General features: G+C 53.0%; 3 protein-coding genes across 6 annotated transcripts; 1 reads left to right on the top strand and 2 right to left on the bottom strand.

Moving 5' to 3' along the window:
• The first annotated feature begins 20,389 nt into the window (after positions 1-20,389).
• Positions 20,390-29,070, top strand: CALM3 (calmodulin 3). Its single transcript, XM_084771119.1, has 6 exons — positions 20,390-20,597; positions 24,709-24,739; positions 26,682-26,825; positions 26,916-27,022; positions 27,141-27,276; positions 27,401-29,070. The coding sequence occupies exons 1-6, from the start codon at positions 20,595-20,597 to the stop codon at positions 27,427-27,429; spliced, it is 450 nt and encodes a 149-aa protein (XP_084627245.1). The 5' UTR covers positions 20,390-20,594; the 3' UTR covers positions 27,430-29,070.
• A 5,460-nt stretch (positions 29,071-34,530) lies between these two features.
• On the bottom strand, positions 34,531-38,398 carry PTGIR (prostaglandin I2 receptor). Of its 2 annotated transcripts, XM_084771014.1 has the most exons (3): positions 38,047-38,398; positions 37,321-37,437; positions 34,531-35,858 (listed from the first exon to the last, which is right to left on the bottom strand). In XM_084771014.1, the coding sequence occupies exons 1-3, from the start codon at positions 38,086-38,088 to the stop codon at positions 35,463-35,465; spliced, it is 555 nt and encodes a 184-aa protein (XP_084627140.1). In that variant the 5' UTR covers positions 38,089-38,398; the 3' UTR covers positions 34,531-35,462. The 2 variants fall into 2 exon arrangements, with proteins under 2 accessions (XP_084627140.1, XP_084627139.1); XM_084771013.1 differs by having other exon boundaries at positions 37,321-38,398.
• A 12,145-nt stretch (positions 38,399-50,543) lies between these two features.
• GNG8 (G protein subunit gamma 8) lies at positions 50,544-54,012 on the bottom strand. 3 transcript variants are annotated; one of them, XM_084770242.1, is made up of 3 exons: positions 53,951-54,012; positions 50,952-51,037; positions 50,544-50,739 (listed from the first exon to the last, which is right to left on the bottom strand). In XM_084770242.1, exons 2-3 carry the CDS (start codon positions 51,033-51,035, stop codon positions 50,611-50,613), a joined length of 213 nt encoding a protein of 70 aa, XP_084626368.1. In that variant the 5' UTR covers positions 51,036-51,037; positions 53,951-54,012; the 3' UTR covers positions 50,544-50,610. The 3 variants fall into 3 exon arrangements, with proteins under 3 accessions (XP_084626368.1, XP_084626366.1, XP_084626367.1); XM_084770240.1 differs by lacking the exon at positions 53,951-54,012 and adding an exon at positions 52,139-52,227; XM_084770241.1 differs by lacking the exon at positions 53,951-54,012 and adding an exon at positions 51,619-51,657.
• Between the last annotated feature and the right edge of the window lie 1,247 nt (positions 54,013-55,259).

Raw genomic sequence — 55,259 nt, 5'->3', positions numbered from 1 at the left:
GCCAGCCTCAAACTCACAGAGATCTGTCGGCCTCTGCCTCCTGAATGAATGCTGGGATTAAAATCATATGGCAACACACCAGGATTTTTTTTTGTTTGTTTGTTTGTTTTTGTTTTTGAGACAGGGTATCACTATGTAGCCCAGGCTGGCCTCAAACTCCTGGCAATCCTTCTGCCTCAGACTCCCAAATGCTGGGATTATAGGTGTGAACCCAGACCTTCCAAATTCTTTATTTTTAATTTTTTAGTTTTATATGTTATTTGTGTGTATGTGTGTATGTGTGTGTGTGTGTGTGCTCACATGTGCATATTATGATGCATGTCTGTGCCTGTGGGCATGCCTATGCCACGACACATATGTGGAGGTCACAGAACAACTTTCAAGATGTCAGCTGTCACCTTCCACCATGTGGGCCCAGGGATCAAACCCTGGGGGACCCACTAATCCATCTTCATAGCCCATTCCTTTAAATGTCTTGTTTTTTTTGTTTGTTTGTTTTGTTTTGTTTTGTTTTGTTTTGTTTCTCTGTGTAACAGTCTTGGCTGTCTTGGACTTGTTTTTTTAGACCAGGCTGGTCTTGAACTCACAGCAATACACCTGCCTCTGCCTGCCGAGTGCTAGGATTAAAGGCACACGCCACTCAAGAGCCCCTTTAAAGGGACTCTCTGGGGTCTAGTAGACGAGCTGTTGAATTTCTACCCTCTCCTTATTGATTGCCCAGCTGTGACTTTGAGAATCTCCCAGAACTTCCCTGGGCCTGTTTGTGTGCCTCTGTGAAATGGTGACGGCCATAATTCCTTCTTCCAGGGTCTCTGAGGGACCCTGACCAGGGAGAGGGCAGGGAGAGAGGCCGGCCTGAACTGTGTGTACTGCTTATGGAGGCTCGCCATTACATAAGCATTCGTTAATAAAGAAATGCGCAGAACAAAACCACCTCGGGCTCCCGCCCTCCTCTGGCTTTTGTTATTTGCTTTTTTTCAGTAGAAAGAAGGTTGACGGCACAGTTCCCATGGCAACCCGGTGTTGCGCAAACAGCTTACCTACTCTCTCTTTTCCCTGCTTCTCGCTCATCTTCCTGATCCTAAAATGGATGCCCCTCGGACAGAAACGCCATACCAGCCCCGAATGCAAAATGACTGAGTGATGCGATACTGTCCAGTAGCCATCATTAAATTAATAAAAAGCAGAAGCGAATCTTACGAATAGATGTTATCTACCCCAGAAGCACAGACTGTTATCTCCTGATGGGCTTGGGTTCCATTTTTTTTTTTTAATTATGTTTATTTCAGTGTGTTTGAGTCTGCATGAGTGCATGCCCGTGTGCCATGGCACATGTGTAGAGTTCAAAAGACAGCTTTCTCCTTCCGCCATGTGGGACCCGGGAATTAAGATCGGATCTTCAGCAGATGACAGGCACAATGCCTGTAACCCCAGCACTCAGGAGGCAGAGGCAGGTGGATCACTGGTCTACAGAGTGAGTCCAGGACAGCCAAGATAACACAAAGAAACCGTATCTCAAAAAACTAAAAACAAAAAACAAACAAGAATAGATCAGATAGGCCTGGAGAGATGGCTCAGAGGTTAGGAGCACTGACTGCTCTTCCAAAGGTCATGAGTTCAAATCCCAGCAACCACATGTTGGCTCACAACCATGTCTAATGAGATCTGTATACATAATAAATAAATCTTTAAAAAAAAAAAAAAGATCGGATCTCCAGGTTTGGTAGCAAGCACCTTTACCCACTGAGCCATCTTGCTGCACCTTGTTTGTTGTTTATTCATCTATTTTTGAGGCGGGCTTTCGCTCAGTAGCCCAAGCTGTCCTTGAACGTTCAGCAGTCCTCCTGTCTCAGCCAACTACTGCTTGGATATTATAAAGTGACCCACAACTCCTGGCTATGGACTGCTGTCATGCGCACATGTCATCACAAAGCAATGAATGGGCCATTGTCCGCTCTGCTGTTCATTATGAGTCTCTCTGGAGCAGACGAGGGTTCCGCAGCCACGGATGCCTTCCAGGAACTCATTCTGAGGAAGTCACTAGGGAGGTGTGCGCACGCAAGCGCATTTGAGGGTGTAAGCACCAGAGTAGTTTGGATCCATGGACAAGGTGAAAAGCCTAAACTGGTGCTTTTTCCCATCTGCTGTAGACATTTGTAGTAAATGTCCCACATGAAAATAAATGCCATGGAGGCCGGGCGGTGGTGGCGCACATCTTTAAACCCAGTACTCAGGGAGGGAGAGGCAGGTGGATCGCTGTGAGTTCGAGGCCAGCCTGGTCTACAAAGTGAGTCCAGGACAGCCAAGGCTACACAGAGGAACCCTGTCTCAAAAAAACCAAAAAAGCAAAAAAAAAAAAAAAAAAAAAAAAACCCCCACCATGGAACAAATAAACTAACCCACTTCTGGATATGATGAGAGCAAGGGAGATGGCTCAGCAGGTAAAGGCACCTGCTGCCAAGCCTGGGGACCCAGGTTCAATTCCTCCGACCCACAGTGAAAGAAGTTAACTTTTGGTTGCAAACTTTCCTCTGACCCTCCATATACATGTGCCAGGCACTCATGCACACTCAAGGACACACACTAATAGTAGTAGTAGTAGTAGTAAATAAAACTGAAACTTTGTAGTTTAAAAAAAAAAACCTTCAAGATGGCTCAACTGATTAGACCCTTTGTCATCAAGCCTGATGACCTGATTTGGACCCATAGGATCTACTTCTGGGACCCACAGGGTTTTTTCTGTGTAGCCTTGGCTGTCCTGGACTCACTTTGGAAACCAGGCCTCGAACTCACAGCGATCTGCCTGCCTCTGCCTCCCCAAGTGTGCACCACCACCCCCAGCTCATGCAATTTCACATTTTATTATTTTGTTTGGGGCATGGTATATAGCCCAGGTTATCCTTGAACTCCTGATCTTCCTGCCTTGCCTCTCAAGTGCTAGGAATATAAACCTTGGTCGGGGGGAGGGTGTGTATTGTTTACTTGTTTCTGTTTTTTCTTGTTTTGGTAGAGAATTAGGGACTCAGAAACAGGCACAGATGTAAGAAAGCATTGGAGAAGGATAGACCAGGACCTTGTTCCCCTAAGCAAAAGATTTAAGTGGGGACCAGCCAGGGACATCCGGAGCCCCACAGGTGCGCTTTCCAGCCCTTCCGTGGTGGGCACTTCCGCTGGAGCCACAAGCGTCTCTGGAAAGGGACCTGTGACTGGCCAAGCTGCAGCTCCTGAGGTTTCCATGGAAACAGCTGGAAGAAAGGGACGTATGAGATGGCTTATGAAATTCTTTTCTGATCCCTGCGTTTGAAGAAGGGGAAAAAAAATAAGCCGCCTATGAGGCCACAGGCCTGGCATGCTAGCACCTGCCACCTCGTCATGCGGGGCAGGCAATAGAGGAGTGAGGGTGAGGAATTCCAGGCCAGCTTCGAGTACATATCAAATGCCACAGTGTCCGGCCTGAGCTACGTGAGGCCTGGACTTAAAAAAGGAGGGAGGTTGCTGGAGTGATGAATTTAGTCAGCCAAGCACTCACCACACAAGTACAAGGAGCTGAGTTTGGTCCCACAGCACCTAGGTAAAGGCGCGGCACAGCTGTGCGCACCTGAGATCTCAATGCTGAGGAAACAGACCAGGGGACCCCTGCAGCTCTCCGGGGCCAGCCAATCTGGCTGGGTCAGCAAACCTCATCTTCAGAGAAAGACCTTGCCTCAAAAAACAAGGCAGAGGTCCAGTAAGTCAGCTCAGTGGGCGGTGGCGCGGGCCGCCAAGCGTGAGGACCCGTGTTCGATACCCCTGAAGGCCACCTCACATAAGGCGAGAACCAACTTCTGCAAGCCGTCCTCTAAGCTCTGTGCGTTCACGCATTCGTGAAACATGTGTGGCACACACGGGGATGTACATACGTGTAAATGTAAGGATTCTCTTTTAAAGGTTTTGGTTTTTAATTAAGGTAGAGAGTGATTTGAGGAAGACACCTGACACCAACCTTTGGCCTACACACACACACACACACATACACACACACACACACACACACACACACAGAGAGAGAGAGAGAGAGGCAGGCTGGTGTTTGCAGGAAATTGGGGAAGAGAGAGAGAGAGAGAGTGGGCGCACATGCCAAAGTGATGGTGGAACGAAAACATTCGCTGCCCTTTTCACTGCCGGTCTCTTCCCAGTGTTCAGTGGAATTTTCCAGAGCCTGCGTGGCAAGTGACAAGGAAGGAGTAGGTAGGCGGGCTGTGGAGTGACACATGAATGAGATTTGCAAAAGCATCACAAGAGATTATTCCCTCCCAGGCCCAGGGAGAGGCGCAAAGTGTGGGGAGGGGGCGGGGAAGGGTTGTAGAAGCTGGAGGGGGGGAGGAGGCCCAGAAACACTGTCTTCTGGATATGATGCGGACCGTGTGCTCACAAACCATAGCAGCTGCAGCTCTGTGCTCAAGGCCTGCACGCATGCACACACACACACACACACACACACACACACACACACACACAGAGGCACACACACAGGCAGACAGGCAGACACACACACACCACACACGCACACACCATGCGTGCGCGCGCACACACACACACATGCACACATACATGCACACACGCACACACACCATGCACGCACAAACACGCAGGCACACACACACCACACACACAGGCACACAGGCACACATACTCGCACACGCGCGCACACACACACACATACACACACACACACACACACACACACACACACACACATGCATGCACATGCGTGGACCTACAAGAATAACAACAAAACCCACATGAGAATAGGAGGGAACTAACTGGGCAGAAGTAGGTTCTGTAGGAATAAGAAAAGGGGTACGGAGGGTTAGCGACAGGCAGCCTGATCACAGTACCCTGTGTCCCTGCAGGACACGGCCAAAAATTAAATTGTAAAAAAGGAAAGAAGATGCACTTTAAGCAATGAAGTTTGTGGAAGGGTCTTCATCCTTTTCATTTGCTTGCTTTTGTTTTTGTTTTCTCGAGACAGGGTCTATCTGTGTGTAGCCTTGGCTGTCCTGGACTCACTTTGTAGACCAGGCTGGCCTCGAACTCACAGCGATCCTCCTGCCTCCGCCTCCCGAGTGCTGGGATTAAAGGCGTGCGCCACCACTGCTCCACTCCTTTTTTTTTTTTTTAATGTGGTCAAAAATTTAAGAACAAATATAATTTATTTGAGACACATTTCTCTGTGTAGCCCAGGCTAGCCTCAAACTCAATCCCCTCAGCCTAAGATGGCATGCATGGCTGGCTTTTTAAATTTTCTCTTTCTTTCTTTCTTTCTTTCTCTTTTTCTATTTTTCTTTCATTCTTGAGCTTATGATCCTGCCTCTACCTTCCAGGACTAGGATTAACGTGCTCTTTGTATAAAAAAGGTCAAACATATTTGGATTTTTTTTTTTTTTGCTTTTATTATATTTTATTCATTTTGTGTAGGCATGAGTGTGAGGAGGGGTGTGCGTGTGTGAGCTTGTGTGGAGGTTGAAGGACAACACAACTTGAAGGGGGTCACTTCTCTCCTCCCACCACGTGAGTCCTGGAGAATGAACTCAGGTGGTCCGGCTTGGCAGCGAGCACTTTTCCTTACTGGACCCAGCTCATGGCCATTTGTCCCAATGGCGCAATCACACAGCCTTCTACAGCACACAAAACATTTCAACAGGGCTGCCGTGTAGCGAAACTCACCTTTAACCCCAGCATTAGGGAGGCAGAGGCAGATGGATCTCTGTGTGTTCCAGCTCAGCCAGGGCTACATACTGAGACCTTTTCTCTGCCGGCGTGAGGGGTGGGTTTGGGGAGGGGGCTGGAGAGATGGCTCAGGGGTTAAGAGCACTTGCTCCTCTCGCAGAGGACCCCCGATTTGGTTTCCAGCACCCACACTGTGTCTCACAGGTACCCATTAACTCCAGTTTCTGGAACTCTGATGCCCTCTTCTGACCTCTGTGGCACCAGGCACACACATAGTATACACACGTACATACATGCAGGCAAACCAGTCACACACATAAAATAAAATAAGGAAATCTGACGGGAGAGGAGAAGATTGGCCCTGGGCAAGTGGTGGCACACGTCTTTAACCCCAACAGTCAGGAGGCAGAGGCAGGCGGATCTGAAAGTTCAAAGCCAGCCTGGTCTACAGAGTAAGTTCCAGAACAGCCAGGGCTGCGCAGAGAAGCTCTGTCTCAAAAAATAAAATAAAATAAAATAAAGGACTGTAGATTTAGCCAGTCAGCAGAGAGCACACCTATGACTGAGTTGCCGGGGGAGGACATCAGGTGAAGAAAGAGACCAGCCTGAACTACATGACAGCCTGTCTCCAAAATAATAAAAATAGAGGCAGGGATGGGTACTTTGGCTTAGTGAGTGAACGTTCTTGCCCCATAGCCTGACAATTTGAATTCCATCCCCCGGGACCCACATGGTGGACAGAGAGAACTTGACTCCTGTAAACGTCTTCTGACCTCCACACTATTGCTGTGGCACACTCGTGTGCACGAGAACACACTCACGCACACATGCAATAGCTAACTAGCCAAATAAATAAATAAATAAGCAAAATGTGATTTTAAAAGCAAGATTGCTGGGGGGGGGGGGGTGCACACCTTTAATCCCAGCACTCGGGAGGCAGAGGCAGGCGGATCGCTGTGAGTTCGAGGCCAGCCTGGTCTACAAAGTGAGTCCAGGACAGCCAAGGCTACACAGAGAAGCCCTGTCTCGAAAAACCAAAAAAAAAAAAAAAAAAAAAACCAAACAAACAAAGCCAGATCATCTCTAAGACAGTTAAAAGACAACGAAAAAGAAAAATCTGGACTTCTCTGAGTCAGACACCACACTGCCTTAGAGAATAAATCACAATGTTCCTGTCGCCCCCAGATAAGCAAATGATTGCGGGGTTGTTTTGTGCCTGCAGTAGACTCTGACTGGGCTGTGTGGGAGCTGAGAGCACACAGGTTGGTCCTCTCCCTCCTCTTTAGGCTGCCTCTTCAGCCCCACTGGCTCTGTTGCCTGAGCAACCAGATCAGCACAGCCTTAGCGCAAAATCAGTTTAACCATCTCACGTCTGAGCCGTGGTGGAGGAAATGCCCTACAGAATACGTGTACCGAAGAGCTGTTGTTTTTCCTTGTTTTTTTTTTCTATTTGCAATTAGCCAATAATATAGTTTATTATAGTAAATTAATTAAAGGAAAAAGCCGTGGATCTCACGTACCTGCGCGTCTTTAAAATCTCTCTCTCTCTCCCTCTCTCTCTCTCTCTCTCTCTCTCTCTTTCACACACACACACACACACACACACACACACACACGCACACACACACACACTTTTTTTGTTGTTTTTGTTTTTTGTTTTTTTTGCCTTATGCTTTGAGACAGGATCTCATGTAACCCAGGCTAGGCTGGAATTCCCTGATCTTTCTGCCTCCAGTTCCTGAGTGCTGGGCTGAGAAGCATGCCCCACAGTGTCCAGTAAAACACCCTTCTTTTTTTTTTTTTAATTGGTTTCTCTCCCTGAGTGACAACCCTTTTCTTTGTTGTTGTTGTTGTTTTGTTTTTTGTTTTGTTTTGTTGTTGTTGGTGGTGGTGGTGGTGGGTTTTTGATTTTTCAAGACAGGGATTCTCTGTGTAGCCTTGGCTGTCCTGGAACTCACTCTGTAGACCAGGCTGGCCACGAACTCACAGAGATCCCCCTGCCTCTGCCTCCCAAGTGCTGGGATTAAAGGTGTGTGCCACCACCTGGCTGATTTTTTTTTTAGATCCCCCCCCCCTTTTTTTTTAAACTGTATGTACAAGTGTCTAATGCCTTTGGAGCTGAAACTACAGGCAACTGTGAGCTGCCAAGTGTGGATGCTGCGAATTAACCCAGGTCCTCTGCAAAAGCAGTACCTGCTCTGAACTGCTGAACCATCTCCTCGGCCCCTAAAAAATAAATAAATATAAATAAATAAATAAAATTAACAAAACGAAGATGTCGAAATAATTTAGCTTTCTGTTAACAGAAGAAAATTGTGGGGGAGGGGGCATGAGAAATGGCTCTGTGGTTAAAAGCACTGCTTATTCACCCAGAGGTTGCAGGTTCGATTCCCAGGATCTACATAGCCGCACACAACGGTCTGTAACTTCAGTTCCAAGGGACCCCACAACCTCTTCTGAATTCCTTGACCACCAGGCACCAATGTGGTGAATGTACATGAGTGTAGACAAAACGCTCATACACATAAAATAAAGCTAAAAGGGGAAAAAAAAAAGTAGCAGGTGTGGTGGCGCACGCCTTTAATCCTAGCGCTCCAGAGGCAGAGGCAGGTGGATCTCTGTGAGTTCGAGGTCAGCCTGGTCTAAAAAGTGAGTCTAGGACAGCCAAGGCTACACAGAGAAACCCTGTCTGGGGTCGGGGGGCGAGGGGGAAAGAACGCCAGGGGCTGGATGACTCAGTGGGTAAAAACAGGTTTGCCTGATAATCTGAGTTCAAATTCTAGATCCCAAGTGATGGGAAGAGAGAGATTTGCATCCAGAACTTTGACCTCTGATCTCCACAAGTGAGCCATGTTGTCCCCCACACCACCCAAACAATAAACCAGTAAGTGGGCTTTAGATTTTTAAGGATGCTAAACCAAGGGGGAAAAATAATCAGAACACACACAGTGAAATGTATGTATCTAAATAGAGTTGTGCTGGACAGGCGGTGTACAGCTGTAATCCCAGCTCTAGGGAGTCGGAGGAGGTGAAAAATCCGCTGTTGAGGGCTATCCCCGGCTACGCACTAACCCGAGTATTTAACCAGATTCTCTGGCGCCCCCTGTCGGTTAGACTATGCCCAGGCGTTTTCCATGGGAGCACCTGGTGCTTCCTAGGTAAGAAGCCCACACAGTCTTCCATCCTGGGCAACGCATGATGGCAGCAAAATAATGAAGTAGCAACAAAAATGATTGTATGGTTGGAGGTCACCACAGCGTGAGGAATTGTGTTTAAGGGTCACGGCACAAGGAAGGCTGAGAACCGCTGCTGTAGACAGCTCAAGGCTGTCGGTGGAGTATTTACCCGGCTTGCACAGTGCCCTGGGTTCTAGGCAAACAGCACATAAACCGCAGAACTTCCAAGTAAAAGAGGGTCAGAAGTTCAAGACTCTCCTCAGCTACCTGTTCAGTTTGAGGCTAGCCTGAGCTACATGAAACACTATGGACAAAATAAAATAAAATAGACGACTGAAGAGATGACTCAGCAGATAAAGAGCACTCACTGGCCACGCTTCCAGGGGACCTGAGTTCAATTCCCAGCACCCACACAGTGGCTCGCAGCCATCCCATAGCTCCAGGTCCAAGGAATCTGATTCCCTCTTCTGGCTTCTGTGGACACAAGGCAGGAGTGTAGGCAAAACACTCATATACGTAAAGTAAATGAATCTAAGATTAAAAGAAAAGGCTCTGCTCTGATATTACATATCCCCTAGCACTGGACTGTGAACCCCAGAAGACAGAGACCACAGTGCTCCCTCGGGAGAAGATGGTGGGAACTGTGAGGGAAGGAAAACAGAGGAGGGAGGAGGGACCCTTTCTAAAATTCAAACCTCTTAGGCAGACATGGAGGCGCACCCCTTTAACCATTACTCAGGCTCAGGCAGTAGGCAAAGGTAGTTTGAGGGCAACCTAGTTTACACGGCGAGTTCCAGGACAGCCAGAGCTATGTAGAGAGACCCTGTCTCAAAACAAAACAAAAGCAGGGGGTGGTGGTGCATGTCTATGATCCTACCACTGGGGATGCAGAGGCAGGAGAATTGCTGTGAGTTCGAGGCCAGCATGATCTACAAAGTAAGTCAGGATGGCCAAGGCTACACAGAGAAACCCTGTCTTGGAGGAAAAAAAAAATTTTTTTTTTTGAGACAGGGTTTCTCTGTGTTAGTCTTGGCTGTCCTGGACTCACTTTGTCGACCAGGCTGGCCTCGAACTCACAGCCGATCTGCCTGCCTCTGCCTCCCAAGTGCTGGGATTAAAGGCGTGCGCCACCATGTCCAGTTTATACTCTATTCTTTTTTTTTTTTCTGAGACAGGGTTTCTCTGTGTAGCCTTGGCTGTCCTAGACTCACTTTTGTAGACCAGGCTGGCCTCGAACTCACAATGATCCACCTGCCTCTGCCTCCCGAGTGCTGGGACCACACCTGGCTTTTTACACTATTCTTAACCTTCTAAGCTAATTTGGTTTCCTCCTAGCTTACATCCCAGAGATACTTGTGCTTTGTAGCTTTCTTTTTTCTAGCTCCCTCTCCCAACCTCTCTGGACCTCTCCCTTGCCTGAATCTCCTACTTCTCCTCCGCTGGCTGGCAGGAAGTCCAGCCCTACTCTCTCCCCTGCTCAGCGATTGGCTGTAAACTGCTTTATTGACATATCAGGGGACCACTGGGGAGCAGCGTTTACACAACATTGAGACAGGAGATTCTCAGAACAAGGACTGCAGCCGGATATGGGGGAATACAGAAATCTGCATTTAGGTTACACGATAGCCTTATGCCTATGATACAAAGACATTAGAGGCAAAAACAAACTTCGAGAAAGCAGGGGAACTTTGTGTGATCCGTCACCTAAAGCTTCGTTCAAGCGCCCAAGAGAAATGAGCGTGGGACAATAGAGCACCAGCTCCAGGAAGAACAGGAAGAGGATGTGTCTGTCAATCAATGTTCTGGGGGTTGGTGCCATAGTTTGTTATACACCCTGAGGCTTTGCGGTGGTTGGACCCCAAGGTCTCTTGTCAACAGGGATCATGGTCTCAATGCCCCCAGAGAACAATCATTCTGCAAACCTGTTCCTTTTTTTTTTTTTTAAGTTTTTTATTTATTATTATGCATACAATGCTCTGCCTGCACATACACCTGAAGGCCAGAAGAGGGCGTCAGATCACATTGTAGATGGTTGTGAGCCATCATGTGGTTGCTGGGAATTGAACTCAGGACCTCTGGAAGAGCAGGCGGTGCTCTTAACCACTGAGCCATCTCTCCAGCCACGCAAACCTGTTCCTATCCACAGGGCTTCCGGGACAGACTCGTGCTTGCAGGGACCACGGGCTCAACCACAGGATGAAGAAGTCGTTAGCGTTAGCTCTGATTTTACCTCTAATGCTGTTTTTACTGCTGTTGCTCATATGCATATATGTATGTATATTTGTTTGTTTGTGTTTGTTTGTTTGCTATTTACTAGGGCTGACCACTTGGTACTGGATAACCAATTCCCTAATTGGTTCATCCCTGGAGAAAACTAATTCTCTCCCTCCGTCAGCAGTCGTTAATTGCCTGCCGCTCTTGTTTCAGGCACAGGAGTCTAGTGAAATTTTCTTCCTCCCACGCTGGCATGTTAGCTGGTGTCAGTGCTCAGGACTGCTTTAGGCAGCCGTGTTGTTATGACGTCATGGTGCAGCTTTCCTGTGGCCCTATAGAAGATGCACTCTCAAAGCTACATCCTAGCCTGGCAGAGATCATTACAGCACCCCACAATTTGCTATAACGCAAAGAACAACTGACCATAGGGTCCCCCACCGGGACACATATACAATACACCTACACCTTTTTTTGTTTGTTTGTTTTTGTTTTTTGAGACAATGTATCTCTTTGTAGCCCTGGCTGTTCTGGAACTCACTCTGTAGACCAGGCTGGCCTCGAACTCATGAGATCTGCCCGCTGGGATTAAAAGCGTGCACCGCCACTGCACAGCGACAAGCCCTACAACCGAGGCTCAGGAACGTCGCAGAAGAGGGAGGCGGACAAATTATATCTAAATATTTTGCTCAAACATAAGAAGGGTTTCGCTGGCTTATCTGAGATTTAGTAGCCATGAGAGAAAGCACAGCGCCCAGGCCGTGGACAGCCCTAGGGGAGTCACCGTGTCTATGAAGCATCTGGGGCCACACTCAGGTGCTGGAGGGGCCATTATTAACACAATAGAGAGCTCCCTGGGTGCCAGGGAATGAGGCAAACTCTTAGATTAGCACCGTTTAGCAGTTCATCAGCTAAAACAAAACCAAGAGCTAGGGTTTAGCTTTGTTGGTAGGGTGCCTGCCTAGGGTACAGGACACCCTGGGTTTGACACCAGCAACGCCTAAGTCAGCTAGCTTTCTTGGTTCACTGACACCATTTCTGCATCCTGGAAGTGGTCAGGCATTTGGAGGCAGTTCGAGGGGCAGATGGGGAGTTCGAGGCCAGCCTGGGCCAGCCTGGGCTACCTGAGACCCTGTCTTGAAAAGATAAATAAACAAGCAAGCAAAGAAAGAAATACATAAAATGAGAGTGAGGCGAAGGCGGTGTGCTTTCCCCTGAAGGTGTTTGGGGAAGGGTACCATTTTTTGCATATTGAAGTCGGCCTGAAGACTGTTTATATAAGCCTGTCCTTGACAGGATAATTTGAACAAAAGAACCTGAGATTCTCTTAGAAACTGTTGCCAGCTCTGAACAAAAAGAATCACCCCCCACTCCAAGGAGCCTGAATGCTGATTGGTTGTGACTCTTATTATCTGTTGCTATGGTGACAAGGTCGTTAACCCTCACCTCTGTTTTGTAGAGAATAAATATCTGAGGGTTTCTCTATGAAATTAGAAAACAGTTGTTTTTCTCCTTCTGTGAGAATGAGAAAACGGGAGCACAATGCTCTTTGGCATTTATATTCTAACAAGAAAATAGAGGTTATTGTCTTACATAAATTAGCAAAAGCACTTAACTCGATGTGGCGCAGATTTAAATCTTGGTGATGGCTCCCAAATGCAGAGCGCCATCTGGTGGTCCATAATAGAATAGCATGAGCGAATGTCTTATAAAGTTGTATGTGCTCCCCTCTCTTTAAAAGTGTGCCTGTGCGTGTGTGTGTGTGTGTGTGTGTGTGTGCGCGTATGACAGAGAACAATTATTTTCAGGAGTTGGTTTTCTCCTTCCGTCATGAATTCTAGGGATCAAAACTCAGGTAGCCAGGCTTGACTACAAGTGAGTGACACTTAGTCAATATCCAGACACCACTTTACCAATAACCTGAGTTTACATAGATAAACTCAGCAGTAGAGCCCCTGCCTAGAATCCCCCAGTGAGAGGCTGGGGTGTGGCTCAGTGGTAGAGCCCCTGCCTAGAATCCCCCAGTGAGGGGCTGGGGTGTGGCTCAGTGGTAGAGCCCCTGCCTAGAATCCTCCAGTGAGGGGCTGGGGTGTGGCTCAGTGGTAGAGCCCCTGCCTAGAATCCCCCAGTGAGGGGCTGGGGGCGTGGCTCAGTGGTAGAGCCCCTGCCTAGAATCCCCCAGTGAGGGGCTGGGGCGTGGCTCAGTGGTAGAGCCCCTGCCTGGAATCCCCCAGTGAGGGGCTGGGGCGTGGCTCAGTGATAGAGCCCCTGCCTAGAATCCCCCAGTGAGGGGCTGGGGGCATGGCTCAGTGGTAGAGCCCCTGCCTAGAATCCCCCAGTGAGGGGCTGGGGGGCGTGGCTCAGTGGTAGAGCCCCTGCCTAGAATCCCCCAGTGAGGGGCTGGGGGCGTGGCTCAGTGGTAGAGCCCCTGCCTAGAATCCCCCAGTGAGGGGCTGGGGGTGTGACTCAGTGGTAGAGCCCCTGCCTAGAATCCCCCAGTGAGGGGCTAGGGGTGTGGCTCAGTGGTAGAGCCCCTGCCTAGAATCCCCCAGTGAGGGGCTGGGGGCGTGGCAGCCCTGTCTAGAATACATTAGCTCATAGATTTCATCCCCACTACCACAAAAACAAGTAATGATTTTTTTTTTTCTTTTCTTCATTTCCTTCATTTGCTGGTTTTGGTTTTGGTTTTTTTCACAAGGTCTCACTCTGGAGGTCAGGCTGTGCTAGAACTCACTATGTAGGCCTCAAAATTACAGTAATCCTTCTGCGTCTGTTTTGGTGGCATTGGCAGCACAGGTATGAGGCGCCATGTCTGGCTTTATCACCTAGTTTATTAGGGTAACTAGGCGTCTGTAGTCCCTCCAGGGGACAGCTGGGGCTGCAGGTACTTCAGCGTGGACCTCCCTTCCAAACACTGTCTCTGCAGAAGGAATCCTCGGGTCTTACTGGCTGTGCGCTGGAGACACCCGGTCCCCCCCTGCGGGTGACTCTCCCTAGGAGGCTCTCATAACAGCAGCCAGAAAATGAGCGACACAGCCAGAGTCGTCTTGTAAACTGATCCAACTCCTGACAACCCACCTTGTTGCCTATATCCAAGTTTTTGGACGCTGTCATTCAAAATTATATTCAAAAGAGGCTTAGGCCCCGCCCTCTCCCCGCCTTCCTTTGGGAGGCGGGAAGATGATCACAAATGTACCCATAGCGCCACCTGGTGGGCAGCGGTGGCAAAGCCGTAATCGAGAAAGACGCATTGACGTATGTGGTTGGTGCCTGTCATCCATCTCAGCCACTCAGGATGTTGAGGCAGGAGGATTGGAACACAAGGCTCCTCATCTGACCTACATGTGTAGTGAGTTCAGCGTCGGCCTGGACGGCTTGTGAAATTGTAACCTCAGAACCGAAAATGAAGTTGAGCATGGTGGTCCCGCTTTTTTGTTTTGTTTTGTTTTTTGTTTTTGTTTTTGTTTTTCGAGACAGGGTTTCTCTGTGTTAGCCTTGGCCGTCCTGGACTCACTTTGTAGACCAGGCTGGCCTCGAACTCACAACGATCCGCCCGCCTCTGCCTCCCGAGTGCTGGGATTAAAGGCGTGCGCCACCACGCCCGGCTTGGTGGTCCCGCTTTTAATCCCAGCACACGGGAGGCAGAGGCAGGTGGGTCTCTGTGAGTCCATGTTTTACACAGTGAGAGTTCCAGCCACACCATGGCTCTGTAGAAAGACCTGGTCTCAAAAAGGGGCGCGGGGGGCAGGGCTCCTACATGGTTCAGTGGGTAAGGGAGCTTGCTGTGCAAACCGGATGCCATGTATCGAGAGCCTTAGACTCCAGAGTGGAAGGAGAGAGCTGACGTCTACACATTTGCCATGGTACACACACACACACACACACACACACACACAGAGATAAATGATATATAGATAGATGGATAGATAGATAGATAGATAGATAGATAGATAGATATGGATGGAACTACTTCCTAAAAAAAAAAATAAAAGCCAAAAATAAATAAATAAAAAATAAAAGCCAGGTGGTGGTGGCACACGCCTTTAACCCCAGCACTTAGGAAGCAGGAGGATCTCTGAGTTCAAGGCCAGCCTGCTCTACAGAGTGAGTTCCAGGACAGCCAGGGCTACACAGAGAAACCATGTTTCGAAAACCCAAACGGAAAATTAAATTAAGTTAAAGGTGCTGGAGATATTGACTTGGTGATGCGGAATGCTTGTGCCAGGTCCTGGCTTCAATGCCCAACATCTGAAGAATATAAAAGAAGATAAAGGCAACTCTTGAAAATATAGTTCAGAGGAGTCTTGTGACGTTCTAGCACAAAACGTTGTTACTACATCCTGAGACCATCCCCACCCGGAATAAACTGGTGGTTCTTTCTCATTGGCTGGCTGCCTTGGTTTGTTGCCGTGGTGATCGCTATTCCCTCTGATGCTGTTAAAAGGACTACGTGCTTGTAGGTTTCCTCTCACCAAATCATTGGTTCTGGTATTCCACAAACAGAACAGAACCCAAGACCTGTGCCTTTGACCCCACGGAGGATCAGGGTTCCATCTACCATTGTAGGAACTGATTAGGAGGGATGGCATGAGTCGTCACCAGAGAGCCCTCTAGTGGCAGGTGAGCTAACTACAGGGCACCTCTTGCAGTTCTGCGTGCCCTACGGGTTCCCCACCCGCCCTCCTCTCCTCAGTCCCTAACAGAGAGAGAGAGAGGTTCAGTCTTCTGCCTGAGATCACACAGCCAGGAACGAAAGGAGTGGCGATTTTCGTACATAAACCCAGGCTCTCTGAGCAGGAGTGATTGCTTAGCGTTTAAGAGCACTGGCGGCTCTATCAGAGGACCCAGGTTCAAATCCCAGCACCCATAGGATGGCTCACAGCCATCTGTAACTCCACGAGATCTGATGCCGTCTTCTGGACTCCAAGGGCACCACGTATGTGCCTGGTGCACAGTCATAGATCCAGACACAACACCTGTACACATGGAATAGAATAAGAAAGTTTAAAAAAATGAATAAATAAAAATACAGATTTAAAAAGAAAGAAAGAAAGAAAGCCAGCCAGGCCTCTCTGTTTGTTTGTTGTTTTTTTTTTGGGGGGGGGGGCGTTTCAAGACAGGGTTTCTCTGTGTAGCCTTGGTTGTCCTGGACTCACTTTGTAGACCAGGCCGGCTTCGAACTCACAGTGATCCACCTGCCTCCACCTCCCAATTGCTGGGATTAAAGGCGTACGCCACCATGCCTGGCTATCTCTCTGATAAAGCGATGTAGAGGGAGCGTGTACACAGATTCAGAAGGTGACACATACACTTTACAGGGGTCACCGCAGACAAATGTGTTAGCAAGAGACGCTCAATAGCCAGACATCCAAGGTTGTGGTAAGTCCTGGCTAGCAAGTCCCGAGTTGTTATGTCCTGTTTTTCCAAAACACAAATCTCAATAAATCCTCCTGCTACTTTTGGGAAGAAAACTTACTGCGGTGCCCATCTCCCAGAAAAAAAGACTGAGGTTCAGAGGCAATCCTGGACTCGCTTTAGATCACACAACCAACAACCATGGGAAGCAGAGCCGGTGCAGGAAATGCCTGTCTCAGGGCTGACAGCGGTGGCTCATGCCTGGGATCCCAGGACTTGGGAGGCTGAGGCAGGAGGATTGTTATGAGTCCAAGGTGAACATGGGCAAAGGGAAAAACAAAAGGAAGAGAGAGGAGTGAATGGAGGAGAATGGGCAATTTGCATATATCTAATTTGCATGTGTCTGATTTGTATATATAATTTGCATATATGTCTAATTTGCATATGTCTACTTTGCATATATCTAATTGCAGTGTACTCTCAAGACAATATTGTAAAACACTTGAGAAGTAGAGGCAGGAGGATCTCTGTGAGTTCCAATCCTGCCAGGACTACACAGTGAGGCCTTGTGTCAAAAACAAGCAAAAATAATCTATTGGAGAGCCGGGCAGGGTGGTGCACGCCTGTGATCTCAGCACTGGGGGAGACAGAGGCTGTGAGTTCGAGGCCAGCCTGGTCTACAAAGCCGAGTTCAGGACAGCCAAGGATGCACAGAGAAACCCTGTCTCCAAAACCAAAAAAAAAAAAAAAAAAAAAAAGACAGGAGGATGAAGACTATAGCCTGGAGACCACATAGTAAGGCCTTGTGCACTGGTTAGGTTTCTGTCAACTTGACACAAGCTAGAACCATCTGAGAAAAAGGGAACCCCAGTTGAGGAAATTCCCCCATCATCAGATTGAGGGCCTGTGGACAAGTATTCTGGGATTTTTTTTTTTTTTAAGATTTATTTCTTTATTATGTATACAGTGTTCTGCCTGCATGTATACCTGCAGGCCGGAAGAGGGCATCGGATCACATTACAGATGGTTGTGAGCCACCATGTGGCTGCTGGGAATTGAACTTATGACCTCTGGAAGAGCAGACAGTGCTCTTAACCACTGAGCCATCTCTCCAGCACCAGGGACTCTTTTTGATTGACAGTCGATGTGGGAAGACTCAACCCAGATGTCTCCCCCACCCCACCCCTGCTCTCCCACCCACCCAGGGCAAGTGATCCTGAACGGTATAACAGAGCAGGCTGAACAAGCTACAAGGAGCAAGCCAGTAAACAGGGTTTCTCCACGGCCTCTGCCTCAGTTCTTGCCTCCAGGTTCCTGCCCTGACTTCCCTGCAAGAAGGCTGGAGAGATGGCTCAGAGGTTAAGGGCATTGACTGCTCCTCCAGAGGTCCTGAGTTCAAATCCCAGCAACCGCATGGTGCCTCACAACCATCTATAATGAGATCTGGTACCCTCTTCTGGCCTGCAGGTGTATGTGCACCCAGAGCACTGTCTACACAATAATAAATAGGTAACTTAAAAAAAAAAAAAGGACAGTAGCCTGTAAGCTAAGCAAACCGCTTTTCCCCAGGTTGCTTTTGGATATAATCTCTATGACAGCAGTAGAAACCAAACTAAGATAGCCTGACTCAAAGATAAAAAAGAAAAGGGTGGGGGTGGGTGGAGGATACCATTTTAATGTCATATATCAACGGTCATCGGCTCAAAAAAATCTTCCTAGTGCTACAACCCTTTAATATAGTTCCTTATTGCCACTTCAAAGCTGTAATTTTCCTACTGTTATGAATCGTCATGTAAATATCTGAGATGAAAGATATCTGATGCTTGACCCTCCCCAGGGAGATCGAGACCCACAGTTGAGAACTACCGCCGTATCTTGTAACTCTTTTTTTTTTTTTAAGTTTTCGGAGACAGGGTTTCTGTGTTAACTTGGCTGTCCTGGACTCGCTTTGTAGACCAGGCTGGTCTCGAACTCACAGCGATCCACCTGCCTCTGCCTCCCGAGTGCTAGGATTAAAGGCGAGCGCCACCACGCCCAGCTATGTTGGAACTCTTGCGTTACGGGCTGCCGGTTAAGCCAACTCCTCTCCCCTCTGCTCTGTCAGTTTTACTCTCTTTTGCTCTCCACATGTTTTCTTTCCCGAGATGAGAACAGCTTCGGGGATTGGCCACAGGCGGCACCTACAGAAAGGATACGCTCTCCCGCGGTTTCCCCCTCACCCAGAAGAAAAGGTTGTCTCACCCCAGAAGCTCCAGAGCCAAAAATCTAAGGAAGGGCTCTCATTGGTTCAGACCACACCCTGTCTAGAGGGAGCATCACGATTAACTTCGATGGATTAACATGTCTGTCTGTCTGTCTGTCTGTCTGTCTGTCTGTCTGTCTGTCTCTCCGCCAATCGCAGTGGTGGGGAGGTGATGTACAAGGGAATGTCGGTTCCTGCCGGGCGGTGGTGGCGCACGCCTTTAATCCCAGCACTTGGGAGGCAGAGGCAGGTGGATCTCCGTGAGTTCAAGGCCAGCCTGGTCTACAAAGTGAGTCCAGGACAGCCAGAGTTACACACAGAGAAACCCTGTCTCAAAAAAACCAAAACCAAAACCACCACAACAAAAAACAAAGGAAAGAAAGAAGGACAATGTCAGCTCGTATTCTATACGAGGGTTCAGTAAGTACACAGTATATACACTGTGGTATACACTACAGCAGCCTCAACTACCTTTAGCACCAGTTCATTTTCTTCCCGTGCCTGCAAACACGAGAATAAGAAGTGAGTCGCACTGTCCTGCGTGTCAACAGAATGATGAGACGTGTGGTGTCCCCAACCCAGCGAAGCACCAAATCTCTGCATACGGCGGCGCCCAAGTCCTGTTTACTGAATGAATGAAAAGAACGTTCTGCATCCAAAGCTTGTCCTGGGTACAGATCTTGAGGAGATCAAGAGTCAAGTGGAGAGTCCCACACGTGGCTAGAGTGCATCTTTTAAATTTATATGTGTTTGTCTGTTTACACTGAATGCAGACGGAGGTCAGAGGACAACTCCTTGTGGGCGTCTCACTTCCACCACGTGAATCCCGGGGATCGAACTCACACCACAGAGCTTGCCTGCAAGCGCCTTCACCCGCTGAGCCATCGCGGCTACAGTACGGGAGTAGGATGGGTGGAACCTTCGGGAGAGGGACGGAACCTTGGAGACCCGGCCACTGTAAAGAGCCGGGCCAGGCCAGGCTCCCAGACCCCAAGATTCTGGATTAAACCATCTTGTGTCTGCTCCAGGGGAGAGCTGAGAAAGCCCTTCTTCTTCCTCCAGCCCTTCGTGGCTACTTCCAGGCCGCAGTGACAACGTATACGCGTCTCCCAACACCCACATCGTTTCCACCTTCGCCTCTTTAAGCCTCCCGGCTCCACAGAGCCACACAGCTCGTGCTGCGCCCACCCCCCCCCACCCCCCCCCCAGCGCACGCGCGTGCACACACACACACACGCGCGCGCACACACACGCCGCGCGCGGTGGCTCGCCCCACTTTGACGCATTGCAGGGAAGGCCGGACCAATCGGAGCGGCGTTCTCATTTCCGCCACGAGGCGGGCCCAATAGCGGCGCGGCTCACAGAGGGACGCGTCACTCCCCGCCAGCCCATGCCCGTCCGCCAGAGTGTGGGGGGGGGCGAGTGGGGGAGCGGGTGGGGAGATGGGGGGAGGGGGGAATGGAGGAAGCGGGAGCTGAGGCCAAGGGGCTGTGAGAGCACGGGAGTAGTCCGCGCGGCTTGTGGGGCGGGGGGCGGGAGCGCGCGCCGCCGGGCTCTGCGGGATGGGCGAGCCGCGCGGTCCCGCCTGGCGCGGAGGGATCCGGAGGGGGCCGCAGTGCGGCGGGAGCGCGCGCGGGGCGGGGCGGGGCCGAGGCGGGGCGGGGGCGCGCGCGCGCTCTGCGGCCGTTGAGGCACCGTTGGGGCGGGCGGCGGCAGCGGTGGCAGCGGCGGCGGCGGCGGCGGCGGCTGTGGCTGTGGCGGTGGCGGTGGCGGCGGCGGCGCGCGCTGCGGGCAAGAGAGAGTGTGGAGGCGCGGACGCGCGGCGGAGCTCGAGCTGCTGCAGCTGCTGCCCGCCGCCAGAGTAACCTCGATCCCGGAGCTCCGGATACCGGTGCCTCGCCATGGTGAGTGAGGCTGCCGAGGTCGGGAGGGGGACCCACCCCCACCCCTCCATCCCCGAGACGGCGAGCAAAACCCTGGGAGGGAGAGGCCGGGACCCTCGGGATCGCCCAAGCGGCCCTTGGGACTTTTAGAAGCGGTTTTAGCAGCAGATGGAATTTGCTGGGACCTCGAAACGGACCACCTAAAGGCTTCAATATGCAGCACCGGGGTACACCTCCCCCCTCCCAACCCCCGCCCGGGCAGCATTCGGATCCATCCCGGGGCGATTGGTCCTTAGAGTCACATCCACCCCAATCCCCGGGAGGAGGAAATAGGAAACGCCGGCGATGAGGACTTTGGGTCCTAGGGAGAATGCAGGAGGCTGGTCCTGGAGGGGGTGGCCGTGGGTTTAGGAGAGGGGGACCGGTCGGTTCTTATGGGGGTGTTCTGCAGAGGATAGGACAGATGGGGATCCGGGGTCACTTCTGCATACTGGACCCCTATGGGGGAGGGGGGTCTCCAAGGACAAGCATTGCCGAGGAGGAGGAGGAGGAGGAGGGTCAGGTGCAGGCTGAGGTGAGGAGGAGGCCGAGGTGGGTGGCAGCTAAGGTTAGAAGATGCTCTTGGGGACTGAGAGGAGTTGGGGGTCATAGAGAACGTTTAAAGGAGTAGGAATGTGTTCACGGGTGATGGGGGAACCAGGACCAGGGAGCCTTTTGGAGAACTACGGTGGTGGGTAGCTGAGAAAGATTCTGAGGTTTTTTAGGCTGTTGCACTTGGAAGAGAGAGATTGAAGGGGAGGGTTGGTGAGGTGTGTTTTGTTTGGGTCGGAGAAAAACGGGGTTTCCAAGGTGAGGCATGGGGGGGAGGACTTGAGTTTGGGTGGTAGGGGTGAGATTGGACAGGCTTCTACGAGGAAGTCATGGTAGGAGACAATGAATGGTTGCTGAGGTAGGGCCTGGGTTTAGAGGTGGGTGTCTCAGGGGAAAGGTCCTCCCCGACACAAAGGCGGATGACTCCGGGGTTAGCAGTGGGCTGCTGCAGAGGCTGTGTGCTCCCCTATCCCTGGGAAAATGGGGCTGGGCCAGGCTGAAGGCACCACCGCCGCCGGCAGTGGGAGCAGGTGGGCGGAGTTGTTCCGGGCTCTATTGCGCACTGAAAGCTGCCTGAGATGGGAGTGGGGTCAAAGTTTGGGATGCATCAAATGGGGAGCTATCTTGCTTTAAGCCGGGAAGCCTGGCCCCCTCATTGTCCCTTTCCAGGCCGGGAGAGCTGCCTTTTCCCTCCAGCTTCATGCACCTGCTTCCCTTCGCTGTGCCAAATGACAGTGCAATACAGTACGGCGTGGTGTCAGTGACAGACGCCTAGTCTCATTCCCCTCAGGGTGGGGGCTGCAGCGGCGGGCCGGAGAAGACCTCCAAAGGACCGGCTCAGGGCGCGAGGGCCACTTGGTTTTTCCAGGCCTCTTCCCCAGCTCCCTAGAGCTTCTAGAAACAAAATAGCAAATGACTTCTCCGCTGGTCGTAACCACCCACAACACCCCCAGCCCTCCGCACCCCCCCCCCACACCCCCCCAGGGCTCAGACTGGGAACCGTGTGCACCACCCTCCCTGGCAAAGCTGGGGAGGACAGGCAGCCGCCACCATGTATCAGATCTCATACTGCTGACACAGACCTGAGGGCTCCTCTTGCGGCCACCCCATCCCCCGCCCTGGGCAGAGCCTAGCTAAAGGGGCCCTGCAGCTTGGGCAGCTGCCAGCAGCCCCCACTCCCCACCTCCAAAGGAGGGTCCCAGCTTTGGCCCTGACCAGCTTTTTTCTCTCTCTCGGTTTGGAACCGGCAACGTATGGGAGGCAGGAGTCCCTGGTAACTGGCCTTGGACTTTGGCCTGAGCTCCGTGGCTCCTCCTTGGCCCGGGTGAGGAGCCCTGGCCTTGGTTTCTGAGCTCATTTAACACTGCTTTTCTGGCACCCGCTGGGGCTGGGGCAAAAGAGAGAAATAATCCCTTCTTCCTTCCTCACCTCAAGCTGTTCTTTCTTGTGTGTTGGGGTGGGGTGGGGGGGTCTCTTTGGAGCCTGAGGTGAAGGCTTTGGGAAACTGGAGACAAATAGGCTGGTCTGCAGTGAAAGCTAACCATCTGGCTGGGCCAGCCACCAGCAATAGTCAGTTTTACTTCTTGGCCACCCGTCTCCCAGGCCAGCAGCAGCCCTGCCTTGCTGTCTTCGGCCTTTCCTTGATGGAGCAGGGGGGGAAAGGGGGCTCCTGGATGTCGGGGAGATTGTCCGACAGGCCCTCCACAGAGCCAGGGCCACGCCTATTTGCAGCAACCTTGACAGTGCCTCCCCTGCAGCTTCCAGCTCTTTGGAGGAGAAGTGGCACATAGCAGCCTCCAGAGCCACCCTGGGCCATTGTGCAGCCTGCCTTGGACTCCGTGCTCCCATGTCCTTTTAGTGTCACCAAAAGGAGAAGGGACCAGGGCTTCATGCAGGCAGCGCTGTGTGATGGGAGGGTCCCTGTGTGGGCTGGCTTTTCCCATACTAGGCTCACGGAAGAGGATGAAAAACAGATGCGCTCCATAGCCGTCCTCCCGCGGCTCCACTGTGCTCCTACCCGCCCCCCCTTACAGCCCCCCCCCCCAAGCACAGGCTGGCCTTGGTAACCAGAACCCTATTCTCTTGTCACTTTCTGGGAGCAGCCAGCAGCAGTGTCCTCAGGTGTCAGAACCAAGGGGTGGGCGCCCCGTTGCTCTTTGCCCAGCCCTCAAGCGCAGGAGGGCAGGGCGAGCAAGGGCTCCTTGGCCTGAGTCATTTTTGATAGCTATGCAGAAGACTATCCATTTGGTCTTTACCATCTCTACCCCAACTCCACCCCACCCCCACCCCCACCCCCACCCCGCCCTAACCCCCTCTGCAGGCATCTCCCCTCTATCACTTTGGCTCTTCTCCTCTACTGCCTGGTTTGGGGCTTGGTCTCAAGTTTCTCTAGATTAGCAATACCCTCCCTCCCCCACCCCACCTGACTTGTGAGTATAGAGGGGGTGGGCTGCTATTTTCAAGACCTGTTCGAGAGGCGGTGGTTGGGTGGTTGCCTCCGCTGGGAGCTCAGGGCCTTAGTAAAATGATGCAGGCGGCTACCATAGTTCACTTCCATTTCTGTGGCTTGCAAGCTCAGGCCAGGCTCCTGCTGTGGCCTTGATGCCCCTTGCCCACACGGGAAGAGAAAAGGGAACATCATCTGAGCTTCAGGGTCGTGTGTCCCCCCCCACCCCACCCCAGGATGGTGGAGGCTCTTGTTTCAGGATTCACACCTAAAGAAAGAAAACTGGCCCTATTAACCGTTTCACAGCTTGAAGGGGGATCCGGCCCCACCCCCACCCCCATTTTGCCCCTCCCTCAAGGACTTGCACACCCCAAAAGATAACCAGGGAAGGAAGAGCTGAGAGCTGTGCTTCCTCCACATGGCTGGGCTGCCTTCTGCCATGGCTGGCCAGCCCGGACTGAAAGGGTTAAAAACTGCAGCACTGAGTCTGGCAGGCGGAAGCCCAAGCTGGCTCTAGTCCTTTGCCACCTTTGGGGCTTGGCCCCCTAGCCCCCAAAGTAACTGAGGTGCACGGGAGGGGGCAGGGCAGCCTCTTGCCTCACCAGGCTTCTCTCGGGCCCTGGAGCAATTTGGAGCCACACTGCCTGGGCCTGGTACCTCCGCATAGGAGACCCGAGAAACCAGCAAAGATAGCCCCAGACCGCCTCCCTCTGCCCTACCCAGCTACTGGCCTGTTTTGCTTTGGAGCCTTCTAGAGCATTTGATGAGGCCTCTAGGGCAGCTGCTTTTTGCCTCAGCCCCTGGGGGGCTCCCAGAGTGAAACCTCAGCGCCACGTGTACCCTGTCCAGGTTGGGCTGGAGCAGCCGTGTTTCCCAGCCTGCACTGGGCAGGCCTGTGGTGCCAGCCTACCCTAACCCGGGGTTTGGGAGGCCTGATTATCCCAGCCCCTGACTCTGACACCCTCTTCTCTTGCCTGTCAGGAATGCCTTAGGGAGCCAGCCTCAGCAGAGGGGGGCTGGGCGGGGGGTAGGGGGGAGGCCACATCTAGGGTGGCTAGGTAGCCCAGTGACAGACTGTCCTTCCTCCTTTTCCAGGCTGACCAGCTGACCGAAGAGCAGATCGCAGGTGAGTTTGCTTCTCTGTCCCCGGCCAGATCTCAGCTAGCCCCTGTATCTCATAGACTGTGTGTCAAGGAGCTAAGCCAGGTGCTGCCACAGCTTACTCGGGGCCTTGAAGTAAACCTCTCATGCAGGGCCTGCTCGGCTGTCCCTCCCAGTTCCAGCCAGCCAGGCTGAGAAGGCGTGCCCCCCTACCTCTCCTGTGGATCCCGGAAGATGGCTGGGCACTCCCACCTCTGCTTGCTCACTGCTTCCTCTTTTCCCTCTTCCCGCCCTGTCTCCAGACAGGCAGCTTGCCTGCCCTCTACCAGAGCTCAACTTCCTTGACCCCCAACTCGTGCAGGCAGCCCCTTTCTCTCCGTCACTCCTTGCCTGTGTGGTGCAGGCTTGTCCAGTGGGCCACAGGTGTCCTGTTTTCACTTCCTCTTCCCCCTGCCCCAGGAATCAATTCCTAGAGCACAGGACTTGATTTTGCTGGTCACCACCCTTGCTTCTATGCCTGGAGCATAGCAGTCCCCACATAAATCCACAATAATCGGTCACCTCCCAAAAGCTAAAGGGAACGCCCTAGACCCCAGTGATTTAATTTTGTGACCGTGCCCCCAACCCAAGCCCCTGGAAGACCAAGCGATAGAGCTGTAGATTGTGTCTCTGGTGTTGCTCCTCTACACCCTGTGCTTCTGGAAAACCTGGGGCAGCTCCCGGTGTTTCTCCTAACCACCACAAAGCTGACCAGAGACCGATGTAAGAAGAAAGGCCTCTACTCCTAGCTTTTGCTGGCTCTGTGACCAGGTGATAGCCGTGCACCTGCTTTCTCAGAGTCTACACTTTGGCCCTGCACAGGTAGAGACCCACCAAGGAAAGATTAAAAAATTGAACTTGTTTGTTGGTCACAGGCTTGGGGGTCATACGATCTCCTGCTGTCTATTGCCAGCAGCCAGGCCTCAGCACAGGGAGATGACTGCATCCCCGAGGAAACTTGGGACTGTTTCCCCAGAGCCCAGAAGTTTAGATTCATAGCTGGCCAGCAGCAGAGCATGTCCCCCACCCCACCCCACCTGCCATCCCTACCCTGGCCTTCCTGTAACACAAACACCTCAATTTTCACCGTGTGCCCATTAGCAACACGTCCACCACTCCCCTCCGCCACCGCCCCCACCCCCACCCCCAGCCCACACCCTCTGGGAACAGGCTGCCAGGCATCTGTTCTCAGAGGGTTTGGGGGTGGGGAGCTCTGGGTGCCAAAGTGGGCCCAGTGGGAGGGCAGGAGCCACATGCTTCTCTCCCCTCTCCTGATGCGGCCCCAGCTGTGGCCTTCCCACGCAGCACCACGCTCCTCGTCCTCCTGACTTGGCAGCCATCTCCCTCTGCCTCCCACCCCCTCAACCCCAAGCACTGCCCATCAGCCAGGCCCTGCTGCGGACCACCCCCACACGTCGCTGCCCCCACGGGGCTTGGCTCCTCCTCTAGAAGCCGGTAGTGCCCACAGCCGGGGACTGGGCTGGCAGTGCCCAACAGAAGGAATCTGATGCCGCATTTCCTTTTGAGGCTGGCCAGAAGCCTCTGTAGCTTCCCTTTCCTCCTCCCCTCCTGCCAGGTAGCCTTGGCTACTGAACTTCAGGTGAAGAGTGGTCTTGCTTGCCTGTACCCACTCCATCACTTTGGTCCAGTGCATCATTTGAGAGAGAGGCGCCAGAGCCAGGGACCAAGGAGAAACAGGGTGGTCAGAGGGGCACATCTGTCAAGCCAGGTTGCTTAGCTACATGGGCTGAGGAGAAACTTCTCATGCTATATGGGGAGTAGAGTGTGAAAGAAGGCGGGGGTACACCAAGGAGGGGGGGCCTGACCCCAAGGCCTGACTCCCTTCGACTCCCCCCCCCCCACACTCTTACCTGCACATGGGTGACGTTAGCCTTTTTGACTCCTGACATGTTCCGTTCCTTCTCCAGAGTTCAAGGAAGCCTTCTCCCTCTTCGACAAAGACGGAGATGGCACCATCACTACCAAGGAGTTGGGGACTGTGATGAGGTCGCTGGGGCAGAACCCCACTGAGGCCGAGCTGCAGGACATGATCAACGAGGTCGATGCTGACGGTGAGCCCCACACTGCTCGCCCAGCGGCCCAGGGAGCGCGCTCTCTAGAGGCCGCTAGGTGACAGCTCTCTCCTTCCCCTCTTCTTCTAGGCAATGGGACCATTGACTTCCCAGAGTTCCTGACCATGATGGCCAGGAAGATGAAGGACACGGACAGCGAGGAGGAGATACGAGAGGCCTTCCGTGTCTTTGACAAGGTAGGCAGCCCTGTGGCGGGGAGAGGCGGTTGGCACTCCCTGCCTGCGACAGCTCTCCCACCAGGGGTGGGGGGTGGGGGAAGCTGAGTGACAAGCCTCTGTCCCCCAAACCCCCCAGGATGGGAATGGCTACATCAGCGCCGCTGAGCTGCGTCACGTCATGACGAACCTGGGGGAGAAGCTAACGGATGAGGAAGTGGATGAGATGATCCGAGAGGCTGACATCGACGGAGACGGCCAGGTCAACTATGAAGGTGAGTTATGGTGCGCCTGCGCACACACGCGGAGCATCCTCCAGGCCCCGCAGCTGGGGGGGGTGGAGGGCAGCAGGGGCTCAGCCTGTGAGGGCTCAACTCCTCCTCCGCATCTCCTTGGCAGAGTTTGTACAGATGATGACTGCGAAGTGAAGGCCCGGGCAGCTGGCCATGCCCGGCTCCTCCTGATCTCTTCGCGCGCTCTCCTCTCTCTCTCTTCAACACTCCCCCTGCGTACCCGGTTCTAGCAAACACCAATTGATTGACAGAGAATCCGATAAAGCAACAAAAAGATTTGTCCCAAGCTGCATGACTGCTCTTTCTCCCTCCTCCTGACTGTCCCTCCATGTCCCTCATCGCTTCCTTTGGCCTCCCCCCTTTCCCCTCCCCACCTCCATTCCCATTTTCCAGGCCTGATGCATTCATAAGGTGAACTCCGTTGCCCTGGGGAGCCTCTGCCCTCCTTATCCAGCCCGGATGGCTCTCCTCCGTTTTTTTGTTTTTGTTTTGTTTTTTTTTTGGTTTGTTTCCTTTTGTTTGTCCTTCTTTGGGTGCTGGGGTGGCCTCCAGTCCTGTCCCTTCCCAGAGGGGAGGGGAGTGAGGCCTTCTTCAAGTGGAGGAGCCTGTCCTCTGCCACTGTCGCATGCACCCCCAGCCCTGTGATTCTGTGTGCAAACCCAGCAGCCTGTGGGGCAGGGTGTCAAGAAGAGGAGGGGTTGTTCCAGGACTGAGGGTGTCGAGGAAAGTGTGGCAGTGACCAGGATGGGGGGGGGGAGGGTAGAAAGGGGGCAGGAAGGCCTTGGAAGCTAACATGCTTTTTACTGCTGGAGGGGGACGGGCAGAGCGGACGGCACTGGGGTCTCGCTGGCGCTGTTCTGAAACCATCTGGCTGGCTTTCTGAGGTCAGGCTGGGCAGGGGGCTGCCACTGGCCCTCATCCCTCCAGCGATCTCACGCTGTTCTGTAAATACCTGGTGCTAACATCCCATGCCGCTCCCCTATGGAGTCCCCAGCCGCCTGCCCAGTTCAGGGCTGGTCCAGGACCGGATGAGGGGATGGTCGCTGTGTAATGTGCTGGTGATCTTTTTCCTTTTTTTTTTCTTTTTCTTTTTCTTTTTTTTTTTTTTTTTTTTTTACCCTTGCCCCTTTATACCCCTTAAAACTTTGGTTTTTGTCCCAAACATGCCGGGCCAACAAAAGGGTGGGGAGAGGGGAGACGAACCCCACCATGCTCACAAGAACCAACCTGCAATAAACACTTATATGGGCCGCCGCACAGAGCACGCAGCGGGCACCTCCTGCCCCTCCGTGGTGACTTGGCATCGCTTTCTGCCCGCCTCTGCCCTCACCCTGCCTGCCCCACTCCTCAGCGGACAGCATGATCCGCGCGCGCGCCCATGCGCCCTTGCTTCTGACTATAGCCTCTGGGACACGTCAGTCAATGTGGGCAGTTCTGTCTGGGTTCCCTTCCCTTCTCTGTTCTCATCTGGCCCCCCCCAGGGCGATCACGTTGCTTTTGCTGGGACCTGCCCAGCTTTGAGACTCTCTTCTCCACTCCTCGGCACTAGCCTCGAGCGAGGGAGGGATGGAGCATTATCAGGAGACCCAGCCAAGAGTTGAGGGCAAGGGCAGGTAGGCGTGAGGCTGTGGACTTTGCGGAATGTTTCGGGTTTTTTGTTTTTGTTTTTGTTCTTTTTTTTTTTTTTTTTTTTTTTAAACCGGGCAATATTGTGTTCAGTTCAAGCTGTGAAGAAAAATATATATCAATGTTTTCCAATAAAATACAGTGACTACCTGTCTGGACTCTTCCATCTGTCCTCAGACCTCCTCTGGGGACAGGTCACCAAGGGCAAGGTGCTACCCTGGCCCCAGCAGTATGGATCTGTGTGTATGAGGGAGGAATGCAAAGACAGGCCTGTCACCAAGAGAGCACCCAGAGGCACCTGACCCCAGGGGAAGGAAGGCTGCTACAGCCAAAGGAACTATGGAAACCCTGTGACAGACCAGGACATGAGGGCCAAAGAACATCTAGGCTGGTGGAGCAGAGGATGACATGTCTTCTGTGCGTGGCCTCCTGGGTAGGGCACCCAATCGAGCCTGGGTGGCGCTGATGGCCTGTGTAAATAAGTAGCAGGAGTGTGGCAGAGGGGATCAGACTTGCTTTGAAGTAAAAAAGTCAAGTAAAAAAGCCAAGCAGCTGTGGTGACTTGCCCTCAGGGGCCAGCCTGGGCTTCAGAGAGACCCAGTCAGTCGCAATGTACAGCTGTAACTGGACTTCTGTGAGGCTGTTGAGAGAGAAAACCTCCCAGTTCTCTGGGGATGCCTGAGAATTGGGGTGGGAGGGCTCCCAGCTGCCAGTCCCCCTCGACACTCCTAATTTCAAGGGCTGGGCTTTAGATAAGACTTTTCTTTTCTTTTCTTTTCTTTTTTAAAATATTTTATTTAATTTTAACTTATGTGCATTGGTGTGAGAGTGTCAGATCTCGGCGTTACAGACAGTTGTGAGCTGCCATGTCGTTGCTGGGAATTGAACCCGGGTCCTTTGGAAGAGCAGGCAGTGCTCTTAACCCCTGAGCCATCTCTCCAGCCCTTCTTTTCTCCCCCCCCCCCCCCCAAGACAAGGTTTCTCTGTGTAGCCTTGGCTGGGTTGGACTTACTTTGTAGACCAGGCTGACCTCGAACTCACAGCGATCCTCCTGCCTCTGCCTCCCGAGTGCTGGGATTAAAGGCGTGCGCCACCACCGCCCACCTGATAAGACTGCTTTTGGGGCCAGAGAGATGGCTCAGCAAACAAAAGCCCAACAGCCTACGTCAGCTGCTGTGGCACACATCTGTGGTCCCAGGCCTCCAGTGATGGGATAGCAGAGTCTGTTCAGAGATCCTGCTTCAAAGCAAGGCAAGAGAACAGCCTACTGACCCCATACATGACAGCATGCACTCACACAAGGCAAATGAGGCCACTTGGGCCACATCCTACTTCTTCCTGGGCCTCAGTTTACTAAAATGGGAAATACTGAAATATTAGAAATAACCCCTGTGTCGTACCACTGTGTATTCCCTTGGCCACCCCGGCCAGGTGGCCCACTCGTGGTGGCCATATTCTGGCATAGGCACGTGAACTGGAGACTTTTTTTGTTTTGTTTTGTTTTCGAGATGGGAGGCCTAAGTGGATAAAACCTCCCACTTCTTGGAAGTGGTGCATAAAGTTTTCCCTTCCCCTGCTCGCTGGGCTCCCAGACACCAAGCGTCTAGCTACAGCATAGCCCAACGCAGGCCCCGCCCCCTGTGTGGTTCTTCGTCCTTAACGATGCTTGGGAAGACATTACCCGCAGCCACATTGTTAAATAACCACCACACTGCCCCTTCTGTTTCTTTTTTTTTTCCCCTGAGACAAGGATTCTCCATGTAGCCTCACCTGTCCTGTACTTGCTCTGTAGACCAGGCTGGCCTCGAACTCAGGTTTTACCTGCCTCTGCCTCTGCCTCTGCCTCCCTGAGTGCTGATGTTAGAGGTGCGTGCCCCCCACCCCCCCCCACCCCCCCACCCACCCCCCCCCCGTCACCACCCCCCCCAGCTTCCCCTTCTAATCTTTTACAAACCAAAGACACCACGCAGAGCACTCAGCTTCTGACTGTCCCAGGGTGAGAGGACTAAGGACTGGCTGCCACAGCCCAAGGCTATTGTCAGGGAGTCGTGTCGAGGTCAGGTTCCCAGATCTAGGCCAACTAGAACCTGGCCACTGACAGTGTGCCACGCAGGGTCCCCTCACTTCCCAGCAGACAGCCCATGAAGCAAGCGGAGGCTCCTTCTCGGCGTCATTCTCAGGGTGGCCAGCAGATGGAGCTATGAGCAGAGAAGGCCTGCCCCTCAGGGCCTTGAGCCTGGTGTATATTATTAGTGTGCTGTTTAACAGTTCGTTACAATTGAGTTTCTTTTTGTTGTTTTTTTGGTTTTGTCTTTTGTTTTTCGAGACAGGGTTTCTCTGTGTAGCCTTGGCTGTCCTGGACCTGCTTTGTAGACCAGGCTGGCCTCGAACTCACAGCGATCCACCTGCCTCTGCCTCCCGAGTGCTGGGATTATAGGCGTGGGCCACCACGCCCATCTACAATTTAGTTTCTTTAGCAACTTGGGAAGCTCTTGGCTGGCTGCAGTTTGGTGCAGTTGGGTGGTGTGGCTGGCCTTGCAGGAGATGCGCATGTTCACCTGTGCTAGGGACAGCTCTCTGACCTCATTAATTTCCTCAGCATGGCTCCCAATGTTCCTGATGTCTGTCTGTCTGTCTCTGTGTCTCTGTCTCTCTGTCTCTCTCTCTCTCTTTGTTTTTTGAGACAAGGTTTCTCTGTATAGCCTTGACTGTCCTGGACTCACTTGGTAGACCAGGTAGACCATGCTGGCCTCGAACTCACAGCCATCCACCTGCGCCTGCCGAGTGCTGAGATTGAAGGCGTGCGCCACCGCACCCGGCGGGGTCTTCGTTTCTGTAACTGAATGAAGCCTCTAGGATAGAAGCAGACCCACTCCCAGCAGTCCACGATGGACTCCCACCAGACCATGGCGGGCTTCAGGAATTTTCCCTCACCCATCCGTGTGCCATGCCCTACCTATCTTTCCTCGGCCCAGTTTGTAATTTCACAGATGGATGTGATTATTCATCCGTTGTCCGCTGTACTGTGAGCCAAGCAGGGCCGAGGCTGTGCCACTCACTTACTGCTCCAGCAGATACTGAGTAGCCCACAGCAGGCCCAAGGGAAAGCTTGAGGAGTTACTAACACATGAGTGGCCTGAGAAACCAGTGAGGTCTTGGACGCCAGAGTCAGAAATGAAACACTCCCTGCTGCTCAGCTGGATTGCTTCCTAAATCCCTCGCCCAATTCAGCCACCACCTCCAAGAAGCCCTCCCTGATCTCGCCTCCCCAAGCCCTGCCCACGTGAACACAGGGCTGTCTTCTTCACTCAACAGGGAGCCCCAGGAGGGCAGAACCAGGGTTGTACCTGTCACTGGCATGTCCCTAACAACACAAAGGACACGCCACAATATGAGAGGCCAGACATAGATATATTCTGGCAGGCTGCCATCATGGGACCAAAATGTATCAGAAAGGGGTCAAGGAGGAGGTGAAGGGGGCTTTGCAGGGGGCAGGGGTTGGTTTTTCGAGGCAGAGTCTCTGTGTAGCCTTGGCTGTCCTGGAATCATTTGTAGACCAGGCTGGACTTGAACTCACAGTGATCTGCCTGCCTCTGCCTCCTGAGTGCTGGCATTAAAGGCATAGGCCACCACCACCCGGCTCTGAGGCGAAGTTTAAGTATGATCTTTATTCCATGTTCTGGGGTGCTAGGGGTTGACTCCCAAGACTCACACTCATGAAATGCATGTTCCACCCTGAGCAGGAACGCCTCTACCCCCAACCCCTGCCCTGGTACCAAAATGTTGAATATTGAGCACCGGGGCCCCTGCTAGGCAAGCGCTAACCACTGAACCACATTTTTCTAAACCAGAGCTGCCCTTAAGCTCTGTGTGGCTGAGGGTCAGCTTGCACCTCCTAACCTCCTTCCTCTACCCACAAAGAGGGGACAGGCATGCATCACCCTTTGTTTGTTTTACACATTGCCTTCCTATCTAGATTAGCCTTACACTCTCAGTCCTGCCTCAGCCCGCCCATCACTGAGATTATGGGCATAAGCCACCATGCCCAGCTGACGTCATTAATAGTTTCATCTGATATTATTCTGCCGGGATTGACATGAAGCTGGGCGTGGTGGTCTACACCTCACATCCCAGCCTAGGGAGGTAGAGGTAGGAGGATCAGAGAGTTGGAGGTTATCCTCTGCTATATGGCAAGTTCTAGACTAGCCTGGGCTACAGGAGACCCTGTCTAAGAAGTTCAAAGGTGAGCTAGGATGATGGTTCAGTGGGAAAAGGCACACGGTAATATAATCATGAGGTCCAGACCCCAGCACCCACTTAGCAAGCTGGATGCCCCAGCACACTAAAAACTCCAACCCAAAGGGGCTCAGTGCCCTCACCTGGCTTCTGGACATGCAAAGATGCACACACACACACACACACACACACTCTCTCTCTCTCTTCTGGACATGCAAAAATGCACACACACACAGAGGCTTCTGAACATGCAAAGATGCACATATGCAAAAACACATGTACACACACAGAGACAGTCAGAGAAAGAGACAGAGACAGACACACTGAGAGAGAGACAGACAGATAGGGAGAAGGGACACACAGACAGCTAGAGATAGAAGAGGAAGACAGACACAGGGTGAGGGGAGACACAAATCTTTTTTTTTTTTAACAACATGGAAGTTTCTAGAAGCCTTCATTATTTTTCAGTATTACTTTTTTTTATTGTGGTAAAATACCCGTAAATAAAAATCATTATTTTAACCATTTTCCGATCACAGGCAAATCAGTGGTACCTGGACCATTTATAGCAACTGTCCCCGTACAGTACTTTCCAGTACCTGCTTTCTGCTCACCTCAGCCTGGTCTGTTCTGTGACTTTATCTGTGGTGATTTGGTTTTGGAGACCCACTCTAAACTGTCCTAGGCTGTCCTTGAACTCTCTGTAGTACCTGAGGATGACCTTGAACTCCAACCCTTCTGCCCAAGCATAGAGTTGGGGTTGCAGGCATGCGGTGCAGAACAAGCTTACCTCAGCCTGCTTTCACCTCTCCCGACACGCCTTGCTCTTCCTGAATGTGATCTGAAATATATTTACTAGGGGGGAAAAAAGTCAAAAGAAATCCTTGCTCTGTTTTCTAATTAATGTTTGCCCAGGCAACAATATTGACAGCAACAGCAGTAATAATAATAATGCCCACTGAGCGAAGATGCTCTTTTGGGAGAGGGTCACTTAATGCTCACAGCTGCCCTGTCAGATTTGAGTGGAAAAGTCACCGAGGTACAAAGAGGCCGTGAGAAAGTGGGAGATACAGACCTACTCCACGTTTTCACTGTGTGCCCCAGGCTGGGGGATTGCCCTCTCTGGGCCTTGGTTCTACCCCCCCCCCCCAGGAAAAGCTTTGTTAACACGCTGCCAAGCAGATGCAGTGGGAGGTCAAATGACCAGGGCGGCTGAGAAACAGGAACCCAGGGCAGCAATGAGGAGCATCTGTTTGCCCTCCCCTAGCCCAGCCCTCTGGCTGACTCACTTCCCTTCGTACCAGTCAACTCATTCCCAAGGGCCGCCCCGGGGACGGACTTGCCTGTGTGCCCCCCTCCTGTCTCCCCCCCCCCGTTTCCCTCCCCCCCCAGTCCCCAGGCAGGCAGAGTTGACACCTGCTGACTTCAGGCTCCCCTGGGAGTTTGTTGGATGAATGAGCGAGATCTTTGCAGAGGTTCCAAAGATGGTAAGCTGAGGTCCAGTTCTAAAAGGAGGCAGTTTGTTGCAGGATCGTGGGGGGAGGGGGGCCTCGGGGGGGGGGGAACAGGCTTGGGACATGAAGCAACATTCCTATGAAGTCCTTGGGGCCCCCTGTGCGTGCAACATCAGCACCATCTCTGTCTTGTCCCCTGTGTCCTCCCCCAAAGTTCACATGGTACAGTTCCCCCCCCCCCCACGCCCAAGCTGAGGCATTTCTCAGGCCACTTCACGTGTCCAGTAATGTCACCTGCAGTTCAGTGGCCTTCTCCCTCTCCACTTCCTTTTAGGATTCAGGACCCCCAAGTCAAATAGGGGATGGGAAAAGGGGCGGGGAGGCAGAGACATTTCTAAGAAAAGTTGCTGGACCCGCTTGGGAGAGGGCATGGCTGTGTCCCCTGGGGACCTGGGGTGGGCAGCCAGGGGCCCCCTCGGTGGAAAAGGAGAGCAGACGCTCTTAACCTCAGCTGACTTGAGTCCACAGAAGCCGCTGGGAATTTTTCTGCTCCCTAAATATTTAGACAGTGAGATGGATGGAGAATCCCAGGGCCAGAGCAGCTCGGCCAGGCCCTGGTTATTCTTGAGAGACTCCTTCTTGAGAGCCACAGACCCTTCAGCATCCCTCACCCTCTTCCCGAGGCCTGTAGCCACCACCCCAAACAGGAGGAGGAACAGCAACAGACACCCGCAGACTTTGGGGGTCAAATATGTGGCTTCCACCATTGTCCACTGAGTCCCTGATGTGATGTGCCTTCTGGTCTGGCGACACCGGGCCCAGGATGACATGCAGGACCAGCTTAGTTAGCAATCAACAAAGGGAGCAGGCAACCATGGCTTCCGTTTTGGGTGGCCTTCCCATAGAGCAACTGTCACCGCCAGACAGAGGGACAGAAGCCAACGGTGTCACCTGCCCGGTGCCCCAGGCTGACAGGGGTACCCAGTTCCCTTCCTTTGCCTGAAGAGTAGTGGGAGCTTGCAGGTCTCTTCTCCCCGATGCGGGCCGGGAAAGGGGCGTCTGCAAGTCCCCGTGGGCAGTACGGACACACGAGCAACATAACCAGAGCTTGAGACGCTGGAAGACAGCCTTGCGGAAAAGGATGAAGACCCAGGGGTCCAAGATGGGGTTGAAGGCATTGAAGCGGAAGGCGAGGAGGTCCCCCATCTCGCTGCTGTCCGGGGCGATGGCCTGGGTGAAGCCTCGGATCTGAGGGGCAGGGCAGGCGTCAGGTGCGTCGCTTGGGCTTCCCTTTCCCCATCCCCTTACACCCCCCACCTCCCACTTCTTACCCACAGGGATGAGGGGTTTGTGTGTGGCAGGTTGGAGGGGAAGGAAATGAGATAAGATGAAGAAAGATAGAGAGAGAGTTGCTAACGTGTGGCTGCATCCGGGGAGCAGAGGACAGGAAAGCCCCAGGAGACAGCAGAGGGAACACAGGACAGGGCACTGGGTACCCACCTACCAGACCCACCCTTTGCGGCTGAGGCAACCTTCCCCATTCCCCAACCACGCCCCTCGAGTTCCCCCCACACCTACCACCGCAGATGCCTGAGCCCTTCGAAGCTCCCAAACCCTCATGTGAGCCACCCTTGGAGACAGGTTTGTCAGCCATGGTTAACCCTCAAAAGATTAGCCAGGCGTGGTGGCGCACCCCTTCAATCCCAGCACTTGGGAGGCAGAGGCAGGTGGATCGATGTGAGTTCGAAGCCAGCCTGGTCTACAGAGAGAGATGTCCAGGACAGCCAAGGCTACACAGAGAAACCCTGTCTCAGAAAAACAAAGCAAAGGCTGCAGCACCCCCAAATCTATCCCAAGCCCTATCTCTAATACCCAGCATAAGGGTGTGACTTTATGCCACCCCACACAGGCTGCTGCCGTGGGACGGACAGTAGGAGGCCCCTGTGGGAAACAGTGAGAGAGGCTGAAAGGGTAGGGAAGGCAGGGGTGGGGTCCAGGCTCGGGGAGTGAGTGGGATATGCTCTCAGTTGGTTATATGGCCGGGCTCCAGGATGAGAGAGCCGGGATGGACTCAGCTTGGGTGATCATGGGCAACAGGCACTGTCATCCCTCTGTGAAGAGGGTGACAGGATGGGGACCTTGGTGTCATTTCCTGCCCAGTGCTGCTGAACCGATTGTGTAAGATCAATTTGAAATTCATCTGAAGAGGCATTTGGAAGCCGCTAAGCATTGTGTCAGCAGAAAGCAAGTACTCATGAGCTGTGGGACTCTGTTATCACAGTGGTGTGTTTGATTGAGCATCTGGGCTAAGAGGTGTTGACAGGGGACAACTAATGGGTGGGGGGAAGTGGGGATTGCGGGTGTGTGTGGGGGAGCAGCATCTAGTGGAGAAAAAAAAAGTGGAGAGACTTCTTAAGAGTAGTCAGAGGTAGCCGGGCATAGTGGCGCGTGCCTTTAATCCCAGCATTTGAGAGGCAGAGGCAGTCGGATCTCTGTGAGTTCGAGGCCAGCCTGGTCTACAAAGCGAGTCCAGGACAGCCAAGGAAAAAAAAGTAGTTGGGTTGTTGGATGGTACGCAAAGTCATTGTCTGACCCATTTTGAGCCAAATGAACACAATGGGTGGGGGGAGGGAGGGAGAGAGAGAGAGACAAGAGCTGCATGCTGCCCTCCCTCCCCTCCCCCCTGCCCCCTCCACCAAGGGACACTCACCGTGAGAGGCAGGGAACACACAGCCATGATGCCTGTCATTAGAGCCAGCAGAATCAGATGGTCAACCTCATCTTCTCGCGCCCGAGAGGTTGGCACCGACGAGCCGTGGTGGCGTCTCTGTTGACGGTACATGTGACAGAGGCTGAGAGTGACCGAGCTGTTGCAGAAGACGATGCAGGCCACCAGCAGGGCCATGAGACTGGCGTAGGCCAGGGAGAAGGCACAGCCACCCAGCTGGGTGGACCGCATGCGGATGAAGCACCAGCTCCCGGGACAGTACTGCTGGTGCTCGCCCAGGCCCAGCAAGGGCAGTGAGCAGAAGAGGCAACAGAAAGCGTAGATGGCAGGCAAGGCCAAGCGGGCACAGCGTGGCCCGTCCAGCTGGGCGTACAGGTAGGGGTGACTGAGTGCCAGGCATCTCTCCACAGCCATGGTAAAGAGAATGAGGGTAGAGGCCAGGCCAAAGAAAGTCATGGCAAAGGCGAAAGTGTCACACAGTGCTGAGCCACCGTGGGCCAGGCCCAGCAGCGAGCTGTTGCGAGCGTAGGCCACGAATACCGCAGGGCTCAGAAAGCACGTGCCCAGCAGATCTGTCACCGCCAGCCCAGTGACCAGCACTGCAAAGGCTGATGGGTGTGACCTCCTTCGCATAGCCAGGATGCCCAGGGCCAGCCCGTTGCCCACGACACCAGCCACGAACATCAGGGTGCTGGTGGCAGGTCCTACCGAGTCTCGAACGTAGGTGAGGTTCCGGCAGGAATCTGCCATGCCCTGTTCACTCTCAGCCACCCGCAGCGAGAGGGCTCCCAGGGGTGATGGGGATTTGGGGTGGCGGTGCGCACCAGGATGTCCACCGTCGGCCACGGGTCCTCACAGCCTCTGGGCACTTCCAATGGATCCCCAGTTCCAGGTATGTGTTTCGTCTTTCGTTTTTTATTTCTGTTTTCTCCAGTGTTCCATCTCTTCTTGTTTTTTTTTTCTTCTGTTCCTTCTTCTTCTCTGCCAGTCCTTCCGTCTCTTGAAGTCTCTTTCCTTGTCCCCTTGTGCCTCGGAAGTCCCCTTCCTCTGCGCTTCTCTGTCACCTCCTTTCCAGTTCTGGTCCCCCCCTCCTCAGACCCTTCAGCACCTCTGCCTTCTCCCCGGTCTGCGGGTCTGTGTAGGTCTCTCTCAGCTTCTCCCTCCCGAGGGCCCGCCCTCCCTCCCTCAGCTTGCCTGCTCGCCCCGGCTTTTTTCATTTCCTCTCTGCCCCGCCCTCTCCTCCCCCTGAGCTGGTCTCCAGAGGCCCCCTTGGGCTCCCTGCCTGCTTTCCCTGGCCTGTACCCCATCTCGTGCTGTGGGCATCCATCTCTTGCCTCTGCCTCCCTCCCTATTCCCGCCTCACAGCCCCCAACACAAACACCTGCTGCCACCACACCATGCTCAGCCTCTACTGGTTTGTTTTTTTTTTTTTACAGCCCCAGCATCTCACCTCTGTCTCTGTGTGTCTCTCTCTCTGTCTCTACCATCACCAGCAGCAGCAGCAGCAGCAGCAGCAGCAGCAGCAGCAGCAGCAGCAGCAGCACCCTGGTTCACATCTAAGACCCTGTCCGTGTCACGGCGGTTCAGAGCGCACCAGGGGAGCCAGGCGGGCCCTGGTTCAGTCTGAACTGTCTATGAGTGGTGGCCTCTGAGAGCTATTCTGGGCTTCAGGCCCCGGGGTTAGGGCCTGGCCCCGGGATTGAGAAATGACCAAGACATTCCGATGTAGTGTTTTCCAGACACCAGGGAGAACCCTGCTCCTTGGACACAATTCACTCCTTCCAGGAGTTGAGGAAAGAGAGGCGGCCTGGCCAGACCTCATCCTGGCCTCCTAGATTAGGGATCGCAGAGTCCCCGTGTCAGGACACACAGTTCCTCCGAGGTCTCCAGTTTACAGGGCTCTGGTGACCCACCACTAAAAGTTGACCTCTGGCTTCTCACCATAGCACTTGGAGGCCCCAGGCCAAGTGCTAATGACACTGGCCTCCCACAATAACGCTTTGGCGGAGGGTGGCCATCTCAGGCTCCAGCATTGCTCCCACGCACAAGGCTCCCTCTCATCCTCCTTCGACATACGCCTTCCGCCCCCTTACACCCCCCCACACACCTTCCCACCCACTCCTACCTCCCCCCCAACCCCTGCCCCATGCCATGTCCCTCGGGCCGGTGTGTCAGCCCAGCTGTCAGCGCAGTGGTCATGGGACCTTCTCGCTCCCCCCCTCTCCCCCATCCCCCCCCCAAGTGACCCTTTGTGGCTTTTTATCTGTTCTTGCCGCTGCTGTTAGTGTTCTGTTCTGGTTGGGAGAGGGATCTCACTCACGTGGCCCAGGCTGGCCTCAAATTTTCTATGTAACCAAAAATGATCTTAAACATAAAAAAAAAAAAAAAGAAAGAAAGAAGAGGGGAAAAAGATGTATGTGTTTATGTGTGGGTGCACCCTTGCCATGGTGTGCATGTGGAGCAGGTCAGAGGACAACTTGTAAGAGTCAAGTTTTCTCTCTCTTTCCACCATGTAGGTCCCGTGGCTCAAACTCAGATGTCCACTTGGCACCAAGCCCAGCAAGCTTTGTTTTGTTTTTGTTTGTTTGTGTGACGCCAAGTCTCACCCTGTGGCCCAGGCTGGCCTCAAACCCTCTCAACAATTCTCTTGCCTCTGTCCTCAACGTGCTAGCATGAAAATTCTGTGCCCTCAGCCGGCCATGTCGGTGCATGCCTTTAGCCCCAGCACTCAGGAGGCAGAGGCAGCCAGATCTCTGGGAGTTCAAGGCCAGCCTGGCCTACCAAGACAGCCAAGGCTACACAGAGAAATCCTATCTTAGAAAAAAAAAAATTCTGTGCCCCTACACACATACCCGGTTGTGACACCTTGTTTTTCAGTTTTGGTGAAGAGGTTACATATCCGTTTGACTTTCGTTTCTGTACCAGTGTGACCGCCTTCTCATGTATTGATGGTCCTGGGGAAGGACAGACAGTTAATTTACCAGAGTCTCCTCCTCCATGGTATAAGTTGGGTCCCACCAGCCTCCCAGGCATATGTGACTGAGGTATCCAGCATCCCACCCACCCCAGGCCTGCCTCGTAGCAGGGGAAAGGCCTGTGTGGAGGCGGTTCATGTTCAAGGACAGCAGTGTCCCTGGCACTAGGGCTGGACTGTAGGCAGCTGCTGCCTTGCCCTCTCTGTCCCCACACCGGTGACCACATCTTCCTATCGACCGTGCCCAGCTGGCATCCCTGGTTTCCGACAGGATGGATCCCCAGTTCCAGCTGCTTCTGGGGATCCCCAAAGGACCACCCAGCACTTCTCTAGGGAGTGAGGAGCCTGATGCAGGCGGGGGAGGGGGGGTGTACGCCTGCAGGCCATGTGGTCCCTGTCGTGGCTTCTGGTTCCCAGGCAGCCCAGAGGGAACTCAGGAAGTCATGTCATATTAATGAAGGATGACGCCTGGCAGGCAGGCTTGGCGGCCTCTCTCGGCATCATGGGAGTTTCAAGGAGGAGGTGGGACCTCCATTTCCCGGAGCTTTCTCCTGCTGATTTCCTGTCCCCATCACCATTACTTAGCATTCGGGAAGTCCCCTGGCTTTTATGCCCAGGGGCCTTGGACAAGCTCCCGCACCCTCCTAGGGCCTCGGTTTCCCCTCTTACACCTCCAGCAGCCTCTGCTCCAGGTGCCTCTGCCCTGCTCCTGGGTCAGAGGTAGGGTAGCTCAGGGTGTAGTGCAGTGCACTCCAGAGGTGTAGGTAAAAGGAGGAGACATTCAGGGTCATCCTCAACTCGACAGTGAGTGCCGGGCCAGCCTCAGCTGCACAAGGCTTTCTCTCCAAAGGTCAGAGAGCAAGCAGAAGCAGGGAGGGGTAGCACCAACCATAGCTCTCTCTCTCTCTCTCTCCTGATGATGCTGATAACGGAGCAAAGGGAGGCAGCGCTCTATGCCAAGGTTACCCCTGCCTCTATGTACCCCGTTGTCTGGTGCCAGGTGCCTCTATGTGAGGGGGTGGACCCTCTGAACCCCTCACATGGTTTTCAGGGACAGAGCGCAGTAGGGGAGGATGAGTCAGCAGATTGTTTATTACCCACCACAGACAACAGGGCTTCAACCTCCCCAAGGGACCCCAGGGCTCTTCAGAGGAGGAAGGACAGGGCAGACACTACAAGGATGGGCACTTACTCAGACACCCAGTTCCCAAAGGTGAGGGAGATGGGGACCAGGGAGAGGATGATGGGAGCCTGGAGCTTGGCATGTGAGACTGCAAGTTACAGGGTGTGTGTGTGTGTGTGTGTGTGTGTGTGTGTGTGTACAGCTTCTGTGGGTGTCTTATTAACTCTCCATTGGCCAGGTCCTGGGAATAGAGTAGACACATAAGACTTAACAGGTCAGGGTATGCACAAATATAACCAGGTGTACAGACATGTAATTTGCCCCCCAAAAAATGTGTGTTTCTTCATTTTACGATTACGTGTGTTTTGCTCCCACATATGTCCGTGCACCGTGTGCATACCTAGCGCCCAAGGAGGTCAGAAACAGATGCTGGATTTCCTAGAATTGGAGTTATAGACACGAGCCTCCATGTGAGTGCTGGGGATCAAAGCCAGGTCCTCTGCGAGAACAACACGTGCCCTTATCCGATGAGCCATCGCTCCACCTCCACCGGTATGTATATTTTTTTTGCTGCTGTGTGCTGTGTTCAGATAGGCAGGTGTCTGTGAAGTGTGTGAGGGTGTGTGCACGGCTAGCTCACAGGTGTCCTTGCAGGCATGTATTCAGATGTCACAGCTCTCGGGTCTTTTTTTTTTTTTTTTCTTTCCCCGTCTCTCTATTCATTGAGTTTGAGTATGTTTTTGCTCATGTGCCAAGGCATACTTTCAGTCAGAGGACAACTTGTGGGTATTGGTTCTTTTCTTCCACCATATGAATCAGTCACAGGGATTGAACTCAGGTCTTTGGGCTTGGTGGAAGGTGCCGTTCCACGATGAGCCATGTCCCCTGGCCCACCTCTCAGAACTCACTGTGTCATCTTAGGAAAAAAGCTTCCCTTCCATGTTCTTCAGTAAACATCAGCCAGGCGGTGGTGGTGCACGCCTTTAATCCCAGCACTTGGGAGGCAGAGGCAGGTGGATCTCTGTGAGTTCAAGGCCAGCCTGGTCTACAGAGTGAGTCCAGGACAGCCAAGGCTACACAGAGAGACCCTGTCTCGAAAAATAAAACAAAACAAGACAACAACAACAAAAAAGAAGTTTCTAGACTCTTCTAGGCTGTTCTCCTTTTTTGGGCTTTGGGCTTCTCTTTCCCCCACATTCCCAGGTCTCCTGAGACAGGACAGCACCACTCCAGAGCACATGGGCTTAAGAGCACCAGGCAAGGAACCTTTGACAATGGACAACCAGAGAGATGCTGTGGGAGACCAGACCAGGAGGGACAGATGAGAAGCAAGCCCTTCTCTGGGTATGTATACACACACACACACACACACACACACACACACACACACACACACACACACTCCCCTCCACCCTCTACCTCTTGGTCTGAGTCTGACCCCAGCTAGATCCTGGTCCCCAAAGCTGATCTCAGAGCTGAGAGTGACAGGAAAGAGCCATGGTGACCAGAGACAGGGACATTTGGAGTAGTGAAGCTAATGAAATTAACTCATCCGGTACTTCTGGTGTCTGGTGACTCCAGGACTAACCCTGTGTCCTTGCTGCCCCCCCACCCGCTACTTCTGGTTCCTGGCTCCCCCCAATTTCTGTCGATCCCCTCCCCCAGTCTCCCAGCTTCCCTCCTGCCAATTAGCTCCTGGCACCCCAGCTTTCTCAAAGGCCTCCCCCAAACCCAGCCAGGTGCAGAAGGAAGGTTTAGCCTACCCAGACTCCAGTCTGGAAGGGCCCCAAATTCCAACAGTTTAGGCCAGTGGTTCTCAACCCTCCTAACACTGCAACTCCTTAACCACAGCTCCTGGATCGATATGAGTTCAAGGCCAGCCTGGTCTATTTAAAAAAAAAAAAAAAAGCGAGTCCAGGAAAGCCAAGGCTACACAGAGAAACCCTGACTCAAAAAGCAAAACAGCAACAACAACAAAAAAACAAAAAACAAAAAACAAAAATAAAGAGGGAAAAAAGGGAAGAAAGAAGGGAAGGAGGGAGGGAGAAAGAGAGAGAGAGGAGGAGAAAAAGAAGAAATTGGAGGGGCTAGTGATATGCCTCATCAGGCAAAGGCGCCTGCCATCAAGCCTAATGACTTAGTTTCATCCCCAGAATCTGAGTGCTGGAGAAAGAGAACCAGCTCTCACAAGTTCTCCTCTGACCTCCATGCATGCACATATGCACATACACACACACGAACACACACACAACAACAACAACAACAACAACAACAACAGGGAAAAGCAGACTTGATTTATCCTCCTCAGACTCCCTTAGACCCCACCCCACCCGCCACTTCCAAGTCTGCTATTTTTGCTGATGGAGGCTGGACTCTCTGTCTCCTGAAGTGGCTCCCGGGTCTCCCTGCCCCACCCCACCCCACCCCACCCCACCCCTAGGCCTGGCAAGTGCTCAACATTTGCATTGGATTAGGGTCCCCTGGGTCCCCAACTCTGAGCTTCCTGTAGAATGGAGGCAGAAGCAGCTGTAATTACATCTTGTTCCTGCTCCCACCTCTCAGCCTGCTCCAGCCCGCTTGCGTCATGTCTGTGGGAGCCCCAAGGGAAAAGGGGGACAGAGAGAGAGAGAGAGAGAGAGAGGGAGCCAAGGATGAGCTGGGGGTAGGGAAGGACACCTGGCAAGCAGGCAGAGCTTCTACACTGTCATAAACCCAGCGCTCCCGGTTCACACCCTGAAGGAAGCTGGGCTCCCAGAACCGCCGAGCCCCAAAGTTCAGTTTCTTTTTACATTGTATGGTGTGCGTGAGTGCGTGCGTGAGTGTGTGCATGTGTGTATGGAGATCAGAGGACAACCTGTTTTGTTTTGTTAGGCTTTTTGAGACGGGGTTTCTCTGTGTAGCCTTGGCTGTTCTGGACTCGCTTTTGTAGACCAGGCTGGCCTCGAACTCACAGCCATCCACCTGCCTCTGCCTCTGCCTCAGAGGACAACTTCTAAGAGTAAGAGGTGGTTTTCTCCTTCCAGCACGCAGGTCCTGGGGATGTAACTCAGATCATTAGGCCTGATGGGCAGGTGCCTTTGCCTGCTGAGGCATATCACAAGCACCCTCTCTCCCTCTCTCCTTTTTTCTTTCTTTTTTTAAATGAAACAGTGTTTCTCTGTGTAGCCTTGGCTGTCCTGGACTCCCCTGCATGTGCATGTATACATACAGGCATGCAAAGGTGTACAAGCATGTTCTTGTGTGCACAATGCACGTGGGGGTGCAGGTGCACATGTGCACATGTGTCGTGCCTATGGAAGCCAGAGGGCAACCTCAGCTATTGGCCTTCAGGAACCATCTCTCTCTCTCGCTCTCTCTTTGAGACAGGGTCTCTCCCTGAGACCTAGGGCTTACCTGAGCAGGGGGTCTCGGCAAGCTCTCTCAGCATCCCCAGCAGTAGGATAGCAACTGTGCGTTCCACCAACCCCAATGCCTTCCTTATGCCGGTGCTGGGGATTAAATTCTGGCCCTTATGATCACGTGACAAACACCTCACCTCCAGAGCTATCACCCGGGCCCTTCCTTGGTTCCAGTGGGAACATTTCCTTTTTCATGGCACAGTAAGATGTCCCTAAGCAGCCCCCAGGAGGAATGGCTATTCCTCCGGCCCTGAAAGAGGCTCCTAAAATACAGGAGCCGGCAAGGTCCAGAAAGTCACCAAATCCACAGAGGCCCTTTTACAGTTAAATTTTAGTTTTGGCGGAGGTGGGAGGGGGTTGTTTTTGTTTTCGAGTTAGATAAACAGTAAACAATCGCTGGGACTAAGACGCTTCTGTTGGTCTACTATTTTTGGACACTGTGCGAAGGTGTGTCTCTGGCCTTCCTCCTAAAGTACCTTCTGGTTGGTTTAATAAAGAGCGAGGCAGGAGAGGATAGGCGGGGCTTCCCGGCAGAAAGAGGAACTCTGGGAAGGGATCAGGTGAGGGGGGGAAGGGGGTTGAGGGGGGTATGGGGTGGGGGAAGAGGGGTTGTCACCAGCCATACATGAAGTCAGAAATCAGACATACGTGGACGGAGACAACGAAACGGGCCACGTGGCAAATGTGGACTGAAATAAACAGGTTAATTAAGTCCTATGCGCTAGTTGGAAACAAACCTAAGCTATAAGACCTAAGTTTTTCATAAATAAATAAAAGCCTCTGTGTCGTTATTGGGAGCTGGTGGGTCGAGACGGTCCGACTGTTGAAACACAGTTTTCTAGGTCCAGCCATCTCAGGAACAAGTTCCATCTTGCTGGCAGGGGTCAAAGCTGAGTTCATCTCCCCAGGCCCCGGGACCAACTCCTTTCCTGCCTCCTCAGATGTTTCGTGTTTGCCTATTAACCAGTAAAGGCTGTGGAGAGGGAGCTTGCTGCTCTCCCGTTCTGTAAGCTAAGGCACACGCGTCATAAATGTGTTGTTGCCTGTTAACTGCAAGCAGCTTTGCCCACTTTGTTCCCTTTATCATCCTAAATACCGGGTCAGAGCCCAGAAGGGGACCTGAAACCAGGTGACCTGGAAAGGCCCAGTCTCCAACATGTACTTCCTTAGTCCACCCCTTGTGTCAAAATATGATTGGTCAGTGCAACAGCCCACCCCCCTCCCCCTCGCTTTGTGTTCTCATCCATTACAGATGTTATACAGTCTCCCTTCCGGGATGTAGTTCAGATCCCCAACTGGCCGCCTTCCTGCGTGCACGCGTGGGAAATAAAGCTTTCTTTTTCTTTTTCTTTTGGGGTGGGGTGGGGTGGGGTGGGGTATGAGGCCAAGACGGATTCCGATCAAGGCCATAAAGCTTTCATTTTTTTTTTTAGGCTTCTATGACGCGAGTTTTCTCTGCTTCCACTCCGAACCCAACAGTGGCGCCACGAACACACTGGGCTGGAAGTTCAGGATACAGCATATTCCCGAGTCACCACCCAGGCCGCGATGGGCTTTTCGGTGATGTAGCGCTTGCCTTTGAGTCACCCATGTTCCTGTAAGTGACCTCAATAAGCTAATTGGGTCCCCAAACTAGATTCCGGTGGAATCATTTCTTTTGTCTGTCATTGACAGACAAATATTTGTTCATGTGTACCTCCCAAAGTCACACAACAGGGACGCAAATGGGGCATGGTGGGGGACACTGTCCAGCTGAAATGCCCAGAAGCCTTATAACACACCAGGCACGTTGGCATAAAGCAGTAATCCCAGCATTCAGAGGAGCAAGGCAAGAGGGTAGTGGGTCTGAAGCCAGCCTGGGCTGCATAGCAAAACTCTGTTGAGCCGGGTACAGTGGTGCACGCCTGTAATCCCAGTACTCAGAAGGCAGAGGCAGTTGGATCTCTGTGAGTTCGAAGCCAGCCTGGTCTACAAAGTAAGTCCAGGACAGCCAGGGCTACACAAGAGAAACCCTGCCTTGAAAAAAAAAGCAACCAACCAACCAAACAAACAAACAAAACCCATGTTGAAAATAAAAAAATGGGCCGGCATGGTGGCGTGCTCCTTTTTAATCCCAGCACTCAGTAGTCAGGAGGCAGGTGGATGTCTGTGAGTTCAAAGCCACACTGGTCTACAGAGCAAGTCCAGGACAGCCAAGGCTACATAGAGAAACCTTGCCTCGAAAAACAAAATAAATAAATAAATAATAAAATAAATACATTTCAAAAATTTACCCCCAGGGAGGCCGGAAGTACAGACTTTGATGAGAAATCACTTCTGTGTCACAAGCAAATCAAGAACATGTTTAAGCATCATCCAGGCCAAAAACAGCCTCCAAACCACAACTGCCAGTTACGTGTGCGCTGCCCCAGGGTGTGTACCGGGAAACAGAGCAGGGTCCTCTGTTCTAACAGTTAAGAAAAAAACATGGCCAGGGCTGGAGAGATGACTCAGTGGTTAAGGGCACTGACTGCTCTTCCAGAGGTCCTGAGTTCAAATCCCAGCACCCACATGGCAGCTCAGAACTGTCTCTAACTCTAAGATCTGACGCCCTCACACAGACATACTTGCAGGCAAAACACCAATGCACATAAAATAAAGGTTAAAAACAAAACAAAACAAAACCATGGCCAAGCAAGAGAGATGCAGAGGGAGCCCCTGAATGGCCGACGCCTTCATTTGTTCCTTACCCAGTGGTCATCCTAACAACACGACTTCCTTTTCTCTTTCTTTCTTTTTTTTGCTTTTTTTTTTTTTTTTTTTTTTTTTTTGCTTTTTTTTTTCTCCAAGACAGGGTTGCTCTGTGCAGCCTTGGCTGCCCTGGAACTCACTCTGTAGACCAGGCTGGCCTCGAACTCACAGAGATCCACTTGTCTCTGCCTCCCGAGTGCTGAGACTAAAGGCGAGCGCCACCGCTGTCTGGCTAACCACAAGACTTTCTTATCTAGGTCCCCAAGTCTTATCAACCCCTGTATAAGAGCCCAGATGACCTATCTACAAGGAACTCCTCTGTGACCTGTGACCCCGGCCCCCCCCACCTCCTCAAGCTGGACCACGAGCTAGCTCCCCCCCCCACCCCCACCTCTTTCTGTCTGTCTGTCTGTCTGTCTGTCTGTCTGTCTCTCTCTCTCTCTCTCCCCTCCCTCCCTCCCCGCCCCCCAACTCTCTCACCTCGGCTCTTCCCAATGAGACCAGCATCTACATCCCTAGAACCACAGCTGCTGGCCCTGCCATAGCCGCGTTGCCCGAGACAGGGCTGTTTCCAGGGACGGTTTGGAAGAATGAATGGTTGGGTGGGTAGATGGATTAGAAACAAGGCCATTGCTTGAAGACAGAAGTGAGGTAGAGGACCAGGCCTGGTGATTCAGGCCTGCAACCCCAGCTACTCAGCGAAACCCTGTCTCTAAATAAGAAGGAAAGAGGGGACTGAGATGGGGTGGTGCACGCCTTTAATCCCAGCACTCAGGAGGCAGAGGCAATCTCTGAATTGGAGCAAGTTCCAGGACAGTCAGGGCTAAACAGAGAAATCCTGTCTTGGAGGGGGGAAAAAAAAAAGGCTGGAGAGATGGCTCAGCAGTTAGGAGCACTGGCTGCTCTTCCAGAGGACCCGGTTCAATTCCAAGTACCCACATGGCACCTCACAGCTGTCTTCTGTAATTCCAGTCCTAAGGGATCTGACACTCTTACAAAGACATACATGCAGGCAGAACACCAATGTACATAAAATAATTTTTTGTTTTGTTTTGTTTTTTCAAGACAGGGTCTCTCTGTGTAGCCTTGGCTGTCCTAGACTCGCTTTGTAGTCCAGGCTGGCCTTGAACTCACAGTGATCCGCCTGCCTCTGCCTCCCGAGTGCTGGGATTGAAAGGCGTGCGCCACCACGCCCAGCTAAAATAATTTCTTTAAGTTAAAGAAAAGATGAAAAAATGTTAAAGAGAGATGGGCGTGGTGGCGCACACCTTTAATCCCAGCACTTGGGGAGGCAGAGGCAGGCGGGATCACTGTGAGTTCAAGGCCAGCCTGGTCTTCAAAGCAAGTCTAGGACAGCCAAGGCTACACAGAGAAACCCTGTCTCGAGAAAGAAAGAAAGAAAGAAAGAAAGAAAGAAAAGAAAAGGAAAAATGTTAAAGAAAGAAAAAAGTAAAACGACAGTAAAATGAGGGCTGATGAAACTGTTTAACTGGAAGTGTTTGCCTAGAACAACACCCCCACCCTCCAGTGAGGATCTGGGGTGTGGCTCAGTAGTGAATTGCTTGTTTGCCCTGGGTTCAAATGTCTAATACCTAAAAGTGGGGGCAGGGAGGGGGCTCAGCACTCCTTTAATCCCAGCACTCAGGAGGCAGAGGCGGTTCTGTGAGTTTGAGGTCAGCCTGGACTACAAAGCAACTTCCAGGACAGCCAGGGCTAGCAGATGAAAGCCTGTCAAGTGGGTGTGGGTGTGGGGGAGGGGGAGGGGGAGGGAGTGTTCACGTAGGTGTATTTCTAGAGAGTTTGTCCAGTGCTTAAGAACACACACTGCGGGGCTGGAAAGATAGCTTAGAAGTTAAGGGCACTGGCTGCTTTTCCAGAGGTCCTGAGTTCAATTACCAGCAACCACATGGTGGCTCAGAACCATCTGTAATGTGATCTGACCGCCCTCTATAAACAAACAAATAAATCTTTTTTTAAAAAAAAGAAAGAAAGAAAGAAAAGAAAAAACCACATACTGTAGAAGCCAGGTGTGGTGGCGCACGCCTTTAATCCCAGCACTCAGGAGGCAGAGGCAGGCGGATCTCTGAGTTCGAGGCCAGCCTGGTCTACTGAGTCCAGGACAGCCGGGGCTACACAGAGAAACCGTGTCTCGAAAAACAAACAGAACACATACTGCTCTTCCAGGGGACCAGAGTTCGACCCCCAGCACCCACAAAGAACAGCTCACAACCCCTCTCATTGTTGCTCCATGGGCTCTGACGCTCTCTCTTCTAGCCTGCCTGCACTCATACGCACGTACTCACACACACAGACGTACACATATGCATACTTTAAAAATAAAATAAATCGGGACTGGCTTAGCGGTTAAGAGCACTGGCTCCTCTTCTAGAGGACCCTGGGTCAGTTCCCCGCACCGTCGTGACAGCTCACAACCTGCCTGTCACTCCAGTTCTAGGGAATCCAGCATCCTCACACAGACATCTGTGCAGGCAAAACACCAATGCATTTAAAAAATAAAAAGGAATCATTAAAAAAAAAAAAAAAAACCAAGATAGTGGTAGGGCCAACAAGGCGTGAAATCGGGATGGTGAGCAGAGGCCACTAAATCCCGGACAGGAGGAAGTGGCTGAGAGGAGGCTACAGGGAGCTTGTAGTTCGCGCCTCAGACCTGATCTCTCAGCTCTGTAACTGAGAAGGGGGACCTTGGGTTCCCTCAGCGGCGAAATAATTATCATGCCGATAGCCAGCTGTTCTCGAGGTGATGGAAAGATGCAAACCGGCGCGGGGCTACTACGTACTCATCTCTGGCGGGGCTGCAGTGCTTCTCCATCCAAACAGCTCTCACTCCACACACGCTCAGAAATAAAGAGAAGGGACAGACACAAGCTCCGCCCCACCCCACCCCTACCCCCAGCCCCCGGCCGCCAAAAGTGGTCCCCACCCTTTGTCCCTGCCTCGTTTTCCCCTAAAGTGCAGGCACTAGCAAGTCACTAAGTTTATTGGATTCATACGTGGTCGGAGGGGGAGGACAAAGTTGTCTTGAGGGCTCAGAGCACGGTGCAAAAGAGTCGCTTGTCGCGGAAGGGATTCTCGGCGGCGGGGATAGGAGTCACCAGTGGGTCATCCTTGGCGTGCGTCTCGCAGAAAGCCAGAAGCTCGGCCGCCGCCTGCGACACCTGCAGGCGAGGGATAAGAGATGCAGTTGACCCTCCCTGGTGGCTTGGTCCCAAGGGTGCATCCAAATCCCCGCCCGTGTCCTAACCACGCCTGGGATGGCCACGCCCCCTCGGCCCGAGCCCCACCTTCTTATCCCGCCTCAGCTCCAGGCTCCGCCTTCTGATGCAGACCCCCCCCCCCCCCCAGCCTATTTCCCCGCGGGTCAGCGCACCTTCATGCGATCGATGTTCACTTCCAGCTTCAGCTGCTCCACCGTCTTGCGGGCCTCAGCGATCTTAGCCATGTTGTTGGACATGGCTGCAGCAGGAAAGGGGTTAAACGCCCGACAGGAGTCCGGGCTGGGGGCTGGAACACCTTGGATCCCCTCCCCCCCCCCCCCGGGGGAGTAGTGAGAAGCGATGGTGTTGACCCAGTAACAGGAGAAATGTTTGGGACTTCGAGCTAATGGGGGTCTCAGAGTCAGGTGACGGTTCAAGAGGACAGTAGGATGGTGGAGGGGTGCTCGGATGGGGGTGGGAGGTGGGTGTACCAAGAGGTCGCTGGCGGAAGAGCAGAGGGGCCCGGAGGAAGGAAGGAGGGGGGAGGGGGGGGAACACATGGGAAGCTGAGAGGCAGGTGGAGGAGGGAAGGCCAGGAGGACGGGGCCACAGGTGCTTGATCAGAATCTACTGATCCAGGTGCCCTCACCCCCTGGGGATAGAGCCTGAGCCAGGAAGGGGGGCCCCCCCTCCCCAGGCCAATTAGCAGCGACTCCAGGGAGAACTGAGAATTAAGATCTCGGCGGGAGGGGCGCAGAGGGGGCCTCATTAGGGCCTCAGCAGCAGCTGCCCCCCTCTCCCCCCCCTCAGGGACCCACCCCCTACCCCAGCCCTGGCTACCTCAAAGGCTCCTTCTGCTTATTAGCAGGCAGGGGAGAGCCGCCTTGTTGACGGGCAGAGAGGGTAGAGAGGGGGACGAGTGGAAAAACCAAGGGAGGGACAGAGTGACAGAAGTGACGGGCATGGAGAAGAAAAATAGACTTGTGGGGGGTGGAGATAGAGATATTGGGGGAGAGATGGCTAAGGAAGATGATAGGGGAAGGAACAAAGGGAGGAGTATATGGAAGGAAAGAGGGACAGAGGGGACAGGAACGGAGGAGATAGGGAGTTAGGAGAGGAGAGACCCTGAGAGAAAGGGACATGGCAGGATTAGAAGGGAAATGGAGCGAGGAAAGAAAAGAGAGACTGGCGGGGGCGGGGGGCGGGGGAGGGATAAATAGAGGAACAGAGGGGATGATGGAGACTCACGTAAGTATAAAAGGCATTTATTCCCTCATTCACCCATTCACTCATCCAACCCCAGACGGACACATAGTGGCCACCAACCAGCTACTGGGGACCAGGGACAGGAGCCTCCTACCTGTTGCAGCTCGGGGCTGGGATGGCTGGCGGTGACAGAAGCTGAGAGAGGCAGCGTCTGGTCCCCCTTCCTAGCCCCGCCCCTTCCCCTGAGGTGCAGCCCCTCAGGACCCGCCTCCTCCTCCTAGGCACCACCTGTCTCCACGCCCCGGGCCTGACTCTGGGTCTTCTCCCTCCTCCCTCTCTCTGTCTCTCTCTCTCTCTCTCTCTCTCTCTCTCTCTCTCTCTCTCTCTCTCTCTCTCTCTCTCTCTCTCTCTCTCTCTCCCCCGTGTTCAGTCACTCCTGTTTCTAGCGCGTCTTTCTTTGGAGTCCCTCTTTCACACTTGCAGGAAAAGATGGGCCTTCTAGGTGTGTACACGCACGCTAGGTGTGTACACGCACGCTAGGTGTGTACACGCACGCTAGGTGTGTACACGCACGCTAGGTGTGTACAAGCCTCTCCTCCTCCCAGGCAGCCTCTCACTCCTTCACGCACAGTCCAACTAGCGCCGCCGCCCTCACTCCATCGCAGTGACCCTCAGAGCGGCACACAGACTCGTGCGCACAGTAGTGCCCCGGCGCTCAACACAACACACAACGACGAAGGGCTCAACTTAACGCCCGCGGCTGTCACTCCCGATTTCTCACAGCACGGCATGTGGCTGCACCGTCGCACAGGCAGGGACCCTATCACAGAGCGTCGAATGCATATGTTGTTACCTAACTTTCCTTGACGTTCTCTGTCACACGTTCTCAGCGTCTCACACATCAACATACATACAATAACTCAGTTCGGCTTCTCTGCCAAGCACTCCATTGCCAGGTGTGACACATAGTTTTCTTTCCAGAGATGCCTGTGTTGTGGTGACACTCTTGGTCAGTTTCCTGATACACAACGGCCCACAGTTCTCCCTCCCGGATACAGTCGCGTGCAATCCCTGTCACACCCACACACTATCTTTTTGGTGTCATACATTGTTGACATGAGATGGCTTGGGGTTTAACACACACACACACACACACACACACACACACAATCGTGTACATAGTCTTCGCTGGGCCTCACAATCTGTACCACAAATGCTTGCCGTGCTCACACACCCTCTTCCTCACTCAGCATTCTCCCAACCTCACCCATGCACTCACAGCTGAGACCGCAAACAATCACACACTTTTGCACAGGCAATCACAAACGCAGGACAACAACATCTCAGTGTCACCCGTGACCACCCAGTTTCTCATATGACCCACCCGGTGTGTGGCGGCACACACAGCGGCCCACGGTCTCACTGATAGTCTCAGAGTGTCACGTGGCCAGCCACACATCACACGTTACTCGGTCAGACCCACTTAATCCCTTCTTGTCATTCCTAATCATCTCCTGGCATCCAACACCACCCCCGAGGCATGCCCTCCTCACACGGGCGTGGGTCGCACCATCTCTAAATGCGCCGCACCACAGCATCGATTGCTAGGGCGCTCAGCCTCACCCCACTGCTGGCCACACGGGGGCGCCCGCGAGCCAAAGTCGTTGCAGGAGCAACGAAGGCAAAATTGTCCGGCCCGCCTTGCAGAAGATAGAAACCAAAGACCTGGGGGCGGGGGGGGAGGGGGCGGTTAGGGGGGAGGAAAGGTGCCGAGAAGAGAGGGAAATGGCTTCCTAAGAAGGTGAAAGAAGTGAGGGGTTCAGGACGAGAGGATGGAAAAAACGGGACAGAGAACTTGGGAGAAAGGGGAGAGGTGCAGAGAAACAGGGGAACTAAGTGTGGAGAGAGACAGACAGACGCAGGACAGATGGGACGCACTGGGAGAGGTCACAGGAGGCAGACACACCGACTGAGACTCGGAGACAGACTCTCAGAGACTAAGTCAGGGGGACCAAGAGACAAGAGCGCCAGGGGGATCCCTGGCTGGACCACAGGGTGGAGGAGGAGCCTGTAGAGGGGCGGGGCTTGGGTGTGTCTGGGGCGGGGCTTTGTGGGAGGTGTGTTCGACGGGGCGTGGCCTGTAGGGGAATGCGGGCGGAGCTTGGACATTCCTTTTCATTCTGGCTCGCGGGGACCCTGGAACCCTGGGAAGAGGTGGGGTAGGGAAGAGGCGCAGACAGCTCAACCCTAATTTGGTTGCACTGAGAAGCCAAACGGGTGGGGAAAAGATATCAGCCTCTGATAGCTCTCACTCCCCAGTACCGGGGATTTGAATTCAAACTCTAACACGTGCAAAGCAAGAGCTCTGCCACTGAGTTACACCCACAGCCGCCTTTTTTACTTTTTCATTTTGAGACACTCTCCTTTAGTTGTGCTAGACTGGCCTTGAACTCTGTGGCCCAAGGAGGCTTTGAACTTGCGACCCTCCTGCCTCGGCCATCCCTAGGGAGCTGGGATGACAGGTCTGAGGCACCCTGATGGCTTTTTGGAGCTGGGAGTATGGCACCCTGGCTCCCTGGCCCCTCCCTCGTGGGCGCACAGGGCCAGGTTGGAAGGAGAACACGGCCCACATCTGGAAAGCATCAGGCGCGCCGGACGTGCCAGGGCCCCCGGGCTGGGGCTGCGGGAGGGGGAGGGGAGCCAAGGAGCTGTGTCTGCCGGCGCCGAGGAGGGGCCTGGGCGTGCGCCGAGCCCGGCGCCTCCCGCAGCTGGTTCTTATCCCCAGATCTGCCCTAGGCTGCTGCTGAGGAAGAAATCTAGCTTACTTAAAGCTGGAAAGAGAGGGTGACGACCCGTCTCCCAGCCAAAGGCTAAAGGAAGGAGGGAGGAGGACAGACTGACACTGTCTGGATCACCTCCAGCTCCCTCCTAATCTGCAGACCTCAGCCGCCTATTATGTGTGTGTGTGTGTGTGTATATATATATATATATATTTTTTTTCAACTTATTGTGTGTGTAGGGAAGTGTGTGCCTGAGCCACAGTCTCAGCGTGGAAGTCAGAGGACACTTTGTGAGCCTCAGTTCTCAGGCCTGGTGGCAAAGGCCATCAACTGGCTGACCTATTCTCAGAGTCCTTAAGCATTAAGCGTCTTAAAGCAAGTCCAGAATCCAATGTCTTCCCACAAACTCCCTCCAGCTTGACTATTTTCTTGGCTTCCTCATCTGGCTTGTGCCCTTTGCCTCTGACCCTGTTAGCATGTTCCTTGTAGAGAAGT

Source organism: Acomys minous (genome assembly GCF_964271855.1).
Source record: "Acomys minous genome assembly, chromosome: 20".
Lineage (NCBI taxonomy): Eukaryota > Metazoa > Chordata > Mammalia > Rodentia > Muridae > Acomys > Acomys minous.
This window is presented reverse-complemented; position numbering and strand designations above follow the sequence as displayed.

Bases quoted from the DNA above. Each gene is read 5' to 3' on its own strand.
- CALM3 (XM_084771119.1), top strand. The intron at 24,740-26,681 runs GTGAGTTTGCTT...TTCCTTCTCCAG, and splicing joins GACCGAAGAGCAGATCGCAG to AGTTCAAGGAAGCCTTCTCC. The intron at 27,277-27,400 runs GTGAGTTATGGT...TCTCCTTGGCAG, and splicing joins CGGCCAGGTCAACTATGAAG to AGTTTGTACAGATGATGACT.
- PTGIR (XM_084771013.1), bottom strand. From the start codon at position 38,088: ATGGCAGATTCCTGCCGGAACCTCACCTACGTTCGAGACTCGGTAGGA. The intron at 35,859-37,320 runs GTGAGTGTCCCT...CCTGCCCCTCAG, and splicing joins TGTGTTCCCTGCCTCTCACG to ATCCGAGGCTTCACCCAGGC.
- GNG8 (XM_084770242.1), bottom strand. From the start codon at position 51,035: ATGTCCAACAACATGGCTAAGATCGCTGAGGCCCGCAAGACGGTGGAG. The intron at 50,740-50,951 runs GTGCGCTGACCC...CCTCGCCTGCAG, and splicing joins TGAACATCGATCGCATGAAG to GTGTCGCAGGCGGCGGCCGA.